The 72,089-nt window shown below is 38.6% G+C and overlaps 4 protein-coding genes across 4 annotated transcripts; 2 read left to right on the top strand and 2 right to left on the bottom strand.

Moving 5' to 3' along the window:
- Positions 1-6,209: 6,209 nt before the first annotated feature.
- On the top strand, positions 6,210-12,022 carry LOC143865151 (uncharacterized). Its single transcript, XM_077375792.1, has 2 exons — positions 6,210-6,356; positions 7,909-12,022. The coding sequence occupies exon 2, from the start codon at positions 7,974-7,976 to the stop codon at positions 11,799-11,801; it is 3,828 nt and encodes a 1,275-aa protein (XP_077231907.1). The 5' UTR covers positions 6,210-6,356; positions 7,909-7,973; the 3' UTR covers positions 11,802-12,022.
- A 7,035-nt stretch (positions 12,023-19,057) lies between these two features.
- On the top strand, positions 19,058-44,953 carry LOC143865155 (uncharacterized). Its single transcript, XM_077375794.1, has 2 exons — positions 19,058-19,646; positions 40,840-44,953. Exon 2 carries the CDS (start codon positions 40,905-40,907, stop codon positions 44,730-44,732), a length of 3,828 nt encoding a protein of 1,275 aa, XP_077231909.1. The 5' UTR covers positions 19,058-19,646; positions 40,840-40,904; the 3' UTR covers positions 44,733-44,953.
- Positions 44,954-49,905: 4,952 nt separating this feature from the next.
- Positions 49,906-51,364, bottom strand: LOC143865147 (WRKY transcription factor SUSIBA2-like). Its single transcript, XM_077375788.1, has 2 exons — positions 51,049-51,364; positions 49,906-50,485 (listed from the first exon to the last, which is right to left on the bottom strand). Exons 1-2 carry the CDS (start codon positions 51,141-51,143, stop codon positions 49,906-49,908), a joined length of 675 nt encoding a protein of 224 aa, XP_077231903.1. The 5' UTR covers positions 51,144-51,364.
- Positions 51,365-59,829: 8,465 nt separating this feature from the next.
- Positions 59,830-61,001, bottom strand: LOC143865146 (uncharacterized). The gene is made up of 2 exons (XM_077375787.1): positions 60,179-61,001; positions 59,830-60,017 (listed from the first exon to the last, which is right to left on the bottom strand). The coding sequence occupies exons 1-2, from the start codon at positions 60,999-61,001 to the stop codon at positions 59,830-59,832; spliced, it is 1,011 nt and encodes a 336-aa protein (XP_077231902.1).
- Positions 61,002-72,089: the final 11,088 nt, after the last annotated feature.

Here is a 72,089-nt window from a genome sequence, read left to right as displayed (position 1 = left end):
TAGGCAATTTTAAGAGTTGAAAGCCAAAAGAATAAGCGTTGTTGCCAATGCTTGAAGTTCAATCCGTCAAACTTCTCTGGACGAGTGTAATCTTCACTGGCCATGTTGAACTAATCCAATAATCTATCTTAAGATTGTTGGAAATAATCTTGGGTAAATAGATTAGTTCAACAATCTATTCAATATGTATTCCGGGAAAAATGAAATTGAAATTACTTTTGATGATCTTGAATGTAAACCTCAAACCCGTTAGCAAGAACCAAACTAAAAATAATAATAAAAATGAAATGAAATTTCAAATAGGGATGAGTGGTAGAGGCACGTTACGGATTAACGCTACCCTTAAGATAGATTATCGCCCCCTCCACGAATGGTATGCAATCAGGTTCTCTTGCGACCTATCTCCAGGATACAACACCACTATACTTGTCTTTGACGGTGTGCACGCACCAGCTCGGACCTTGCGAACAACGGTTGATGCTAATCAAATTGCCCACTTAAAAGATAAACTTGCAAAGCTTTGAAAAGATTGAAACTTTCGAAACAGTACTCAAGAATAGAAAAGAATGAACAAAACTTCAAGAAAAGGAAAACGTGTGTGTGTAAGAGGAAAAGAGAGAGCTACTCTTGTATACACTGTTGTTGTGTATATATTAACACTCTTCAACGGCTCTTTATCTCTCTTAATGCACACAACGTTTGCAAAATAAAGACAAAAAATAAAAACGTATAAAATATTCAAAGGCATTTAAAGATTGCATAGTAACGATGAAATTTCAACCGTTTGAAATTTGATTCACATAAGACAAAAGAAAAAATCTTTAAAGCCAAAGCATTAAAAGCTTTAAATGATTAAAAAATTCAACATATTTTGCCTTAGATTGGGTGAATACAATACTTGTATTCTCTTCCCCCCAATTGCTCAACTTCTATCAAAATTCTGTAATATCAACCTCTCCAGCATTTTATTTGTTTCGTCATTACACACTGAAAATTACATAGGTTTATATTAGTTGTTTACTGTTTCACAAGATCCTGGCCCAGATTCGTTTTATCTCATTTAAAACAAAAATTTTGAACAAGTTTAAAATTTTTGTTGTTTTCATTTGGCACGCCCGAGCTCTCGCATACTCCTGATTATTCAATCATTTTTTTTCTGCTATTTGTTCAAAAATACTTATTCCAATCCCTATATAACTTCATTAACACATCCCTATGTCACGACATTTCACCATGCAAGACATACTTTACAATATTTCCCCCTCAAATGTTACCCACTCAACAAGCAACATGACCAACGATCAACTCCAAAAATTTATTAAAAACCTTATTGCAGAACAACTTGCAAACAACACTGATGCCCCTCAATCCACATTAATCCATGATCTTTGCTCTCTTCCCTACCCTCAATCTATCACATCTATCATTTCCACCAAATTTTATACTTCCCCAATTCGCTTTATATGATGCCACTGGAGACCCAGGTCACCACTTAAAGTCACTTTTAATTAAATGCATGACCATACAACATAATGATGCACTCCTCTTACAACTATTTCCTCAAAGCTTAATTGATCTGGCCTTCAACTAGCTCACAAATCTGCCCAATCAATCAATAACCACTTTTCACTAAATTAGCTCATCTTTTTTTAAAACCACTCTTCTGAAACAAAGCCAAAAAAATGCCATCATTTTCTAAAGATTAACAACCCATATCCTTCTCCTTAGAGCTTTAGAAAAGCACATCCTTTTATGTATATTTACAGCCATGCCGCTTCTCTTTTAAGTATGCAAAAGCTCAGAAAACCCGTTGAATTTACGTTTGCATGCCACTCAACCCTTAAAAAAAATGAGATTTTCCAATCTCAAACGTATTTTTCCCCAAAATTAGAAAGCCAGCCCAATCCTTTCCTATTTGCTCCCTCTAATCTTCCTCAAATGGCCAAATGCATTCAAATGATCCCAAATCATGCCAGAGATTCCTTTTTTTCTACAAAAAAATCAGATTTCCCCCTTTAAAAACCTTCCCTAAATGCCCAAATCTCTTTCAAATCCCTAATTCCTACCCAAATATTCTGTCACCTTGCTAAATACCTTTCAAGCAACCCATTTTGCACTGATTTCATTCCAAAATTTCACCAAAAATCCAATCAAATCAGATTTCAAAGAAACCCTAATTGAAACCACAAAATAGCATATTTCCCCCTCTTTCACCCATAAATAGGCCGCCCTACAACCCTCTAAGACACGAAATCTGAAGGCCAAAAGCCCACAAACAAGCTTTCAAACATGCTCTCATTCAAGCTTTAAACATTTTTCTCTATTTTACACCATTTTCTGCACATTTTTCACCCGGGCAGCAGATTGGACTTTGTCTCAAAAGGTCTTCGACATCCCTGAAACGGCCCATCCATCCCTAGCCATCACAGAAGTACCATCAAAGCTCCCTCTCGCCTCTTTCGCTTCGCCGGTCTGTCTGCCACATGGAGTTCTGCGAAACGGGGAAGCCCTAAACCTTTTGTTCTTTATATTTTTTGCTTACTAATATCTTCATCGGTCAATTTCTTTGAGTCATTACTGCAACCTTGTCTATTTCTCTGATTTTCCCTTTGTTATTATCTATATATTGCCACCTCTGTGTTTTGAGATATTGTCTCTAACCAACATAATACCTCTGTCACTCTTTAATTGCTTATGAAGAGAATAGAGTAGGCATACTTTATCTTGGATTGCATTAGATTACTGATTCTTTTCTGTAGCTCAGAGCCTACCCATTATTTCAAACATTCATTACTTACCGTGTTAGCAAACCAATAATTTCCACACAATTTTATAGGCATTTTCTCAGTCACCCAAGCATTGTTTCCTTGAACTCATCATATAAGTTTTCTACATTGACGCATAATCTGTTTGCAGACACTCAAACGAATCAGTATTCAAAACTGAATATTTATTTATATGCTACTTCAGCGCCTAACTCCAAAAGAAGAATATTAAACCTGAGACTACGAACATTTGCCGTTAAACAGGCCTGTCATTTTGAAGCAGATTTTTAGTCCTCATTGTTTCACATTGTGACTTTTGTATCAGATCTTAACTATCCATCACCTGGTACTGTTCAACTCATTGTTAGCTTTAGGCCTCTTTATAAGTACTTAATTTTGGGCAATATTATTAGGCTCAACTGCCATTGAATCTGTAGTGCAATTTATTTGAAGCTGAACATTGGGATCTGTCCATATCACCTCTAAGATTTCGTCACTTGCTCACTGAAAGTCGGTTTCATTTATCTTGTCTTGTTACTTGTTTATGTTCACATTACTTAAATCAGTTCATGATTGTGCCATTATTCTCTGTCACAACGTTTTCACTTTCTTAATATTTATCTCAAGGCACTTCAATTTATACTGATTACATACTCTTATTTCAGTCTTTCTCACACTAGTATATGCCATCCACTTTAGCCACAGATTTTGTATTTCAATCTGATATAGAACTTGCTTTCGTGACCATACTGTCACATTTGATGTAAATTTTCCCTTTTAGACCTTTCAGCCTATTAAGCTACAGACTATTGCTTGAGCCCGCTACGTGTGATACGGTTCCTCGAGGCCGCCAACAATCCTCTTGATGCACCTTTCCATATTGACACCCAGCACACACTGTATCATGCCAAACCTCTAGATCAGGAAGTCCCTTCACCAATTGCTTTTTCATTATCACCTTCGGCTTTGAGTACCCAACATGCGCCAATCTCGCATGCCATAAATCCGTAGTCTCGTTCTTTCGGGTTCTCTGTCCTTAAGCTTCATGAGCCGACATCACATAAACAGAGTCTACTCTTTTCCCCTCCATAAGAGGAGTGCCCGATACAGATATTAAGTTCCTCTTCATGTCTGGAACATGGTAGACATCCTTCAATAAGTTGAGCTCTCCACTAGATCGGGAAGCATTACCTATGTGGGTAATAAGCAATTTCATATCATTCGCTGTTACCACCATCCGACTGCCTTTGTATTCGGTCTTTATCACAAACTTTTGCTCATCACCAGTCATGTGATTTGAACATCCCGAATCAACTATCCAATCTCTGGAATAGTCTATTCGGCCACCTTTGTCTGTGTCCATCGAACTAGTGACATCTACGACTTCTGTAGTCGTAAGAGCAACTTCACACACTTCAGTTTGCTCTTTTGCGATGGAGAGAAGAGAACACGTACCACTCATCTTCGCTATCAACCTTTTGGAGATAGTTGTTGCAGAATTACCTTCTTCATTCTTCTTTGGTGCACGACAATCTCTAGCAAAGTGGCCCGGCTTACTATAATTGTACCACTTCCATCTTTGTCCCTTGTTCCAAGATTGTTTCTCAGAACCACGACTGCTTGAGTAGCCCTTGATTAGAATTTCCTTCCCTTTGATCTGATCTGGCCTTTGACTTACCTTTCTGATTCTTGAAATTCTGAAACTTTCTTCCTCGCCCAACGAAGATAACCTCCTCGTTCTCCTTTATCGTAGATCCAACCATCTGCTTAGCTAGGCTCTCTTGGTTGCCAAGAGACTCTCCAATTCCACTAGGAAAGTTGATGCTCTAAAACCAACCACAACCGGACTCCTATTTTAGCTATAACTTTAAACAACCAAATAAGATTGCAAAGTAAGTCTAAAGCAAATAAGGAATCCTATGTTGACTTGGACATAAGTCCTAAAAGTGTGTGCTCTGATACCACTTGTAGAAAACCAAGGACCAACAACAACTAGCTTTTTTTTTTTTTTTTTGAAAGATAACAGACGGCAACTAGCTTTTGATCTACTTATTAAACAGAAAGAATTTAAGCAAGAAGCAATACCCACAAAAAGACCAAAGGACAAATCACAGATCAGAAGAGAGAGATGGAGAGAGAGAGAGAGCAAGAGAGAAAGTTTACTATGAATATATTATTTCAAAAATTGAAACCATACACCACTTCTTCACTCACTATTCACATTTTTGCAATTTTCTCCTCTCTGACGTGCAACCTATTCACCTCCAACTCAAACTTACGTTCACTCTTCTCTATGCTTTTATAAACAAATAAAAGACATCCTATTCAAACTCTAACTATAGAAACAATTCTAAACGGACTTGGACTATATTGAAACTAAGCCATTAGAATCCTAATCTAAATTTCAAAAAAAAAGAAAAAAAGAATCCTATTCTAATAACAACTCTAACCACAAACTGAAATACTGGATTAAACTACAACTCTTATTCAACTAAACCTCCTAGTTTAATTAGGATTCACCCATGTGGGCCGGCACCATGCCACGCCATGCCGGCCCGTCCCCTCCTTCACAATATGTAGAGAGTCGGTGATGACTCTCAACACCCTTCAGTCTCTCATTCCTCTTTGAAATAATGTAGATTTGTCTCAGATCCAAATCTAAACATTAAAAATTGAGGCCAATCTATCTACAAGCCCACATCCAAGTCTGAGATTTATATGGTGTGAGCCCTTATAATCGAGTATTTTTTCCAAAAAGTACTGTAAGGCTTACACCATAGGATGATCCAAACCGTGCATTTGATGGACCACACAGTAAATAGGTTATGCAAAAACATTCATTTGCATTGGATGATCCTAGCCCTTTGGTCTATAGAGGACTGCATATTATAGAAATCTCTATAGATCAGACAGTTGGGATCATCCTATAAAATGATTTTTGGGGCACAACCTATTCAGGGATGTCAATGGATCCAGACAGTCCGATGGACTTTCCGAATCTGAAGTTTAATGGACTGGAGCTAGACACACTCCTAGGATCCATGGACATAATTTGGATTCTGATAATAGGATTCTAAAATATTACCGATCGCATCCAGACAACTAATATAGTCCCTTATTTTTCAAAAGTTAGGATGATCCAAACCATTCATAAGATGGTGTAAACCCTTATAGTCCCTTATTTTTCAAAAAGTACTGTCCAGACATCATAGGATGATCCAAACCGTCCATAAGATGGAACACAACGTGAATAAGTTGTTCCGGTGTTCCCCGGAAATCAATTCCATAGGATGATCATAGCCCTCAGTTCTATAGAGGTTTCCATAATATGCAGTTCCTCTATCGATCGGAGGGTTGGGATGATCCTATGGAAATGATTTTTGGGTTTTAACCTATTTACACCGTGTTCCATCTTATGGACGGTTTGGATCATCCTATGATGTGATCCGTAGAATACATTTTGAAAAAATACGGGACTATAAGGCCTTACACCATATAAAATCTCCACTATATAAACCACTCTTTACCCAACGTCCATATCTTATTTTCCGAGGGAGAGGGTTTCGTTTCAACGTCACAGAACCTCCAAAGGTAAGACATCCTCAAATTCTAGAGTTTTAAGTTCCATTTCTCTTCTAAAAATTAGGGTTTTTTAAGTGCAAGCTTCAAATTTCTCCTTGAAATCTTGGGTTCTTGCAATATTTTCTTTTTCAGTTTGCTGTTTCCTCTTTCAACTGTTAGAATCTTGGGTTTCAATTTGCACTTTCAGATCTAGGGTTTTAGGTTTCTTCTCCCTTTACCGATCTCTGTGTTGAGAATTTAGGGTTTGGTTTGGAACTTTTTTTTGTTAAAATTTTAATTTCTTCATTGTTTTAGCCTATAGTTCGAGATCCGTCATTCCAAGTTTTTTTTGTTATTTTTCTGTTCCTGCACTGAAATTGATTTCAACTTGTAGTCCTGATGTTGTTTTCTGAGATTTTAATTATATTTCTTCCTGTGATTTTGTTGTTTCTGTATGGAACTATGAGAATCTAGGGTTTTTACCGATCTTGTGTTAAATAATGAGAATCTAGGGTTTGCTTTGGAACTTTTTCTTGTTAAAATTTTAATTTGTGCATTGTTTTAGCCTACAGTTCGAGATCCTTCCTTCCAAGTTTTTTTTGTTATTTTTTTGTTCCTGCACTAAAATTGATTTCAACTTGTAGTCTTGATGTTGTTTTCTGAGATTTTAATTATATTTCTTCCTGTGATTTTGTTGTTTCTGTATGGAACTATGAGAATCTAGGGTTTTTACCGATCTTGTGTTGAGTAATGAGAATCTAGGGTTTGGTTTGGAACTTTTTCTTGTTAAAATTTAAAATTTGTGCATTGTTTTACCCTATAATTCGAGATCCTTCCTTACAAGTTTTTTTTGTTATTTTTCTGTTCCTCCATTGAAATTGATTTCAACTTGTAGTCCTGATGTTGTTTTCTGAGATTTTAATTATATTTCTTCCTGTGATTTTGTTGTTTCTGTATGGAACTATGAGAATCTAAGGTTTTTACCGATCTTGTGTTGAATAATGAGAATCTACGGTTTGGTTTGGAACTTTTTCTTGTTAAAATTTTAATTTGTGCATTGTTTTAAGCTAGAGTTCGAGATCCTTCCTTCCAAGTTTTTTTTGTTATTTTTTTGTTCCTGCACTGAAATTGATTTCAACTTGTAGTCTTGATGTTGTTTTCTGAGATTTTAATTATATTTCTTCCTGTGATTTTGTTGTTTCTGTATGGAACTATGAGAATCTAGGGTTTTTATTTATTGTAAAATTGTTTCTGAAGCCTTAGGTTTTCTTAGGTTCACAGTCGAATCACATATTCACAAGTCGACATTTAAGATTTCTCTTTTTTAGTTCTGTTTCTGTACTGCTTTTTCTGTTTTACTAGCTGGGTCTTGTTTATTTTTTAAGGAATTGGTTTTGAGTTTCAATTTTTTTATAGCCCATTCCTAAATTGTGATTAGTTTAAATTCTGTTCTGATTTGAGTTTTGGTGTTCTGTTGATGTTATTACAGATTTATGGTTTGTTGTATATGCCATTCCTAAATTGTGATTAGTTTGAATAATGTTCTGACTATAGTTCTCGTGTTCTTTTGATGTTACTGCAGATTTAGGGCTTAAGGGGTGTGAAGTTTGAATTGTAGGTTGAAAAAGAAAGCAAAAGATTGAAACGATGGAAGATGATATATCTAAAATCCAAGAAGAGAGGAAAAAGAAAGAGCAGGAGCTCGCATCTCTCACTGCAGTCACTTTTGATGCTGATTTGTACGGGGGCAGTAACCGTTTTGAGGGCTATGAGCGCTCTATCGCCGTCAACGAAGATGAGGAAGATCAAGATTTGGGGGTGCGAGAAGTGGCTAGGAAACTGGCATCTTATACGGCACCTAAGTCGGTACTGAAAGAATTACCGAGAGGCATGGGTGGAGATGATGATGATGATTTGGGTTTTAAGAAGCCACAAAAAATCATCGATAGGGAAGATGATTATAGGAAGCGGAGGCTTAATCGGATAATCTCTCCTGATAGAAATGATGCCTTTGCAATGGGGGATAAAACACCCGATGTGTCGGTAAGGACTTATGCAGATGTTATGAGGGAGGAGGCCTTGAAGAGAGAGAAGGAAGAGACGTTGAGAGCAATCGCAAAGAAGAAGAAAGAGGAAGAGGAGAATAAGGCTTTAGAGAAGGATGCTGGGTCGGCGCCTACTCAGGGAACCCAGAAGAGAAGGAATAGATGGGATCAATCTCAAGAACAACAAGAGAATAGTACTAAGAAAGCAAAATCTTCTTTGTCGGCATCGGATTGGGATATGCCGGATTCAACCCCAGGGATTGGCCGATGGGATGCGACCCCAACGCCTGGTAGGGTGGCCGCCGATGCGACACCATCACTTTCACGGCGGAACCGATGGGATGAGACGCCGACACCTGGACGTTTAGCCGACGCTGATGCCACCCCTGCCACTGGTGGAGTCACTCCTGGTGCCACACCAGCTGGTATGACTTGGGACGCAACACCTAAGCTCGTGGGGCTCGCTACCCCGACTCCGAAACGTCAGAGATCAAGATGGGATGAGACACCTGCAACCATGGGGAGTGCAACGCCACTGCCCGGCTCAACTCCAGCTGCATCCTTCACCCCTGGTGTGACCCCAGTCGGTGGAATTGACCTAGCGACTCCAACCCCAGGAGGCCTTAATCTCCGTGGTGCCTTTACGCCCGAGCAATATAATCTACTGAGATGGGAGAAGGACATTGAAGAAAGAAACCGGCCGTTGACTGATGAAGAACTTGATGCAATGTTCCCACAAGAAGGGTATAAGATTCTAGACCCCCCAGCGTCATATGTACCTATCAGAACGCCAGCAAGAAAGCTCCTTGCCACCCCAACCCCGTTAGGGACTCCTCTTTATGCAATTCCTGAAGAAAATCGTGGCCAGCAGTTTGATGTTCCAAAAGAAGCACCTGGTGGGCTGCCATTTATGAAACCAGAGGATTACCAGTACTTTGGTGCACTGTTGAACGAAGATGACGAAGAAGAGCTATCTCCAGACGAGCAAAAAGAGCGCAAGATAATGAAGCTATTGCTCAAGGTTAAGAATGGAACTCCCCCGCAGAGAAAAACGGCCCTGCGGCAGCTCACCGATAAAGCTCGAGAGCTTGGTGCTGGTCCTTTGTTCAACAGGATTCTCCCATTGTTGATGCAACCAACTCTTGAAGATCAAGAGCGCCACCTTTTGGTTAAGGTCATTGACAGGGTATTGTATAAATTGGACGAGCTGGTTCGGCCATTTGTTCACAAAATTCTTGTGGTGATTGAACCTCTATTGATTGATGAGGATTACTATGCTCGCGTTGAAGGAAGAGAGATCATTTCCAATCTCAGTAAAGCAGCTGGCTTGGCCACTATGATTGCCGCCATGAGACCAGATATTGACAACATTGATGAATATGTTAGAAATACCACCGCAAGGGCTTTCAGTGTCGTTGCATCCGCATTGGGTATTCCCGCGCTCTTGCCATTTTTGAAAGCCGTGTGTCAGAGTAAGAAATCTTGGCAAGCTCGACACACGGGAATTAAAATTGTACAGCAAATTGCGATTCTAATGGGATGTGCAGTTCTTCCACATCTAAGATCGCTTGTGGAAATCATAGAACATGGTCTCAATGATGAAAACCAGAAAGTGAGAACAATTACGGCATTGTCTCTTGCCGCCCTTGCTGAGGCATCTGCCCCGTATGGTATTGAGAGTTTTGATTCGGTCTTGAAGCCTCTGTGGAAGGGTATTAGGTCACACCGGGGGAAGGTGTTGGCCGCTTTCTTGAAATCAATTGGTTTTATTATTCCTCTCATGGATGCAATGTATGCAAGTTACTACACGAAGGAAGTGATGTTTATATTGATCCGCGAGTTCCAATCGCCGGATGAAGAAATGAAGAAGATCGTACTGAAAGTGGTTAAGCAATGTGTTAGTACGGATGGGGTGGAGGCCGACTATATTCGCAGTGATATTCTCCCTGAGTTCTTTCGGAATTTCTGGGTTAGGAGGATGGCACTGGATCGCAGAAACTATAGGCATCTTGTGGAAACTACTGTTGAAATTGCGAACAAGGTTGGTGTTGCAGATATTGTAGGAAGGATCGTCGAGGATTTAAAAGATGAGAGTGAACCGTACCGGCGAATGGTGATGGAGACAATAGAAAAAGTGGTTGCGAACTTGGGGGCATCAGATATCGATGCCCGCTTGGAAGAGCTTTTGATTGATGGGATTTTGTATGCTTTCCAAGAACAGACAAGTGATGATGCTAATGTGATGCTCAATGGATTTGGTGCAGTGGTGAATTCCCTTGGACAGAGGGTGAAACCATACCTTCCTCAGATTTGTGGTACTATAAAATGGCGTTTGAACAATAAGAGTGCAAAGGTGAGGCAACAAGCAGCGGATCTCATATCGAGGATTGCGGTCGTTATGAAGCAATGCCAAGAAGAACAGTTGATGGGTCATTTGGGTGTTGTCTTATATGAATACTTAGGAGAAGAGTACCCTGAGGTCCTTGGCTCTATACTAGGAGCACTGAAGGCCATTGTTAATGTCATTGGTATGACGAAAATGACTCCTCCGATAAAGGATTTGCTTCCCCGATTGACGCCTATTCTGAAGAACAGGCACGAAAAAGTGCAGGAGAATTGTATTGACCTTGTGGGTAGAATTGCTGATCGTGGAGCAGAGTTTGTCCCCGCACGGGAGTGGATGAGGATATGTTTCGAGCTTCTCGATATGTTGAAAGCCCACAAGAAGGGGATCCGGCGAGCAACTGTCAACACATTTGGATACATCGCAAAAGCAATTGGGCCCCAAGACGTGTTGGCAACACTATTGAACAATCTGAAAGTACAAGAGCGCCAAAATCGTGTCTGTACAACAGTGGCTATTGCAATAGTTGCCGAAACTTGCTCTCCATTCACAGTCCTCCCAGCTCTAATGAATGAGTACCGCGTACCAGAGCTAAATGTCCAAAACGGGGTTTTGAAATCTCTCTCCTTCCTTTTCGAATATATAGGAGAGATGGGGAAGGATTATATTTATGCAGTGACACCCCTTCTTGAGGATGCTCTCATGGATAGAGATCTTGTTCATAGGCAGACTGCTGCGTCGGCTGTTAAACACATGGCTTTGGGTGTTGCTGGGTTGGGTTGTGAGGACGCTTTGGTTCATTTACTGAATTATGTGTGGCCAAACATTTTTGAGACATCTCCCCACGTTATAAATGCAGTCACGGAAGCCATAGAAGGGATGCGAGTTGCACTGGGTGCTGCTGCAGTTTTGAACTACTGTCTTCAAGGACTGTTTCATCCGGCGAGGAAGGTGAGGGAGGTGTACTGGAAGATATATAATTCGTTGTATATTGGATCCCAAGACGCTCTCGTGGCTGCATATCCCGTGTTGGACGATGAGGATAGTAATATATACAGCAGGCCGGAGTTGGCGATGTTCGTCTGAGGTGTGGAAGGAGAACTAAAGAAGGCAATTGGTGTTGATGCTAATGGCATGTTCATCCGATGTTTCAGTCGCATTGAAACAGGTATGTTTTCTGCTAGCTAGATTATTACTCTCAGTGCAAGTTGCTTGCACCGTCTTTGGCAACATTGTTACTGACAAACAATGTTTAAAAAAAGACCCTTCTTTATATTTTAGTAATGGACTTGATGATTATGCTGCAACAGTTTTTATCCTAATTCTTGCTGTGCTCCCCTTTTGCAAATTCTCATTTAATGTTCTGCAAAAGGTCATGCAAATTCTTGCTGTGCCTTTTGTTTGTGAGGAATTTTGTGATAGAATTTGATTAGCCTCTGTTTCTTTGGATTATAAAATGGGTGTAAAACGAATTTTTTTGCCCAAGAAAAGGAGAACCTTGGGGGACTGGATTGAAGTTCTAGTTTGGAAGGAATGGCATGCAAAGAGCACACTAGAAAACTTTTGATCCCAGCTATGTAGATAACCTGTGTTAGTGAGTTTCTTTTTGTTGGTCTGTAAGGTGAAAGTGTTCAAATTGCTTTATCAAACCCCGTAAACGTTCCTCTGACCCGCTATAGCTATATGCTTGATGTTCAAGCATCTCTTTGAGTTCGGCCTTGTGGGCCTTCTCTTGCTCCCTCTCATGCAAACCCTGTACGCGGCAAGAAAAAGTACAGTTTGAATGCACATAAACTGATGAAAATGGTAAGTAGAGTGCTCTGTGGTCGATCTGGATGATCCTGGCCGATCGTCAATCCATGGGCCGATTGGCCAACCGATCGGCCAGCCAAGACCGGAATCGGCCAAAGGCCATCCATTCAGCCCTACTATGGTTCTTATTGTAAATGTACTAAAGTATTTTGTACAAGTGTCTGCACAAGTGAGACAATTAGGCCTTGTATGGCCACCAGGAATTTGTTTTGAGGATAAATTGGTAGTGTTCAAGTAGAGATGAGTCGTGAAGTTGCCAAAAATCAGGAAAGGAAATCCAGAAATGGGGATGAGTTGTGGCTACAAATGGGGAAAAAGGTTGGCCGGACAAAAATCAGGAAAGGATATCCAGAAATGGGGATGAAATGCGGCTAAAAGTAGGGAAAAGGTTGGCCGGATTTTGAGTAGAGTTTTTCATTTCCTGATTTTTAGCCCCATCTCATTGCTAGAGACACCCATTCTTGGATTTCCTTCACTGATTTCTAGCAACTCCACGGTCTCCACCCTCCTCTCTCCTTGCAGTCTACAGATTTGTCATGCAAACAAATTCCTGGCAGCCAAACGTGCCCTTAGTGCATGGCAAAAGAAGTTTAGCATGAATGTAAAGCACAAGGAGTATCACACTTAAAAACAACAGTGTGCTCACGAATAAGTGTTTTAGAACATGTTATTAGGAAGCATGTAGCTTGGAATTACACGTCGAAAGCAATGTGCAGGTTTTAAAAGAAAGGAGAGATCAGACCTTAAGGCCATATCCGGCAGTCTGGGAATTTTTTTTTCCATGATAAATCAGTGTCTCCAAGTAGAGTAAGAGGGGTAAGGCAGGTGGAGGAGGAGAGATTTGAGAGGGCAGGAATGAGATGAGGGTAAGTGGCTAAAAAATTAGGAAAATATCACATTTAAAGTGGAGTTTTTTGTTTCCAGATTTTTTCAGGCTTTTCTTGCCCTCTCCTCACTGAGTCCCTCTCTACCCAGCACTCAAAACTGACCTAACTAAAAGCCAACGTTTGGATAATCTTCACATTAAATGGCAGATAACTGACCTCTAATCAGCTTTCCTTGCATTTTATACATCTTCTAAAGTCTAGAAACATACTTGTTGGGGGTAAATTTCGGTTAGGATAAAATGGTAATTTCGCAAGCAAAGCCCTTCCGGAAGCCCAAGAAACTACGAACCACCTTAGTGGGATAAACTTGGAAACTATATTCCAGGAAACTCACCCAATCAACAAGACTCCACAAAAGACAAGATTCCTTTAATGCCTTGGACTCTAGGACAAACTTCAAAGTCTTACTAACAATTCATTCCAATTCAGTTCTCTCTAGCTCATGTTGCTGTTGTAACATCTGACTTGGGCATCGGAGAGTTACAAGGAGTCCAACTCTAGCCCTCTTTCTGATGCTCTTCCGTTTTTGCAGGTCGTTCTTCCATAGCCAGCTCAATGCGGGTCTACTCCTGGCAATCTGTCCAGATTTCAGCAGCAACAGTAGTTAACTTGGCCAATATATATTCATTTAAAAAAACTTGGCGTTTAGGCCTTTGATCTCACACATTGGTTTTTAGTCTAAAAGATATATTTTAGCTTAAAATCAATCTAAACCATTGATTTAAAACCCAAGCTTGTTCCAAATCCGAATTTCTTTTAGCCCCCCATTAGAAACTCAAACACGAGGACCCCAAGACAGGCAGACAGCACTAAATGATATAGTTAATAACATCCAAAGAGGCCTTAATGTCCCATATACAATGAGATTAACTTAAAATAAACTTATCCAAAGGTAAGGATCAAATTTTGTGGCATCCGTAGACAGCTCTAAATATATGGCAGATTAGGTACGACTATGAAGCCTTGTGATAATCTGCAAAGAGGGATTTTTGCCAGCTTCTTTTCCAAATGTTCCAGAGTAGGTAGATAACAGTCTTTGCCCAACACATCTTTCCTGCTGTAATTTTAGAATATGTACAGAAGTCATCTGCTTGCAAGGACAACAAAGGGCTTTCAAACATGCAAATAGCAGATTTTAATGGACAATTACATGATAAAGCAACAAAGCTATCACACAAGAAGAGTGTTCCGACCCACAGTTATATTACAACATGCGATTCACGCCTTCCCCGCAGAAGATCAATGTAACTTGTTTTTAGCCAGAATTGAAGAACAATGCCAATCAGTCTGCAGTCGTATAATGCAAGCAGTTATACTGGTTTTTCCTGCGACCTGTATTTATCAATCTCAGGGACCCAGTACTAATCTGCCAATGTTTTGTCGATACGAGTTGGATGAATGGCTTAAAGATGGAGCATTGAAGCTAAAACATTCTCCCTGATATTCTCTAGATCCATAATGATCGCTACCATCTTTGAAACTTCCATAATATGCTGCAAATGGGGTTGCTTGAATCACCTTACCACAACCGGAACTTCCACTTATTTGGACATGGCTTTGGATTTGTTCTTTATCTGGTGTTTGCTGCTTCTTGTTTGATCTATTTTCAGAATTCAAACTGATCACAACACCAAGATCAAGGTTAATCCCATCGGTTTCTTCTGTTTGATTGTAGTGCTGAGGAATTGCCATTGCAGTGTCGTCAGTACACAACATGCTGTTCAAAGCTGCTGACATGTGAACATTTAGTGCACTGGCTTCATTTAATATCACGGGCACAGGCGTGTTGTGGCTACATTGAGATCTTCTTCGAGATCTTCTTCCTCTTTTTTATTTGTTTTGGGTTATTGGGCTAGGGTTTTACTTTTATCAGAACTAGGTTTCCGTATTAGGTTTACATTGAGACGAGTGAAATAGAGACGTGGGTTTTAGTCGAGCGATAATATGAGAAGTCGACAACTGGGTTTTATAAATCGGAAACAAGTTATATTATGGCCGCGTATTTATCGCGATAAATTACATTTCAGCGATAAATTCATTTTTAACGGGTATAAAACGGGTTTCAAACGCTAGAATAAAATAGCGCGAATTTATCGCGATAAATTGAAACAAACGCCGTTTTTTGTAACATAGCTGACAGCCACTCTCACATCAGTGGCAGCCACTCGCTATTCCATCTGCCCCATGTATTATTTATGAGCCAATCATCGACTCTCGATGCCTTCGACTCCACTATAACCATGATATCCAACATGGTTCTGTATCAAGTCTCGACGACCGACCGTTTCTTCGCCCATCCCAAACACTTGACATTCCAGAAATTGATTCTCGTCTTGAAGATAATGAGTAGTACTCCCCTAGCCCGAATTTGGGCGAAATTCCTTAGCTCCTTTATCCCCTTGCCCTTGCTCTTTTTTACGGTATTGCCACCCTTCTCCATAGTCTTTGCAGAAGGCTAAAAAATCACTCTCCTTGTATTCCATGCCATTATCATTTCATAGACATTTTAGTCTTTTTCCTATCTGATTCTCAACTTTTGCCAACCAATGCTTGAATTTGGAGAAGACTTCATACTTTCTTCTCATAAAATACACCCATACCTTCCTCCAATCGTCATCAACGAAGGTAATAAAGTACTCCATAGCACCCCCATGATCTCACTAACGATGATTCTCAAACATCTGAGTGAACATAGTCAAGTATACCTTCATTGTGGTGTGTCGCTATCGTGAACCTGATTCTGCACTACATCTCGTGAACCTGATTCTGCACTACATCTCGTATACACAGTACTTGAAAAATACAATTCTGAACTCCCTTAATAAATTTCAGGTTATACAGTTCCATCAACACCCTGATGCAAGACTGAGGAAGAGGAGAAGAAAGAGAAGAAGTAGAGGGGGAGAAAACGAAAGAGAGGGAAGAAGAAGGAAGATGAAGGACAAGGGAAGAAGAGAAATAAGAAGAGAGAATTGTAATCAATATTATTCAAAACCATTCAAAAAAATATAATTCGAAAAAAAAAAAAAAAACTACCCAAAGTTCAGTACATCGGGCCTATGTATAGGCAACAAATAAAATAAAATAAATAAAAATAAACTTCCTAAATAACGTGAAAATAAAATTCCTAAAAGTAAATAACATAGAAATAAAATCCCTAAAGACCATTATACCATTACTGGGCCCCACGTGTGTGCCCCTGCCAAAAGTTGGCCAAAAGTAGCTACGATCCTCATAATTCTCCTCTTCTTTGAAAAGAACTCGTCCTCAAGTCCCTACTAAGCCTGTCGTCGTGATAGTCCGTTGGATCAAATATATAGATGATCCACTCTAGAACTAGGACTAGCAACCCATCGAAGCCACATAGTATGAAACGCGGGCGGAGCGAAGGGGGAAGAGAAGAGAGAATGGGTAAGAGAAGAGAAGAAAGAGAAGGGAAGAAGAAGAGAAGAAGAGGGGAACAAGGAAGACGGACGAAAAAGGGAAAGAGAAGACGAGAAATAAGAGGGGAGTGTTGTAATCAGTATTATTCTATAAAAAATAACCTACGCAAAGTTCAGTACATCAGGCCTATGTATAGACAACAAATTAAAAAAACTCCCCAAATAACATGGAAATAAAACCCTTAAAAGTAAATAACATAAATATAAAATCCTTAAAGACCATTGCCAACAAGAGAACTTCTTGTTACTCACTCTAAAGCTGTGATTTGAATTTTTTTTATTTGTGGGACCCCCTTTAGGTGGGCTGTGATTAAAGAAATTAAAGGGATAGATGATAACAACCCCCTAATCTTTGTTATATTTTCCTCAAAGATGTGTTTTTTTTTCAGATTATAAGTCAAGGGGTATGTTTGGAAATTTGATTGAAGCTTCTTTACAGACCAAAAAAGACAAATTTAGTGAAATTATGTGCGTGAAAAATAGAAGGGATGGGGGGCACTACCATACAAGCCATTCATCTAACTACTTTACTATAGCAAAAAGAAGAATTTTGTGTAGAGTTCTCCTGGTTTTAGTTTCAAATACTCAGTTTCTCTATCCTAAGACTCTTAACGATTCTAATAAAGTGGGACCACTCGTCCAATGATCCAATTCGTTCATCTGCTTGGACCCGCCATTGGTGAGTTGCGCCCGATATTCTCCACCATCAGATTATGCATGCAATGTATTTTGTGTATAGCTCATCACATAAATGTGCAGTGAAGGGACCCAAATAATTTGATGATCCAATGGCCCATCATGGAGATCCATAGCCCCAAAATCACCCAAATCTGATATTTGATATCCGTTGGATTGGATCGGTTGAAATGGGAAATTCAGAACAAAAATGGAGCAATGTTATAAATTCAAGATCTCAAAATTGGCATTGATGGTGAAGATTAAATAATGAGTGATTTTTTTTTATTATGGCATTCCAAAGCGTCATTTTACTATGAACAAAATAAGTATTTTTAGCCAAACTAGTTTGATGCATCTTGTCCCATCGAATTTTTCGAACTCTGGAACTTTGAAATTTGGAGGTAGCAAAACATCTAGGAATAGGGAGAACCCATCTAGATCAATCCCCTTGGAATCTTGACTATTGATATTTTGTGCTTCCTGCTTGAATTTGTGTGTGAGTGCAAACAGTCCAGAAGTGTGGGTCCTGTCTCCTGTCGGGTCCAGCACATTGACGCGATTTTTTAAGGAAAACTCTTGTTTAATTTTAAGCAACCCACCAATGAAAAGCTACAACCTTTCAATTTACAATCCATTTGATAATAACACAATGAAGAGCTAGAACTTTTACATCCAATCTAATTTAGACAATCTAAAGAAGTTCTCACCCAGAAAAGCAAGTCTAAAATCCCAGATTACTCAGAAAGAACATCTACCATATGCTATATTATTACACAAATGCATACATATGTGTTACTTTAAACGAATGCAGATTACCTAAGTTGATAAGAGAAGCACAGTTTAAAATCTACACACACAACAGCAAGCACACATGGATGATTAGAATTGCAGTCAGAAAACAACAAACACCTAGCAGTCACTCTTCATAGGCCAAATCGACTAGTAAGCCACTAAGCCAGGAGAGAATATACATTTGGGTACCTGCACAGCTGCACAACTGCACTACTTTGATGATCTCTTCAAGAAAAAGAAAAATCGTTCATCCAGGATTGCTTCTAAATGACCAAAAAGAAAATGAAAATTGACATTTCAGGCGAGGGGTAAAATCATCTCAAAACCAAAAAAATTGGAAGAAAAGAAAAGAAAAACTGTAGTAGGGAAAGAAAAATTGTAGACACCCCATTTTGACTGGATCCAAGTGCGAGTTGCTTGTGCAAAATCTCATCAAATCAGTGAATTAGGACTCCAAACTTCATCCTAGGCTAGATTAAGGTCCCTGCAAAATTTCGTCATGATCCGAGTGCGTTTGCCTAGCGAACGAATCAAACCAATGAGCGTAGTACACTTCCAGAAGGGGTGAACATATCCTGTGAGAGACGAATTATGGGGCAGATGGGACACGATTTAGTCGTGCGCCCATCACTTTCCCGCGCAACCGCGCGCCAATTAAGTGGTGGTGCCAATATCGGCAGTTTTTTTTTTTTTTTTATATATAAAAAAAAAACCGAAAAAAGAAGAAGAAAAAGGATCTCATTTTTCATCAGAGAGAGAGAGAGAGAGAGAGAGAGAGGAAGAAGAAGAAGAAGATCCGACCTTCTTCTCCGTCAAGACAGCCAGAGTTTTGGTTGGCTTTCAAAGCTTGCAGTCTTTCTTTTCATCTTCCCTTGCTTCTAATCTTTAGATTTCACCTCCAAATCCATTTTTCTTTAACCCTCAGCCACCATTAAACCCTAGATCCATACAAACCCTTTCTAAAACCTCAGATCTCCTCGTTTCAGTCACTTCTTCTAATTGTTCTAGCTGGAAATTACCGATTGGCATCATCTTCACCCTACCTTCTCTATTGCAAACCCTATTATAAGGCCAAAAACCCTAGATCTGTCCCTAGTTATCCATTTTCTTCTTCTACTATTCGCAAACCTGTTTCTAGCTTTTAAACCTTAATTCCAGTTCGTAGATCTTCGATCCATTATATTTTAGCTTCAATTTCTTAAACCTTAGATCCTTTACATTTTTAAGCTTTCAAGCCCTAGATTAGACTTCAAGCTTCAGATCTTCATCATCATTTGAAAGAAGAGAGTAGAGTCAGGAGTTCTATTAGCAAAATCAAGGTACTGTCCCCTTTAGAAATTCGAGGATCCATTACAAGTAATTTTTATTTTTTTTTCATTGCAATTTTTTTATTTGAATGGTTTGTATTGCTAGTTTCTTATGTTCATGTGCTTATAATTGAAAGATTTATGGTATTTTGCTTTTGATTGAAAGATTCACTCAGTTTCTTTGATTCTCCGGTTTGGACGTGTACAGTTTGTGGTGTTCTGTGATGTTTTAAAGGCTCATTTTACCTATTTTGATAAGTGATCATCTCTTATAATTTCGTTTTTCTCTGAAACTTGTGAGAATTTCATTCATATGTTGTTAATGCATTTTCCTACCTCATATTGCTGGATTCAAGGATAGAGTAGAATTGAAATATAGTTGTAGAAATATAGCAGCTCTGTTCTTGTTATTGCATATGTTGTAGTTAAGATGATGGACTTTTCTTTTGTTAGAACTGGCTGTATATTGAGGGTATAGATTCTACTATCCTTATTGATCTGATTTCATAATAGGAAGCATAAAAACTATGGCAGAAATATGCTTTAGAGACTTAGGTCACAATGAGTCAGCCCCTATTTAGTACTAAGTCATTCCCTGTTTTGCATAAGTCTGCCCCTGTTGTACATAAATTCAGCCTCTGATTTGGCTCATGTTTTGGCATAAATTTAATCTATGATTTGGCCCATGTCTTGGCAAGGTTCAGTCTATGTTTTAGCCTTGCTTTGGCACAAGGTTCGGTCCATAATTCAGCCCTGTTTTGTCACAGTTCAATTTAATAATTCAGCCCTGTTTTGTCACAGTTCTGTTTTGGATAATAGAATATTATATGTGTGTGTGTACATGTGTCTATGAATGTATATATGCGTATCTATGTGTATGTGTGCGGTATGGCTCTCATTAGCAAAATATAATGTGGTGGTCAAGACATTATGGTGTCCATAGCAGCCCATCCTTTTATCAAAACATGATAGTGTCCATGCTTTACTCAATTTGTCTTAAATATGAATTCTTGGATGATCTTTGGAGCTTTTAGAGTCAGTGTAATTTTGAGAAACAGGGGTTGTTTCAGTTTAGAATCTCACTTGTTATATTTTAGTTTGTCATGCTTATATTTTCTAATCTCATACCTTTGTAGTTTTAGTGTTGGAAATTATATAGACTTAATATAAAGGATTTGGTTTTGTTAAGTTTTGGATTCATAGTTTTATATTCATATGTTTGTAGAATCTGTTCAAAGACATTTAATTAAATAAGATTTGAAATCCCAAATGTGTGTAGTTGGTATTTAAGGAACATATAGATAAGAGCTGTTTCTTTCAATTTTCATTTGTCCTTTGGGCCCTAAGAAGACATTTGTAATGATAGTAAAACTATTTCTTCCAGGTGCCCTGAGATCTTCTTTCATTTGGTTTCAGACATTATGTGGATTGTAAAAGTATTTTAATCGCAGCTTTCACCTACCTTTGTGAAAGTATTTTTCATTTTCAGGGAACATATTAGTCGTGTTAGGGTTCCACATCCTTATGTTATTTTCTCATCCATGAAATGAAAGTAAGGTTGCAATATGTGAGACTGCAGGATGTTCAGGATGTGATACAAATTTTAAAAGTGGTTTGCAGAAAATAAAAATAAACTCTGTTTTGATGGAAATTTTATGAATTGATTTTCCAATTTTTCATTGTTGTATGAGTAGTGTTTTGGACTCAAGCAGCTTGTACTGGTGAGCTTTGTGGTGTAAACCATAGGATAAAAAAAATATAATCTGTAGCCTATTATATCATGCTCCAACCGCTTTTCGTTTTAACTTTATTGGATGCATTACTTGTTGCTGTATCATTTTTCTACCTGTAATGTCGTTCTCAGTTTGAAATCATCATGCAATTTCTATAAGCCTCTACTACAACTGTGACAAAATTGATGATATGAGAACAATAGTACTCCTTTCTAATTGTTGTTAATGTTGAATATTCCTCGTCATTTACATATACTTGCTCACATAAGACAGGGTTTTTATAGAATACAATGAGTACATTTATTTGAATTTGCTTGATCTCATGAAGGCCAATGATAATGAAATGTGTTTCCTTCACATGACTTTGGAGTTATATTACTGAAATCAAGTGAGATAGCTTAGTTTATTAATATTCACATATGTCATAGCACTATCTACTTGCATTGTTTTCAGGTTGCTCCTTAAATCTGCTGATAATTTTTGCCAACTAATACATCTGTATTGTGATAGTTGCATAGTAATATGAGCTTGTTTACATTTTTTCATTCTCCCTGTTTATCAAGAAATGTGCACTTTGGTGATGTTAGCATTCTTTTGAAGTTCGTATATTATACATTTGGAAATTAGCTTTGGAGTCGAAGGACAGAGATAAATTGGTAGGCGATGAAGGCGTTAGCCCAAGCCCATACTTAGGGGACTTGCTCAATCCAAGTAGTGCTCCCCTCTTTTGTGTAGTAGACTTACTTAGTCCTTTGAAGACACTTAAACCATAGGTTTTCGTTCTCATTGTAAGGGCTATGATGGCGCTAGTCAGAGCCTCCACTTTTAGGAGAATACTTTGTCTCATTTGATATTTTCTCTTTTAGGAGAAGAGCTATTTCTCGATAGAAAATCACCCCCTTTAGAGAGACAAGCTATGTCCCAGCAGAAAAGTCAAACCTTTAGGAGACTATCTTGGGTCTCATTAGAGGAGTCCGCTCATAGGAGACATGCTTTGTCTCATTTATAGAATTCACCTTTTTAGAAGGCTTGCCTAGCCTCATTTGTGGAACACTCTCATAAGTAGAAGACTAACTTAGTCTTTTTAGTTGCCATGACCTTGCTTATTCATTGCAAGGGCGATGATAGGGATACTTGGAGCCCACCTTTGTATATAGGAGACATGCTTAGTCTCATTTACGCCCCCTCGTAGAGTGTTAGAAAGTCTTTGACTCATAGTGTTATTAGAGAGTCTTTGACTCATCTACCCCTTTTTATGGTATTATTAGAGAGTCTTTAACTCATTCATCCTTTAGGTGGTGTTATTAGAGAGTATTTGACTTATTTGTCCTTTTGGTGGCGTTACAAGATAGTCTTAGACTTATTTGCTCATCTCCTTAGTGTTGTTAGTTAGGAGTTTCTCTTTAATTTTGTTGTCATTCTTCTTCTTTAGAGACTAGCACAGTCTCATTAGAGCCTTGCTTGTTAGGGATCTTAGATCATGTCATTATCCTTTATAATTAGCTATCTTACCCGATTTAAGGGTTTCCCCTGTTACCCCTAGGGTTTGGCCATAGGGTTTTGCTTTGTGTAGTCCCTTAGGTCTTTGACCAAAAGGGTGAAAACATTTAAAAATCCAAAAACATCTAAAGCATTTTAAAAATCCAAAAAATATTGGAAAAGCTTTAAAATAAAAAAAAACATTGGAATATTTGAAAACTCAAAAACATCAGGCGAGGGGTAAAATCATCTCAAAACCAAAAAAATGGAAGAAAAGAAAAACTCTAGAAGGGAAAGAAAAACAAACCTAAACAAAATAAAAAACCTAAAAAAGAGAAGTAAAGAACTACCCTAGAGAACTCCTTGTAGAAGGAAATGGTGATCTTCACAAACACACCAATGGTCGGATTTATAGAGGAGGAGATTTATAGAGGTAGAAGAAATCAGAGAAGGCTCTTGCAGGCCCAAAATCCACAGTCGCCATCATCTCCACCACGGTGATCAACAAACCCTAACCGATTATTTGGTCGTGGGTTTCAACTCCTCTCTCCTTCTCTGTAATGGTCTTTTCCTCTTTTCTCTCTTCTTGAAACCCAAGGGCTAAAGGGGGAATGAAGAGAAGAGGGAAAGAGGCGTGTGCGTGACTCGAGCAACTCGGGTCGTTTATTACTTTATTTCTATTTTTTAACACTTGAAGTTTTAACTTTAATGCTCTGTTTGGTTGCTTGCAGCCCGAGTCCATAGCAAGAAAGTGCACTAATTAAGGCATAAAAGAATAATATTGACATGAAGTTGACAACCATGACCATAGATGCACTTTGCTTGTAAGGACCAATAGAAGCACTCGGGTAATTATTTTTTCTTTTTTCTTTTTTTGCATGGCCACCCTTTGTAGAAAACCAAGGATCAATGGCAACTAGCTTTTGATCTACTTGTTAAACAAAGAGAATTTAAGCAAGAAGCAATACCCACAAAAAGACCAAAGGACAAATCACAGATCAGAAGAGAGAGAGAGAGAGAGAGAGAGAGAGAGAGAGAGAGAGAGAGCAAGAGAGAAATTTTACTATGAATATATTATTTCAAAACTTGAAACCAGAACTCTTATTCAACTAAACCTCCTAGTTTAATTAGGATTCACCCATGTTGGCCCGCACTGGCCCGCACCATGCCACGCCAAGCTGCCCACGTCGCGCCACGCCAGCCCGTCCCCTCCGGCACAATATGTAGAGAGTCGGTGATGACTCTCAACACTCCCCCTCAGCACTGACTCTCTACAGGTCACACTAAGTTCCTTTGCAAACTTCTTCAAAGTTGTCGGTTCTGCAATATCGACATCTCTACCTAATATTTCTGCATATGCCGCATTTGCAAACTTTGGATTTGGCTTCCGGATTTGTGAGGACCTTCTTGGCTTGATCACTTCAACATCAGATTTCTGTAGTTGAGACGGCCTCATCTCTTCAGCTATTCTTGTCTCATGAACACCAGTTTTTCATAGACTTCGTTGCTTTGGACTTTTAGGACTCTCTTGTCTAGGCCCCACCTTCTCCTGAGGTTTCGTTGATTCGACACCATCTCCACTTGGAACATCTGCTTTTAACTTCTCTTGCAGATTAGTCTCTAACTCTGGACTATTTGGAAGAATAACTGTTGGAAAATATCCATATCTTAAGAAGCCCAAATATTACGATTCTTAAGACTGTTGGAAAAATCCTTATCTTAAGAAACCCAAATATTATGGTTCTTAAGATTGTTGGATAAAATGGACGGATCATATTTCTACATTTCTTATAAACAAATGATGAAGAAATTATATATGGCTTAATCGAACATAAAACAGAAAGTTGAAGTCAAAACAAGTTTTTCAAACCTAAAACAGGTTACTTGAACCGAAAACATATTACTCGACCTCAAAACAGTGCACCTCGAAGCCAAAAATCCATGTATTGTAAATCAAACAATAATTGAAAGAAAACATGAAAAAAACAGATTGCACTTATCTCTTTTGATGAAAACTGTTTGGAAAAATCAGATTTAAAGATAGAAGGCTGAGTCGTACCACTGGTCAGTTTCCTTAAAAATCGTATCCGGTTATCCGCCCCCTACCGGTGCAGCCGGGATCTGCGAACCGACGCTCCAAGATAAAACAGCCAAATATGGCTCCAGTCCACGTGCACTCGCTGACTGGTCCACCCAGAACCACCTTAAAACTGTGCTCAGACACGGAAGGAACGAAAGGAAGGAGATGTGTAGACACCCCATTTTGACCGAACCCTAATAGCGTCGTTAGATTATAAATCCTGCTAAACTAGTGTTTTAGCGTCCCTAATTTGTTCCTATAGTAAGTTAGGGTCTCATTTAGGTCCTCATAAAATTTCATTCGAATCCGTCACGATTTGCCTAGTAAACGGATGAAGTTAGTAGTGTAGTGGTAGTGTAGGAATAAGGGTGGCAATTTAGCCAGAAAGAGGGGTGTCCTGGGACCTGAAAGCCAGTTCAAATTTACTGTAATGGGCTGTCCAGGGTGATATAGGGGTGTGCGGATTAGTGTGTAACATAATTATGGGGTGTATTACCCTGAACCGGGGCAGTTTGGTAATATGGAAGATTCTTTTCTTTCTCTTCAAGTTTTGTTTAAAGCCTAATCTAGATTAATGAGAGTTTAGGACTAGGATTAGTTGAAGGGTATCCTAGGAAGCTTCCTTAGAAGATATTTTTGCAAGGATTTTTCCCCCCTGCTATTACTTGGGCCCCCTGCCAGTATGAAAAGTAATTACAAAATACACTATAGGTGGGGCTGTCCCTTAAAACAAAAGGGGGTGCGAATATATCATTTCCCTTTTCTACTTGGGCCACCCCTTGTAGGTTAAAAAGTTGCTAAAAGTTACATTAGAGGTGGCTATCCAAGTAAATAGGGGGGGGGGGGGGGCGCAAATACATCATTTCCCGTTGTATAAAAAAAAACCATTCTCGTTGAAAAAACAGAGGTAGCAGAGAGAGAGAGAGAGAGAGAGAGAGAGAGAGAGGTATAGAGAGAGGTATAGAGAGAGAGAGGAGAAGAAGAAGGAGAATAACCTCTTCTCCGGCCTCATTTCCCGTCGGAAATCCTGCCAGCCACCGTTACCCTCCACCACCACCTCTCCATCTTCTCCTACCACCACCGTCCGGAATCCGATCAAACCCCCTCAAATCCGACCCCATCTTCTTCCCTTCATCTCGTCCACCTTCTCAGCCACCAACACCGCCATAAGCCACCATCATCATCTCCATTTTTTACAAACCCTTTTTCATCCCCCCAGCCATATCTTCATCTTCTCCGGTGGCCATAACCGGAATCCGGCCGCCCCATCCACAACCTCCGATTGGACTTTCACCCAAACCCAGCACCATCTAAGCCACCACCATCATCATCTTCCATCTCCTTTACCCCAATCCAAACCTTAGATTTACCCCTTTCTATCCGAACCAACCATCTCCATTTTCCACCGACCACCTTCTCCGACCAAATCTCCTAGCCCCATCCGGCCGCCCCATCCACAACCTCCGATCGGACTTTCACCCAAACCCACCACCATCTAAGCCACCACCATCATCATCTTCCATCTCCTTTACCCCAATCCAAACCCTAGATTTACCCCTTTCTGTCCGAACCAACCATCTCCATTTTCCACCGACCACCTTCTCCGACCAAATCTCCTAGCCCCATCCGGCCATCTCATCCTCAACCACCATCGTTAGATCTTTTGCCACCATTAGATCCACTGTTTCCCCAAACTCCAAAACCCATTTTCATTAGTTTTACAAACCCATAGCCACCACCAGTTCTACCCTAAACCTCATCTTCTCAAATCCATCTTTGCTACCATCTCTTCAACCCTCATTCAATTCTACAGAAACATTACCATTTTCCTCATTTCCTTTCATAGAACCCGAACATTTTCTATTTAAAATTCTAAATCAGACCTGTTTGTTCAATTTCTGGCGAAATCTGTAAGTCTCAGTTGCATCACTTCCGTGTGAGCTGCATTTTTTGCAAATTAGAATCAATGGTGACTTTCCCTTGAGGATCATTGAAAGGAGTGCAGTTCTAGTTTCATCTAATATTGGTATCACTTCTTTACTCTTTCATTTCTCTATTTCTGCATGTTGATTTTATTTCATTTGATAAAATGATGCTTGATACGTGTGGATTGGATTACAACTTGATTTACTGGTTTGAGATAGCTTTGATCATTGGATAATACGTGGATAGCTGTAGTTTTGGTCATCAGTTGTGCATTCGGATAATATAAAATTCAAGCAGATTTATGATCCTTGCTTCCTTATTTCTGATAAATCCTTCATATTCCATAACGGGAGTTATTTTCATCTGATGAATATGAAGTGAGTCACTCTGATTTTCAAGGTTTTCATGGCATGGAAAATTCATTTAGATTTTACAGGACTGATAGTAATCTTGTTGTGATGGTTCTCATTACATGCAAGTTCTGATTTGAAAACAAATGTGGTGATCCTTATGGAAATAGAGTTACTTTAAGAAAACGATAAAAATCTGTTTCATTAGTTTGTTCCACGGAGTTTTGGTTACAATTTATATGGCCATTGTCAAAGAGAGTGCTACTTTTGTGTCGAATGATACATAACTCTTTCCTCAATTGACCCTTAATATACCTGGTAGAGAATATGATTATGGTATTGACTATGCTATTGTATTCTTTCACAGTGTTGTTCTGTTAAGGGAATTGTAATACCCAGTTTTATGCATGCTGAGCAACTTGTTCTTTTCATTCTTCTTAAAAAAATAATAATAAATAAATAAAACAAAAATAAAATACATACCAACACCTTGTGCTTGTTGGCTTTGGCTATCATAGGAGTTAATATGGAACTTTACTGAATTTCTTTTAAGAGACTTTGTATAGTTTGGATGAACGGTCAGTGGGTTGTGAAGTTAGAGATGGATAGAGCGTTAATAACGAATTGGACATAACTGATTATGTCTTCATGGACACAACCAATGTGTCTTTATGGGCATAACTGGTTTTGCCATTTTAGATTCTTTCTTGAGTATTTCCAAATGCCCGGCAGATGCTTTAAAAATATGGTAGCTTATATTCATGATGGATGTTTGCGCATGTAAAGCTTAATGATCATGTGAATGTAAGATAATAAATCTGTGAAGGAATCATTGCATGTATATTGCTAGGAGTGATGTCTCAAAGTAACTGTCTTCATTAACTCATAAATCTTTGCTTGCTTTAAACCTGAAAATGGAAGATATCAGTTACCTTATTTGTCTCTTGCAAGTGATCAAATTCATACAATGGTATTCATGGCAGTGCTTTCCTTTGATATCAACTCTCCCAAATCAGAGTAAATGTACAGCATCTTATCTTTCTCATTTTAATAAGTTTTCTAGAGTTCTTCTTGCTCTAGGAATCTCAATGACTGGGCATTCATGAAAATGTAAGATGAGTCTGTGCAAATACGAACCTGTTGAGGTTGTTATCTTAGGGGACAATTCACCTTCAAGCTATTAATCTGCTGACTGTGATGCCATGGGCTTAATTGCTTAAGTTGGGCAGGTGATCACTATGATAAATCTTGACCCATCTAGGTGATTAACAAAGGAGAAGTGTGCGCAGGAATCACATATGTTCTTTGAATTAATCTCACGTATTGGTATGCAAAGCCCGCCTTACATATACATTGAATTGGGTTCTTCAATATGCACAAGCGGACACCCACTTTTCCGGGATTCATCTTCACTGTTGGTTATTTGTAGGCTTGTATATGTGTGTGTCATACTTTATCATTAAGGTTTCATTTATTCCTGACTTGCATTTCTAAGTTATACAGTCTCTAAATGTCTGCTATGTGAGTAGCCTGATGATATAAATATGGGTTCAGGTCCTTGATTATTCTTCTTCAGTTCATGGTTCAACCCTTACTAGCACAATCAAGTCTCTGTTTTAGTCCCTGTTTCATAAATATGGGATCAGGTCCTTGATTATTCTTCTTCAGTTCATGGTTCAACCCTTACTAGCACAATCAAGTCTCTGTTTTAGTCCCTGTTTCAGCCCATTTTTTACATAATGTTAGCCTCTGGTTCAGTCTTTGTTTCAGCCAGTTCTTGCATAATATTAGTCTCTGGTTCAGTCCTTGTCTCAGCCTTGTTGTTGCACAGGTTCAGCTCTGTTTTAGTACAGCTCATAGTGGTCTAATCCTTCATTTATAGATTCTATGTTTTGGTGTTTGTTTGGTTCAGTCATGCTTAGTTCTATGACGGAGAGAAAAATCTGAATCTGTTCGTTTGTATGGTATAAGGTTGATCTTAAAATGATTTGTACAAAATGTTTTCTTTTTAAAATGGCATGGCTTATGAAGTTGTACATCAGCTGTTGGATTGTGGATATGTCGAAATAGGTGTAGAGCTGATGGTGAAGGTTTATCTATAAGATCTAAGAGGCATTGAGGTGATTTAGTATCATGGAATAGGGAGACTGGTTTAAGGGCTGAATCTTGCGGATTATTTCAGATGGGTGAATGAGGGGTGCAAGAGATGGGGGTAGATTCTAAGATGTTTGTTTAAACATGGGTGACGTATGGAAAATCTAGATTGGTTTCTAGAAAGAGTTTCGATAATAAGAGTGGGCTGTAAAACAGGGTGTAAAGGGAGGTGATTATAACCAGTTTTTAAAAAAAGGTTGAAAGGTGATGAAAGGTGGGCTAATGGAAAGGAAAATGGCAGGCTAATTAAGGGGAGGTTATATTACAATAGTGCTGAGTTTTGGCTGTCACCAGTTAGATTAGAATGTAAGAGTAGCTAAGAATCTTGTTAGATAAATCCTCTCTACCTAAGACGGCTCGATGAGCAAGTTGTGTTATAATGAAGAGTATTATTATTTGTCTGACGCTTCTTAGCTTCTAAAAGGAATTCATGTATACGATTGTGTGTTACCCTTACTATCAGTTTTAGTGTTGATGGTGATTTAATTGCTAGCGGGGATAGGAAGGTTATCTCTAATAAAGCTAGAGGGTATTTTCTTTGAAAATGGGCAGTGGGTGGCCAAAAGAAATGCTTTGATGAAATGCATGCTTGACAAGGTTATTTTGATTTTAGATGAATGCACAGGACTTGATTAAAAAGTAGCAACAGACATGGTTTATGCTTATCTCTTTACTTTTTTCATAGTTTCAGATTGAATAGAATCACATTAATTGATCAATGTTCTATAATGTAGATATTTGGATTAAGTACTGAGTCTGTTGGTTTTTATCTGTATTGATGATTAATATAAGGAGCTTTAACTATTGATTTGAAGCAGCAGGATAGTTTCGCATTGTTTCAGTTCAGAGAGGTAATGCGGATGGCAATTTGTCTTTATGATGTCTGATACTTAATAGTCATTACTGGGTTGTGTGCAGCTGAAATGCTTGTCAAGATATGCGATGAGGGCGTTAGCCCAGGCCCATCATTTGGAGACTTTCTCAGTCCAAGTAGCATCCCTCCTCTTTTTTTTAGTAGACTAGCACAGTTTTTTTAGACACCTTTTAGATAGTAGAACCCTTCTCATTGCAAGGGCAATGAAAGAGTCATCTAGAGCCCTCATTAGGAGACATCCTTCGTCTGACTAGGCAGTTCTCCTTTGGAGACAAGCCTTGTCGTTTAGAGCCCATCCCTTAGGGAGTATGTTTTAGTATAGAGTTAGTGCATAGGAGGCATACCTTGCCTCATTCATAGAGCCCTTATTTGGAGACAAGCTTTGTCTCATTTAAAGAGTTTCCTCGTTAGGAGGCTTACCCAGACTTATTTGCTCTTTTCATTTTGGTAGTGTTATTATAAAGTCTCTGACTCATTTGTGCTCCCTCTCTAGCGTTATTGGTTAGGAGTTTTTCCCAGAGAAGCAGGATTCGTACCTGGAGTTGGGGATTCGCGAATCCCCGAATCGCGAATCCGAACCATGATTCGATTCGAATCCCCGATTCTGGGGAACCCCGATTCCCAATTTTGGGAACCCCGATTCCCAATTTATGAAAACCCCGATTCCCACTTTATAGGAACCCCGATTCCCAGGCGATTCCCTGCGAATCCCCATCGAATCCCAACTCCCCAGCGACTCTCAGCGATTCCCCGGCGAATCTCCGGCGAGTCCCCGACGAATCCCCGTCGTCTCTCTGGCAAACCCACGATTCCCGCTTCCAACCATCCCAGGAGCCTTCAATTCCCGCTTTCGAATCCCGAATCGAATCCCGCTTTCGTTCCCGCCTTGGCAACCTTGGTTTTTCCACTAGAGACTAACTCAGTCTTATCAGAGTTTACCTGCTTGGTTTTTTAATATCATTTTCTCTGTTCTTGGGGGCACTTGTTTGCTTGTTTGTGGATTGTTATATCCTGTTTTGGAATATTAGTTTGTTAGTTTGGGGTTTCCCCTTTACCCTAAGGTGTTGCTTTGTGAATTCCTTTTGGCTTTTGACCAAAAGGGTGAAAACATTTGAAATTTTAAAAATCCGTGAGCATTGAAATCATTTACAATCACAAGAACTTTGAAATCATTTAAAATCACAAAAACATCAGAAATTTAAAACAACAAAAACATTTGAAAACATCAAAAGCTTTAAATTATTTGGAGTGTTAAGTTTTAGTGGTGGTTATGAGAGTTCGTTTTCGAACTACGTTGGCTTGATCATCTTTCACGAGGTACATAGTGCAGCTTGAGATCTTTATCCCAAGTCCAGCTAAACTTTCTAAATAGATTTTGTAAATCTTTCAAAAATCATTCAAACAACTTTAAAACCTTGTTTTCAAAAAGATCTTCCACCAGAGTTAGGAGTTTGTCCTAGATAGAGAGTTTTAGAGTTAGGAGTTTGTTGTTCGATTGTTGTGTTTTGTTTGTGTTTGTGTTAGAGTTAGGAGTCTGTTACGCCTCTGTCCGGTCAGTTGGTGATTCACATCGCCGACTGATGACTAGGTCTAGGATGCGTTAGTGATCCCATTATTTTTCTTAGGACAGACAGCGTAGTTACACATAGGTTGTAGGAACCACTTGCATTAACTTAGGGCTAACCTGCATTTAGTTAGGGCATATAGGGTGTCCTAAAATCCACAATCCACTGGAATTTAAATAATAGCGTAAGAAGCTTCAATAACTAGTCCGGTCTTTTAGGTCGAGCCTAGGATAGAGGTCTAGATGTCTTAGGCATCATAGCTTAGAATAGGTGCGAAGAACTATGTTGCCTTGATTCTCGTGGAGGCGGGGATACGTAGGCTTCTTTGGATGAACATCAGATCATCTAAAGACTCGGGCTTATGCATTAGAGTTTTAGGATCTGTTGTTAGCACTTTAGGGTTTGTGTTTGCCTATTGGTGATATTTTTGCATAGGATGATAGTGTGTGTTCATTTCTTTGCTTACTCGCATGCTTAGCTGTAGCATTATCCTGCTTACCTGTTTTACTTGCATGTTTAACTGTAGTAATTACTTGCTTTGATTGTCAGTTTGTTGTAACGCTTTACTGCTTTACTGATTATCATATCTATTAATTTCTTGTACAGGCCTTATACCTTTAGCTGTAGTATGCATGTGTTTGTCAACCATAACTTAGACACCAGTTAGGCATGTCACTCATAACCTAGCTGTGATTAGGCGACACTTCTTCCATTTATTTTGTGTGTGCTTATTATTTTATCCCCGGGTCGTGCATGTTTAGGTAGACGTCCACTCGGGGACATTTCGTTCCCATTTCACATGATTTTCGCCCAAAACTCTTCAAGGTTAATAAATAAATGGCATAAGAGACCAAGTACTTGCACTCGGACGAATTTTGGGTGCTCTTCGGACCTTCTCTATTCGTAATCAGGCCCGAACCTGTTGTATCTTTGGTTATCCGTTGCAGACAGAGCATTTATTTTGGTTCCATGCGTATCCATGGATGGCGACTCTGAGTTATTTTTAGTTACGTCTTGGTTTCGAGTCCTGGCTCCAGATTAAGAGGTATCTCATTCATTTTGTATCGCCACTCATGCTATGCTATGAGAGTGGCATCATTTCGAGAGTTCCTTTGTAGAGCTCTTCTTCACGTTGTGGAGATCTTTGAGGATTGCAGGGGATCTCGTGTCCTCGGCACCCGTCCTCTCAGGATCGGGGTCCACAAGATGAAGCAAAACCAGAGAACATAACCTTTTTTCTGTGTAAATCTCTTTCTTTTTCTGTTGGTAAAAGCCACCCCAAACGTAGACCCCAAAAACTCTTAGCCTTGCCCAAACCGTGTTCTCTTCTCCTTTTTATAGACACACCAAAGTGTCTGTTGGACAGAGCCACCATTTATGGGTATTATTAATGTTGAGAAAAGCCACAATTAAGAGCCTTGAACGTTTCTCTTCCAACATTCACATTTGTGACCATTGGGGAGATGAAACGGTTTTTCAACTTTAATGGGTGTTATTATCACAACCGTTTGGGGTGTCAATAAAAACGTTTAGCAATTAATGGGGGTGTCCATAACAAAAGCGTAGGGTAAAATATAAACCGTTTGGGCACTAAAAAGATCTCTTTATTTAAACCCAATATAGCACTCAAAAGTCACTATCTTTTGAAACAAGAGGGAAACCAAATTTTGAATCTTTCCCTCTAAATTTCAAAGACACGGCAACAATCACTTTTGACTTTTTAAATTCTTTAAAATTTCCAACAATCCCCCACAAGATTAAAATACGATTATAATTTGAAAACGGAAGCACCTGAGCACATTAGAAAAATAGAGTGGATTCATGCCGATGTCTTTTGGACTTCAACCGATATTAGGATAAACAGATTACGTTACCGAGTACGGGTAGAGTTAGAGTCCTTCAACCTTTCCTCGTAGGTGTAACTGGCTAACCTGTTACCCACACCCTACTTTCGATTCCTTAGTGATTCATTCACAGTAATGGAACATTTTGGCCTTTTTTCCCTCTTGGTTCTTATGAATGTTCTAGAGAATTACCCGTTACATTCTCATAGGAAGCGGCCTCACCTCCACATTCACTTAGGTCAGTCATCAAGTATGCACTACAAGTAACATACCACCAAATTCAGCTTATGAACTGATTAAGAGTCTCAAACTCATCCTACCTCATTTGCAGTGAACACTATCCTTCAACATTTTGCATCTAGGGGTAGGGGATGATAGTGTTAACAAACCATCCGGTGACTTGTTAGTACGCATTGAACCTAATTCCAGGGATCCCCTTTCACATAGGTTGGGTGTCCATCACTAATGGTTAATGCCTTGGGCTTTAACCCCATTCCTTTCCGATGCCTTATACACCACTTTATGTGGCTTTACCAGAGGATCTGCAGACTCCTCTTCGACTTTACAAAGTCAAGTGTTATTGTCCCTCATCTGCTTTACCGACTTATGCCTGAGGCAAACATGCCCCTTTTGCCATTTAAGGTCTTACATTTGGCCTTGGCTAAAGCATTTTTTGGCAGACACTATATAAAATTACTGAGGGAACCGGTCTTGGCCATAACAGCCCATCTGCCATAAAAACATAACTTGAGCCATTTGGCTCCACCTCTTGCTAAGGATAAGGCTATAATCTTGCTATCATAGTGGGACTTTACAATACATTTGTTTAACCGATTCACATGAAATCGCTCCACCACTTAAGGTGAATAAGTACCCACTGGTATACCTGGATTCTCTCAGTTAGAGATCCAATTAGCACAACTTAGCCTTCTTGAAAAGCAGGACCCCCACAATTTAAACAATTACCTCTCAATTCTGAGTTACCAGGTACTATCCATCCCAATCTAATGTACAGATGTACCTATTAAGCAACAAACCATAAGTGAGTGCATGACATTTACATTTTAAGGCTCCATACTCTAAAAAATTATGGTTAGCCTCCCAACCAAGAATTTAGAGTCATGTGCATACAATACATACATAATTACACATGCAATTACATTTAGTAGCCCAATCTTTATATAAGTATTTTTATGGACTTACTTTCTACAACCTGCAGAATATGCATATAATAGGCACATATGCATATAATGTTCAAATTGTGTTCCTATATGCCAAATCTACTTGTTTTCCAAAAGATACAGAAAATTAGAATGACATTTTAACATGTATTATATGTTAATTCATCAATTATTCTTTAGACGGAGTAATGGCAAACCCAACATGCCTATTAGAGTTCCCATGCCATGGTACATATAAAACATCATTTTCAATACATGATGGCAATACACGAAGTTCCATAACAAGAACAAGAACTTTAAACTTTGATTGCAAATGAACTATGTATCATTCCCATTCAAGTAATGCAGATTTTTTCTCATTGAAAATAAATCATTACTCATATTGCCATTAGATTCATTTGCAAACATTCAACAAGACATGCTTATCTCTTAAAGGCATTTTAGCAAACACTTGACAAGCATAATTTTTACCCATGTACCATTATCAAAACAATTAAGTGTCAAAACATTTAACTAGATAAATGGGTGTTGATATCAAAACATAGGCTACTGATTTTATAAGCCACCACAAACGGTTCAAATATCAAGCTCCTATGATGATCAACTATGAATTCCCTTTTCTTTTATCAACAAACCATCAAAATTTCTTAAAAACAGAAATTTAACATGTTGAGGCAATTGTATAAAGATACAATAAGGAAATCCATCATCAAAGCCAAACAAGTATAATCTACTATTTTGGGTGCCAATAACAATATTGGGTCCTAAGGTACTCAACTTTTTAATTTGCCCAACCAAATAAGAGATGGGTTTTTATACTAATTTAAAAACAAAGTGTTTCACAAACCACATCCATGTGATCCATTAATTTTAGTTCCAAACATCAAAAGAGTTTTAGCCAATGGATGAAAACAGCATCATATGAATTTCAACCAAGGATGTGAAATTTCGAAACTGTAATTAAAATAAATTATGGAACTGTTCATGTTTTTAAAGAGCAGACATAAATGGATCTACAATCAACATCATAACGTGTGACTAAAAATCATTAAAATGTTCTATTTTCTTTTTGATAAATATGAACATATCGTTTGATTTCGTTTGCTCAAAAAATGGGTTTTCTAGAAAGCCATAGATCATAGATCAGTAACAACTCTGATCCTCATAAGAGAAGTAATAAATCTGATATAGTACGATTCTTAAGATTGTTGGAAAATATCCATATCTTAAGAAGTCCAAATATTACGATTCTTAAGACTGTTGGAAAAATCCATATCTTAGGTTCTTAAGATCGTTGGATAAAATGGACGGATCAGATTTCTACATTTCTTATAAACAAATGATGAAGAAATTATATATGGCTTAATCGAACCCAAAACAGAAAGTCGAAGTCAAAACAAGTTTTTCGAAGCTAAAAGATGTTACTTGAACTGAAAACATGTTACTCGACCTCAAAACAGTGCAACTCGAATCCAAAAATCCATGTATTGTAAATCAAACCATAATTGAAATAAAACATGGAAAAAACATGTTGCACTTATCTCTTTTGATGAAAACTGTTTGGAAAAATCAGATTTAAAGAGAGAAGGCTGAGTCTTGCCACTGGTCACTCTCCTTAAGAATCGTATCCGCCCCCTATCGGTGCAACCGGGATTTGCGAACCGACGCTCCAAGATAAAACAGCCAAATATGGCTCCAATCAGTCCACGTGCACTCGCTGGCTGGTCCACCTAGAACCACCTTAGAACTTTGCTCAGACACGAAAGGAACGGAAGGAAGGAGATGAAGCAAAACCAGAAAATATATCCTTTTTTCTGTGTAAATCTCTTTCTTTTTCTGTTGGCAAAAGCCACCCCAAACGTAGACCCAAAAAACTCTTAGCCTTACCTTATTCTCTTCTCTTTTTTATAAACACCAAAGTGTATGTTGGAAAAAGCCACCATTTATGGGTATTAATGTTGAGAAAAGCCACCATTAAGAGCCTTGAACGTTTCTCTTCCAACATTCACATTTGTGACCGTTGGAGATGAAACGGTTTTTCAACTTTAATGGGTGTTATTATCACAACCGTTTGGGGTGTCAATAAAAACATTTAGCAATTAATGGGGGTGTCCATAACAAAACGAAGGGTAAAATACAAACCGTTTGGGCATTAAAAAGATCTCTTTATTTAAACCCAATAAAGCACTCAAAAGTCACTAGCTTTTGAAACAAGAGGGAAACCAAATTTTGAATCTTTCCCTCTAAATCTTAAAGACAAGGCAAAAATCACTTTTGACTTTTCAAATTCTTTAAAATTTCCAACAATAACTTGATCGGAAGACCACCATGATGAAGCTTCGTCAAATACTATGTTTCTTGAAACGTACACAACAGTTTTTGGGTTCACACATCTCCAACCCTTCCTTTCAGAGTCGTACCCAGTAAAGACACTCCGAAGTGCCTTTTTTTTATCAAACTTGGAATAGTCTATTCGGCCACCTTTGTCTGTGTCCATCGAACTAGTGGCATCTACGACTTCTGTAGTCGTAAGAGCAACTTCACACACTTCAGTTTGCTCTTCTGCGATGGAGAGAAGAGAACACGTACCACTCATCGTCGCTATCAACCTTTTGGAGATCTTTAGTTGTTGCAGAATTACCTTCTTCATTCTTCTTTGGTGCACGACAATCTCTAGCAAAGTGGCCCGGCTTACTATAATTGTAGCACTTTCATCTTTGTCCCTTGTTCCAAGGCTGTTTCTCAGAACCACGACTGCTTGAGTCCCCCTCTTGATCAAAATTTCCTTCCCTTTGATCTGATCTGGCCTTTGGCTTACCTTTCTGATTCTTGAAATTCTGAAACTTTCTTCCTCGCCCAACGAAGATAACCTCCTCGTTCTCCTTTATCGTAGATCCAACCATCTGCTTAGCTAGGCTCTTTTGGTTTGCCAAGAGACTCTCCAATTCCACTAGGAAAGTTGATGCTCTAAAACCAACCACAACCGGACTCCTATTTTAGCTATAACTTTAAACAACCAAATAAGATTGCAAAGTAACTCTAAAGCAAATAAGGAATCCTATGTTGACTTGGACATAAGTCCTAAAAGTGTGTGCTCTGATACCACTTGTAGAAAACCAAGGATCAACGGCAACTTGCTTTTTGATCTACTTATTAAACAGAAAGAATTTAAGCAAGAAGCAATACCCATAAAAAGACCAAAGGACAAATCACAGATCAGAAGAGAGCGATGGAGAGAGAGAGAGCAAGAGAGAAAGTTTACTATGAATATATTATTTCAAAAATTGAAACCATACACCACTTCTTCACTCACTATTCACGTTTTTGCAATTTTCTCCTCTCTGACGTACAACCTATTCACCTCCAACTCAAACTTACGTTAACTCTTCTCTATGCTTTTATAAACAAATAAAAGACATCCTATTCAAACTCTAACTATAGAAACAATTCTAAACGGACTTGGACTTTATTGAAACTAAGCCATTAGAATCCTAATCTAAATTTCAAAAAAGAAAAGAAAAAAAGAATCCTAATCTAATAACAACTCTAACCACAAACTGAAATACTGGATTAAACTACAACTCTTATTCAACTAAACCTCCTAGTTTAATTAGGATTCACCCATGTGGGCCCGCACCATGCCACGCCAAGCCGCCCACGTCGCGCCGCGGCGCGCCATGCCTGCCCGTCCCCTCCTTCACAATATGTAGAGAGTCGGTGATGACTCTCAACACCCTTCAGTCTCTCATTCCTCTTTGAAATAATGTAGATTTGTCTCAGATCCAAATCTAAACATTAAAAATTGAGGCCAATCTATCTACAAGCCCACATCCAAGTCTGAGATTTATATGGTGTGAGCCCTTATAATCGAGTATTTTTTCCAAAAAGTACTGTAAGGCTTACACCATAGGATGATCCAAATCGTGCATTTGATGGGCCACACAGTAAATAGGTTATGCAAAAACATTCATTTGCATAGGATGATCCTAGCCCTCTGTTCTATAGAGGACTGCATATTATAGAAATCTCTATAGATCAGACGGTTGGGATCATCCTATAAATATGATTTTTGGGGCACAACCTATTCAGGGATGTTAATGGATCCAGACAGTCCGATGGACTATCCGAATCTGAAGTTTAATGGACTGGAGCTAGACACACTCCTAGGATCCATGGACATAATTTGGATTCTGATAATAGGATTCTAAAATATTACCGATCGCATCCAGGCAACTAATATAGTCCCTTATTTTTCAAAAGTTAGGATGATCCAAACCGTTCATAAGATGGTGTAAACCCTTATAGTCCCTTATTTTTCAAAAAGTACTGTCCAGACATCATAGGATGATCCAAACCGTCCATAAGATGGAACACAACGTGAATAAGTTGTTCCGGTGTTCCCCGGAAATCAATTCCATAGGATGATCATAGCCCTCAGTTCTATAGAGGTTTCCATAATATGCAGTTCCTCTATCGATCGGAGGGTTGGGATCATCCTATGGAAATGATTTTTGGGTTTTAACCTATTTACACCGTGTTCCATCTTATGGACGGTTTGGATCATCCTATGATGTGATCCGTAGAATACATTTTGAAAAAATACGGGACTATAAGGCCTTACACCATATAAAATCTCCACTATATAAACCACTCTTTACCCAACGTCCATATCTTATTTTCCGAGGGAGAGGGTTTCGTTTCAACGTCACAGAACCTCCAAAGGTAAGACATCCTCAAATTCTAGGGTTTTAAGTTCCATTTCTCTACTAAAAATTAGGGTTTTTTAAGTGCAAGCTTCAAATTTCTCCTTGAAATCTTGGGTTCTTGCAATATTTTCTTTTTCAGCTGTTTCCTCTTTCAACTGTTAGAATCTTGGGTTTCAATTTGCACTTTCAGATCTAGGGTTTTAGGTTTCTTCTCCCCTTACCGATCTCTGTGTTGAGAATCTAGGGTTTGGTTTGGAACTTTTTCTTGTTAAAATTTTAATTTCTTCATTGTTTTAGCCTATAGTTCGAGATCCGTCATTCCAAGTTTTTTTTGTTACTTTTCTGTTCCTGCACTGAAATTGATTTCAACTTGTAGTCTTGATGTTGTTTTCTGAGATTTTAATTATATTTCTTCATGTGATTTTTTTGTTTCTGTATGGAACTATGAGAATCTAGGGTTTTTACCGATCTTGTGTTGAATAATGAGAATCTAGGGTTTGGTTTGTAACTTTTTCTTGTTAAAATTTAAAATTTGTGCATTGTTTTAGCCTATAGTTCGAGATCCTTCCTTATAAGTTTTTTTTGTTATTTTTCTGTCCCTGCATTGAAATTGATTTCAACTTGTAGTCCTGATGTTGTTTTCTGAGATTTTAATTATATTTCTTCCTGTGATTTTGTTGTTTTTGTATGAAACTATGAGAATCTAGGGTTTTTACCGATCTTGTGTTGAATAATGAGAATCTAGGGTTTGCTTTGGAACTTTTTCTTGTTAAAATTTTAATTTGTGCATTGTTTTAGCCTACAGTTCGAGATCCTTCCTTCCAAGTTTTTTTTGTTATTTTTTTGTTCCTGCACTGAAATTGATTTCAACTTGTAGTCTTGATGTTGTTTTCTGAGATTTTAATTATATTTCTTCCTGTGATTTTGTTGTTTCTGTATGGAACTATGAGAATCTAGGATTTTTATTTATTGTAACATTGTTTCTGAAGCCTTAGGTTTTCTTAGGTTCATAGTCGAATCACATATTCACAAGTCGACATTTAAGATTTCTCTTTTTTAGTTCTGTTTCTGTATTGCTTTTTCTGTTTTACTAGCTGGGTCTTGTTTATTTTTTAAGGAATTGGTTTTGAGTTTCAATTTTTTTATAGCCCATTCCTAAATTGTGATTAGTTTAAATTCTGTTCTGATTTGAGTTTTGGTGTTCTGTTGATGTTATTACAGATTTATGGTTAGTTTTATAGCCATTCCTAAATTGTGATTAGTTTGAATTATGTTCTGACTATAGTTCTTGTGTTCTTTTGATGTTACTGCAGATTTAGGGCTTAAGGGGTGTGAAGTTTGAATTGTAGGTTGAAAAAGAAAGCAAAGGATTGAAACGATGGAAGATGATATATCTAAAATCCAAGAAGAGAGGAAAAAGAAAGAGCAGGAGCTCGCATCTCTCACTGCAGTCACTTTTGATGCTGATTTGTACGGGGGCAGTAACCGTTTTGAGGGCTATGAGCGCTCTATCGCCGTCAACGAAGATGAGGAAGATCAAGATTTGGGGGTGCGAGAAGTGGCTAGGAAACTGGCATCTTATACGGCACCTAAGTCGGTACTGAAAGAATTACCGAGAGGCATGGGTGGAGATGATGATGATGATTTGGGTTTTAAGAAGCCACAAAAAATCATCGATAGGGAAGATGATTATAGGAAGCGGAGGCTTAATCGGATAATCTCTCCTGATAGAAATGATGCCTTTGCAATGGGGGATAAAACACCCGATGTGTCGGTAAGGACTTATGCAGATGTTATGAGGGAGGAGGCCTTGAAGAGAGAGAAGGAAGAGACGTTGAGAGCAATCGCAAAGAAGAAGAAAGAGGAAGAGGAGAATAAGGCTTTAGAGAAGGATGCTGGGTCGGCGCCTACTCAGGGAACCCAGAAGAGAAGGAATAGATGGGATCAATCTCAAGAACAACAAGAGAATAGTACTAAGAAAGCAAAATCTTCTTTGTCGGCATCGGATTGGGATATGCCGGATTCAACCCCAGGGATTGGCCGATGGGATGCGACCCCAACGCCTGGTAGGGTGGCTGCCGATGCGACACCATCACTTTCACGGCGGAACCGATGGGATGAGACGCCGACACCTGGACGTTTAGCCGACGCTGATGCCACCCCTGCCACTGGTGGAGTCACTCCTGGTGCCACACCAGCTGGTATGACTTGGGACGCAACACCTAAGCTCGTGGGGCTCGCTACCCCGACTCCGAAACGTCAGAGATCAAGATGGGATGAGACACCTGCAACCATGGGGAGTGCAACGCCACTGCCCGGCTCAACTCCAGCTGCATCCTTCACCCCTGGTGTGACCCCAGTCGGTGGAATTGACCTAGCGACTCCAACCCCAGGAGGCCTTAATCTCCGTGGTGCCTTTACGCCCGAGCAATATAATCTACTGAGATGGGAGAAGGACATTGAAGAAAGAAACCGGCCGTTGACTGATGAAGAACTTGATGCAATGTTCCCACAAGAAGGGTATAAGATTCTAGACCCCCCAGCGTCATATGTACCTATCAGAACGCCAGCAAGAAAGCTCCTTGCCACCCCAACCCCGTTAGGGACTCCTCTTTATGCAATTCCTGAAGAAAATCGTGGCCAGCAGTTTGATGTTCCAAAAGAAGCACCTGGTGGGCTGCCATTTATGAAACCAGAGGATTACCAGTACTTTGGTGCACTGTTGAACGAAGATGACGAAGAAGAGCTATCTCCAGACGAGCAAAAAGAGCGCAAGATAATGAAGCTATTGCTCAAGGTTAAGAATGGAACTCCCCCGCAGAGAAAAACGGCCCTGCGGCAGCTCACCGATAAAGCTCGAGAGCTTGGTGCTGGTCCTTTGTTCAACAGGATTCTCCCATTGTTGATGCAACCAACTCTTGAAGATCAAGAGCGCCACCTTTTGGTTAAGGTCATTGACAGGGTATTGTATAAATTGGACGAGCTGGTTCGGCCATTTGTTCACAAAATTCTTGTGGTGATTGAACCTCTATTGATTGATGAGGATTACTATGCTCGCGTTGAAGGAAGAGAGATCATTTCCAATCTCAGTAAAGCAGCTGGCTTGGCCACTATGATTGCCGCCATGAGACCAGATATTGACAACATTGATGAATATGTTAGAAATACCACCGCAAGGGCTTTCAGTGTCGTTGCATCCGCATTGGGTATTCCCGCGCTCTTGCCATTTTTGAAAGCCGTGTGTCAGAGTAAGAAATCTTGGCAAGCTCGACACACGGGAATTAAAATTGTACAGCAAATTGCGATTCTAATGGGATGTGCAGTTCTTCCACATCTAAGATCGCTTGTGGAAATCATAGAACATGGTCTCAATGATGAAAACCAGAAAGTGAGAACAATTACGGCATTGTCTCTTGCCGCCCTTGCTGAGGCATCTGCCCCGTATGGTATTGAGAGTTTTGATTCGGTCTTGAAGCCTCTGTGGAAGGGTATTAGGTCACACCGGGGGAAGGTGTTGGCCGCTTTCTTGAAATCAATTGGTTTTATTATTCCTCTCATGGATGCAATGTATGCAAGTTACTACACGAAGGAAGTGATGTTTATATTGATCCGCGAGTTCCAATCGCCGGATGAAGAAATGAAGAAGATCGTACTGAAAGTGGTTAAGCAATGTGTTAGTACGGATGGGGTGGAGGCCGACTATATTCGCAGTGATATTCTCCCTGAGTTCTTTCGGAATTTCTGGGTTAGGAGGATGGCACTGGATCGCAGAAACTATAGGCATCTTGTGGAAACTACTGTTGAAATTGCGAACAAGGTTGGTGTTGCAGATATTGTAGGAAGGATCGTCGAGGATTTAAAAGATGAGAGTGAACCGTACCGGCGAATGGTGATGGAGACAATAGAAAAAGTGGTTGCGAACTTGGGGGCATCAGATATCGATGCCCGCTTGGAAGAGCTTTTGATTGATGGGATTTTGTATGCTTTCCAAGAACAGACAAGTGATGATGCTAATGTGATGCTCAATGGATTTGGTGCAGTGGTGAATTCCCTTGGACAGAGGGTGAAACCATACCTTCCTCAGATTTGTGGTACTATAAAATGGCGTTTGAACAATAAGAGTGCAAAGGTGAGGCAACAAGCAGCGGATCTCATATCGAGGATTGCGGTCGTTATGAAGCAATGCCAAGAAGAACAGTTGATGGGTCATTTGGGTGTTGTCTTATATGAATACTTAGGAGAAGAGTACCCTGAGGTCCTTGGCTCTATACTAGGAGCACTGAAGGCCATTGTTAATGTCATTGGTATGACGAAAATGACTCCTCCGATAAAGGATTTGCTTCCCCGATTGACGCCTATTCTGAAGAACAGGCACGAAAAAGTGCAGGAGAATTGTATTGACCTTGTGGGTAGAATTGCTGATCGTGGAGCAGAGTTTGTCCCCGCACGGGAGTGGATGAGGATATGTTTCGAGCTTCTCGATATGTTGAAAGCCCACAAGAAGGGGATCCGGCGAGCAACTGTCAACACATTTGGATACATCGCAAAAGCAATTGGGCCCCAAGACGTGTTGGCAACACTATTGAACAATCTGAAAGTACAAGAGCGCCAAAATCGTGTCTGTACAACAGTGGCTATTGCAATAGTTGCCGAAACTTGCTCTCCATTCACAGTCCTCCCAGCTCTAATGAATGAGTACCGCGTACCAGAGCTAAATGTCCAAAACGGGGTTTTGAAATCTCTCTCCTTCCTTTTCGAATATATAGGAGAGATGGGGAAGGATTATATTTATGCAGTGACACCCCTTCTTGAGGATGCTCTCATGGATAGAGATCTTGTTCATAGGCAGACTGCTGCGTCGGCTGTTAAACACATGGCTTTGGGTGTTGCTGGGTTGGGTTGTGAGGACGCTTTGGTTCATTTACTGAATTATGTGTGGCCAAACATTTTTGAGACATCTCCCCACGTTATAAATGCAGTCACGGAAGCCATAGAAGGGATGCGAGTTGCACTGGGTGCTGCTGCAGTTTTGAACTACTGTCTTCAAGGACTGTTTCATCCGGCGAGGAAGGTGAGGGAGGTGTACTGGAAGATATATAATTCGTTGTATATTGGATCCCAAGACGCTCTCGTGGCTGCATATCCCGTGTTGGACGATGAGGATAGTAATATATACAGCAGGCCGGAGTTGGCGATGTTCGTCTGAGGTGTGGAAGGAGAACTAAAGAAGGCAATTGGTGTTGATGCTAATGGCATGTTCATCCGATGTTTCAGTCGCATTGAAACAGGTATGTTTTCTGCTAGCTAGATTATTACTCTCAGTGCAAGTTGCTTGCACCGTCTTTGGCAACATTGTTACTGACAAACAATGTTTAAAAAAAGACCCTTCTTTATATTTTAGTAATGGACTTGATGATTATGCTGCAACAGTTTTTATCCTAATTCTTGCTGTGCTCCCCTTTTGCAAATTCTCATTTAATGTTCTGCAAAAGGTCATGCAAATTCTTGCTGTGCCTTTTGTTTGTGAGGAATTTTGTGATAGAATTTGATTAGCCTCTGTTTCTTTGGATTATAAAATGGGTGTAAAACGAATTTTTTTGCCCAAGAAAAGGAGAACCTTGGGGGACTGGATTGAAGTTCTAGTTTGGAAGGAATGGCATGCAAAGAGCACACTAGAAAACTTTTGATCCCAGCTATGTAGATAACCTGTGTTAGTGAGTTTCTTTTTGTTGGTCTGTAAGGTGAAAGTGTTCAAATTGCTTTCTCAAACCCCGTAAACGTTCCTCTGACCCGCTATAGCTATATGCTTGATGTTCAAGCATCTCTTTGAGTTCGGCCTTGTGGGCCTTCTCTTGCTCCCTCTCATGCAAACCCTGTACGCGGCAAGAAAAAGTACAGTTTGAATGCACATAAACTGATGAAAATGGTAAGTAGAGTGCTCTGTGGTCGATCTGGATGATCCTGGCCGATCGTCAATCCATGGGCCGATCGGCCAACCGATCGGCCAGCCAAGACCGGAATCGGCCAATGGCCATCCATTCAGCCCTACTATGGTTCTTATTGTAAATGTACTAAAAGTATTTTGTACAAGTGTCTGCACAAGTGAGACAATTAGGCCTTGTATGGCCACCAGGAATTTGTTTTGAGGATAAATTGGTAGTGTTCAAGTAGAGATGAGTCGTGAAGTTGCCAAAAATCAGGAAAGGAAATCCAGAAATGGGGATGAGTTGCGGCTACAAATGGGGAAAAAGGTTGGCCGGACAAAAATCAGGAAAGGATATCCAGAAATGGGGATGAAATGCGGCTAAAAGTAGGGAAAAGGTTGGCCGGATTTTGAGTAGAGTTTTTCATTTCCTGATTTTTAGCCCCATCTCATTGCTAGAGACACCCATTCCTGGATTTCCTTCACTGATTTCTAGCAACTCCACGGTCTCCACCCTCCTCTCTCCTTGCAGTCTACAGATTTGTCATGCAAACAAATTCCTGGAAGCCAAACGTGCCCTTAGTGCATGGCAAAACAAGTTTAGCATGAATGTAAAGCACAAGGAGTATCACACTTAAAAACAACAGTGTGCTCACGAATAAGTGTTTTAGAACATGTTATTAGGAAGCATGTAGCTTGGAATTACACGTCGAAAGCAATGTGCAGGTTTTAAAAGAAAGGAGAGATCAGACCTTAAGGCCATATACGGCAGTCTGGGAATTTTTTTTTCCATGATAAATCAGTGTCTCCAAGTAGAGTAAGAGGGGTAAGGCAGGTGGAGGAGGAGAGATTTGAGAGGGCAGGAATGAGATGAGGGTAAGTGGCTAAAAATTTAGGGAAATATGACATTTAAAGTGGAGTTTTTTGTTTCCAGATTTTTTCAGGCTTTTCTTGCCCTCTCCTCACTGAGTCCCTCTCGTATTCCGGAAAACAAATTCCTCTCCAAAAGACAAGCAAATAGGAATAGAATGTAGTCTTACTGGTCTCTAGCACTAACTCGCGCACGCACTCTCGCTAATGGCGTTAATAGGCGTTAAAAAGGGGCTTATCAGCCCCCCCTTACGCAAGCACGCACTCTAGCATAGGCGTTAGGGGCTTATCTGCCCCCCCTGACGCCTCCTTGACCATATGAAGAAGCTAATCTATCATGAAAAAAAATTCATGGTAGCAAAACTTGCCCTAAAAGAATACCTCGCTACTCAGTGTGAAGCTTTGAATAGGGAGAGGGGGGATCTGCCCCCCCTAAGAAAGGGCAATCTGTCCCCGTAATGAGATCACTAGAGTACTACGGGACCCTAAGTTGAATGCCTGGTGCTAATGGTTGCGTAGTCTTGTGGTCGGTCCTTGGACCCTCAGCCATCCCTCATATCCGGGGTGATGTTACGTACCTAGGATTTTGTGTTACTTTTTACAGATAATGGGACTCTTTGGATAAGGGTTAGTAGTTATATTTTAAGAGTTTTATAAGATTAGGTCTCTTGCTTGTTAGTCGTATAAATAAGTTGTAATTGGCTATTTTCAAATTAACGAAGAAACTTATTCCAAGATGTGTCTTTGTACACAAAGGAGGACCGACCCTTTCCTCAAAGTGGATCATGAGGCTAACTTCCCTCTAAGAAGATCAAATCACGTTACGAACCAATCCGGGTTTCTAACAATTGGTATCAGAGCAGCACGATCCTGCGCCATGGAGAAGAAAATCGAAGGAACAATGGATCCGCGGGATGAGACGAAGAGAAATCAAAAGGCAACTAGCTTCCATAAATGCCAAGTTCAACAAGATGGCACTCTCGCTTGGCGTGAAGATAGAGGAGCCCCTGTGTTTGAAGAAGTTGAATGAAGAATTCAATGAGAGGATCGTCGAGAAAGCTTGTGTGATGAAAAAGAAAAGAAGAAACAGAAAAATGGGAGAAAAGAAGAGAGAAAGAAAGCAGATAGAAAAAAAGGAGAATAAGGCACAAAAGAAAGGTCATTGCCGAGGAGTTTACCGTTCATCTTCCTCTCAATCTGTCAAACGCAATCGAAAAGATTCTCACCCACAACCATCCGTCATCAAAATATAAATTACTTCAAAAAAGCTCAACCAAGGAGATTCGATGAACTGCACGATGAGATCATGATGACTAATCGCAAGGCAAAGAAAAGCAGAAAATGAGCACAAAGCGAAAAGAAAAAGAAAAGAGAAAGGAATTTTGGAATGGCTTGCGCAAGAAGATTTCATTTTTCACATGTGGCTTAATCTCCAACCTTGAGGACAAGGTTGATTTCAAGAGAGGTAGAATGTTACGTACCTAGGATTTTGTGTTAAGTTTTAAATTTAGTGGGACTATTTGGATAAGGGTTAGTAGTTATATTTTAAGAGTTTCATAAGATTAGGTCTCTTGCTTGTTAGTCGTATAAATAAGTTGTAATTGGCTATGTTCAAATTAACGAAGAAACTTATTTCATGTCTTTGTACACAGAGGAGGATTGATCCTTCCCTTGAAGTGGATCAAGAGGTTGATCTTCCCTCTAAGAAGATCAAATCACGTTTCGAACCAATCCGGGTTCGTAACAGGTGACCTCATCCCTCCTATCATAGATTATTGTCTTTTCAAGGATCAGCTCTCCGATCCCAATACCGGAGATAGAAACCTGTACCCGCTTCTATTTGGGTGGGTTTATCTGTCTCTACTGCGAACTCTTTCCTCTCGGAGAAGAATGGTGATGGTTTCAAACAATCGAATGAGCTCGTAAAAAATGCGATGTACATAGTAAAAAAACATTTAAATCCGAGCACAAACGGGTCAAAAATGGATTGAAAGTGGTTAGAAACTTTTAAAAGCGGCCTAAAATGGGGTTAGCGAAGGTCAAAATGTAGAGGAAATAAGTGAAAAATGAACAGTCAAAAGAGCATATATAGGGCATGTTTGGAAACCATGAAAAATTATTTCATGGAATATTGATAGGCCAATTGCCAAAGAGAAAGCTTAAAAGGAGGGAAAGGGGAGAGGTTTAAGAGAGCACTAGTCGATAGAGCATAGAGATAGAATGAGAAATCCCTGGACACAATGGAAAAAATGACCTGCAAATTGGTTTTTTGTTTCTCCTGCTTTCAAGAGGTTTTTTATGCTCCCCTCATTCCGGCCCTGTCAAGCCTCTCCCTCTCTACCCAGCACTCAAAACTGACCTAACTAAAAGCCAACGTTTGGATAATCTTCACATTAAATGGCAGATAATTGACCTCTAATCAGCTTTCCTTGCATTTTATACATCTTCTAAAGTCTAGAAACATACTTGTTGGGGGTAAATTTCGGTTAGGATAAAATGGTAATTTCGCAAGCAAAGCCCTTCCAGAAGCCCAAGAAACTACGAACCACCTTAGTGGGATAAACTTGGAAACTGATATTCCAGGAAACTCACCCAATCAACAAGACTCCACAAAAGACAAGATTCCTTTAATGCCTTGGACTCTAGGACAAACTTCAAAGTCTTATTAACAATTCATTCTCATTCAGTTCTCTCTAGCTCATGTTGCTGTTGTTGCATCTGACTTGGGCATCGGAGAGTTACAAGGAGTCCAACTCTAGCCCTCTTTCTGATGCTCTTCCGTTTTTTGCAGGTCGTTCTTCCATAGCCAGCTCAATGCGGGTCTACTCCTGGCAATCTGTCCAGATTTCAGCAGCAACAGTAGTTAACTTGGCCAATACATATTCATTTAAAAAAACGTGGCGTTTAGGCCTTTGATCTCACACATTGGTTTTTAGTCTAAAAAGATATATTTTAGCTTAAAATCAATCTAAACCATTGATTTAAAACCCAAGCTTGTTCCAAATCCGAATTTCTTTTAGCCCCCCATTAGAAACTCAAACACGAGGACCCAAAGACAGGCAGACAGCACTAAATGATATAGTTAATGACATCCAAAGAGGCCTTAATGTCCCATATACAATGAGATTAACTTAAAATAAACTTATCCAAAGGTAAGGATCAAATTTTGTGGCATCCGTAGACAGCTCTAAATATATAGCAGATTAGGTATGACTATGAAGCCTTTTGATAATCTGCAAAGAGGGATTTTTTCCAGCCAGCTTCTTTTCCAAATGATCCAGAGTAGGTAGATAACAGTCTTTGCCCAACACATCTTTCCTGCAGTAATTTTAGAATATGTACAGAATCATCTGCTTGCAAGGACAACAAAAGGCTTTCAAACATGCAAATAGCAGATTTTAATGGACAATTACATGATAAAGCAACAAAGCTATCACACAAGAAGAGTGTTCCGACCCACAGTTATATTACAACATGCGATTCACGCCTTCCCCGCAGAAGATCAATGTAACTTGTTTTTAGCCAGAATTGAAGAACAATGCCAATCAGTTATACTGGTTTTTCCTGCGACCTGTATTTATCAATCTCAGGGACCCAGTACTAATCTGCCAATGTTTTGTCGATACGAGTTGGATGAATGGCTTAAAGATGGAGCATTGAAGCTAAAACATTCTCCCTGAAATTCTCTAGATCCATAATGATCCCTACCATCTCTGAAACTTCCATAATATGCTGCAATTGGGGTTGCTTGAATCACCTTACCACAACCGGAACTTCCAGTTATTTGGACATGGCTTCGGATTTGTTCTTTATCTGGTGTTTGCTGCTTCTTGTTTGATCTATTTTCAGAATTCAAACTGATCCCAACACCAAGATCAAGGCTAATCCCATCGGTTTCTTCTGTTTGGTTGTAGTGCTGAGGAATTGCCATTGCAGTGTCGTCAGTACACAACATGCTGTTCAAAGCTGCTGACATGTGAACATTTAGTGCACTGGCTTCATTTAATATCACGGGCACAGGCGTGTTGTGGCTACTAGTTCTTGCGGCGGGTACATCGCGGTTATGTTTTCCCTCGTATGTGGTTATAACGGCCTTCGGATCATGTGATGCCCTCTCAACGTGCTTCCTAACTGGGCATCCATTGTTTGTGCATTTGTAGTAACTCCTGCATAATATGAGTATTATGAGAATAGCCACAGATGTCAAAGGCAGAAGAATTTCAAGCAAGCGTTGGAGTTAGTAGTTTCAGAAAATGGCAAATGTCGCAACACAATCTGAACTGGCTTAGTGGAGAAAATCGAATGACAGAAAAAGAAAAAAAACATATATTTGAGGCAAGAATCAAACATGAACCAAGAAGCTTTCTCAGGTTGCTATCAATAAATTTTTTTTTTTTTTTTCGAAAAATTACTAGTTCATTTATTGATAAAGAATGATCAAGGACTAGACGTAACCCACCCCCCTCCCCAAACACCCACACCCACCTCTCTTCCCGATGACTACAATAGAAGACCCTAACAGTTTTTGATCTCCTATGCAATCAAGTGAATCAACCATATTCGCTAGCAGTTTATCATCAACTAGAGTCATATGTGACCAACACTTCCTTGTCCACGCCATCTTTCGCAACTTGTTAGCTGGCTCGTTTTCAGACATCTTCATATGAATAAACTTCGGGCGAATGATTGTACAAGGCCAAAGATTTCCAATAAGATACTTGTAACTTACGTGTAACTTCTAGGGGCGAGGAGACTTTTAGATGCCAATGCCAACACGCTTGGTGAGTCCTCTTCGATGATTAGAGGCCACACCATCGATCTCATGTACCATCTCAATTCCCAAAGGAGAGCTCTTGCTTCCACCTAATTGAAATCACCTTCCCCAGATGGGCCGGAGAAAGAAAATATGGCACGACAACTATTATCGTGGAAGATGCCGCACCGATACCTGCTCGATTTGGGTTGCCTTTGGAGCTCCCATAAAAATTAAACTTCACCCACCCTAAGGGTGGAGGGCACCAGTTAGGTGTGATTACAAGCTTCCTCCTTTTTTCATTCACGACTGTGCTCCAATTTCTTAGGCTGTCCCCCATGTTATAATAGGATAAAATTTCTATCCCGTGAGACACGGTCAATCCGAATTTCAATTATGATTCTCCCAATGCTTCTCTTTTTGTCTTCAAATATAAAGTTGTTCCTCTCCTTCTGTAGGTGCCAAATCACAACAAAGGGTGCTAACTTCCAAAAATTCCACCCTGCTTTACCAAAAGGTCCGGTAATCCAATGTAGGATTGTCTTCTTGATTTCTTTGTGGAAAACCCAAACAAACTAAAACTTCCAATGATGAAGCTCAAGATCTGCGGTGTGAATGAGCAATGGAGAAAGATGATCCAGGAAATCTTCACTCTTCTTGCATAGGATGCAACGACTAGCGAGATGGATCCTTCTTCTTTTGAGTCGATCACAAGTGTTGATTCCTTTATTCGCCACCATCCAAGCGAAAGCGGCAACCCGAGTGGGGGGTGATGATCATCATATGTTAGTCAAGTGGGTCCTAGGCCCCACGCCACCAATCAACTTGTGGAAAAAAGAGCGAACAAAATAAGAACTAGTAGGGTAAGGGACCATACTCTTGTATCAAGACAAGAAGGAGAGCAACAGTGGGTACCAAGGAGACAAAGCAAGCCAGATATACCTTCGATCTAGCCAAAAGATCTACCATCCGAGTACAAATAAATCATTTAGCAACTAAACCCTAGGTGGCAAAACAATGGAGGGTTGGCTGGCAGTGTCTCCATTGCCACTACCATAATTCAGCTAGCGGAAAAGATGCAGAACCTACAAGCAAGCTAAAGTGAAATCGAGCTCTCCATCGGCTTCGTTATTTATTTATTTATTTATTTTTATTTTTTTTGGGGGGGGGGGGGGGGGGGGGGGGTGATGTTGTGTGTGTGTGTGTGTGTGTGTGAGATCTTAAAGGGAAAGCTGAGCTAGGGGTAGGCAATAGCTTTGGGGACTGGTTTTGGCCCTCTTGTAAGAAGCTCAACTTCAAGTGGCGGGATAAATGTCGTTGGTGCCAACGGTTTAGAAACCCTTCCAAATTGGTACCTTGTACTAGCCCAATACCTCCTCTGAAGGTTGACTGTGGTGAGGGCGAACGGTGGCCTGACTTTGGTCATATTTTCTCACATAAGGTTGGAGGGAACTCGATCCTCTCCATCTCGGGTAAGGAACTGGAAGCTTGAATGGATACCCTAACAGCCTGTCTAATAGGGAAAAAGAAAGACCACAATGGATCTTTAGAGGACCTTTGGCTTTGGGCTCAAAAGTCTTGGGATATTTCATCTTTACAATGCCCCTGTATCTTGGCGGACGATGAGCTCCTGTTTATGTTTGAATCAGAACTGCAGGCCTCACAGATCCTCACTAAGGGACCTGAGGCACTAGGGAATCAATTGCTCCCTCTCTCTCTCTCTCTCTCTCTCTCTCTCACACACACACACACACACACACACACACACACACACACACTGTGGAATAGGGAGTTTATTCAAGGCGAGGAAGCTCTCTAGGTTAATTTCTACGGTATTCCATTACATGCTTGGGCCATATCAACGGTGGAGGCTATAAGGAGTTTTTTTGGTAAGGTCCAAGAAACAAAGATGGAAGGCAATCACCAAATTGTATGAGTTTTGCCTCGGCCAAAATCCTAGCTCCCCGTTTCAGGTTCCTTCGTTAAAATTAGGATCCTAGATCATGTCTATACCATCGGGATTGAAATTCCGGAACAGATAGGTGAGTGCTCAACCATTTTTTAGCCCTTCAGCTCCTCGGGTAACCGACCGCCTTCTTTGGTTGAAACCTCCTCAGGTCCTCCTGGCTCGGGCAATTCGCCATCACCACTGGTTGAAAGCCCTTCGAAGGCTCAGGGTTGGCTCCCTGGTGATCCCTTGGACCCCTTGCTGAATTCAAATTTCAAACCTAACCAATCAAATCTCATTGGCACGCTGTCCAAGGATGGACCTGAGAAAGGTCTAGAGAAAGATGTGATAGGACCTGGAAACATGAGTTTTGGTCAATCTTGGCTATCTTTGGTGGGGCCAAAGTCAAATGACACTCCTGCCCCTAGGCGGAAAGTTGCGTGGCTAGATCAGTCCATCAAGATGAGTAAAAAAGTTGGTTATTATTCAAAAGTAAGGAACACTTATCATGGCGAGAGCTATCTTGGTTTAAAACTCAAGGCTAGGGTGGCAAGATCAAAAGAAAAGTTGCTCATAAGCATTTTAGAGAAATCTTCGGGAGCTACTTTAGTAGGGGTAAGGGGGAAAAATAGTAGCCGGTTTCCAAAATCTCTCAAACTAATTTCTCATTCGCCCAGGGTAGGTTTTGCTTATGGATAAATCACTAGTACCTTCCCCCAGTCACTAGAAGATATTGGATCTTTGGAAATGGGGGCCCCACCTTTTAGTACTTTCAGTAAGCGTGAGGCTATAGAGGCTAAAACATATTGCAGATATTTCCCCGTGTTTTGAGCGTAACTCCCTTTACTTATCTCTTTCATCTAGGAGCGGGAAGTTGTAAGGTCTTGGGAATGGAATTATAGGGCATCACTAGTACAATTTCTTGTAGAGAAGTAAGAAGCATAAAGTAGAGCTCTTTGGATTTACTTGGTGTTTGGGCGATCTATTCTCATCCTCAATCAAGCAGGAAAGGATAACCAAGGTAATACGCACGAATCGTCTTCTTGCTCTGGAGGTCGGAATAAAAGGTTATTTATGGAGATTCTGGTCTTAGAAAATATTCTCAAGAGGATGAGAGGACGATGACCTACGATGAAGAGAGGGCTTCCATCAATGACCCAACCCACTAAGAGATGTCGAGGGATCTTCACCGGAAGCAGTGGAAATCATCTAAGCAAGAGACTCAAGCCTGCCCCTTCACTTTGTACAGCCTCTGTGGCACAGGCGCAGTCAAAGATACCCACTCGCCGTTGTATAAACACCCTTTCTTCAAATTGATTTTGAATGAAGAAAGGGCAGCGAGGAAGCTGAATTGGGAAGCTAACAAGGTGGTAGGCATCCGGATGGTGGAAGATAGGATCGCTAGCAGAAAAAACCCTGGATTCTTGGAGCGGGTTCCGGAGGAACTCCTCATTAATATGCCGAATTTCCAAATCCAGCATATCATGGAGGAGTTGGAGAAGTGTTCGGCATAGACGAGCCATTTAAAGGTGAGTTGCTGCTGGAGTTTTTTGAAAGGAGGGTGGTTCCCATAGCTCTCAGGACTTTTTAGAAGATTAGTTCTTTTTGGGGACATAAGTGCAAATGCGGAGGTTTAGAGGAAGTTTTTTGCATGTACAAGATCATAGCATAGGGTATCTTTTGTTCTGTTCCTGGGACTCCTGGTCCCAACTCTTGTAAAGATGTCTGAAAGAAATAAACTATCAATTTAAAAAAGAAAGAAAGATATACTCTCGATCTCATTATCCTTGAGGTTTCTTCTTAACCATAAGAACCCACACCGCCCCACCTAAGTAGTCGCATACTTTGGTTCCTCTATCGGTCGCTAGACAGTATAGGTGTGAGAATGCATAGCACAACAAGGACTCCTCTAAGTACAAATCTACCCAAAAGTGTGTGCCCTACCCCTCCCCACTCTAAATCTAATCGTAGACTCATATGAGGACTTGGATTCACAAATGAACTTCCATGCACTTGAACCTTTTCCCAAAACTGGGTTCCTACTCTCCCAATTCCCCCCAACTTGAGCGTACGTGTCCCCTATATTCTATGCCAAATAGCCTCCTCCTAGTCACCATATCTCCAAAGACATTTTCCTAGAAGGCTTTGTTCCTTAATCATATTCTTCCAGTCCCGATACCCCCTTGTGCCTTCAATCTACACATTGTACACCTTCCATTTCAATGGATGTTTTAGGTTCTTAATTACCTTCCCGTAAGAAGTCCTTTGCAACTTCCAATCCCCTTTGCCATCTTAGAGGTATTTTTTAGAGGGATGGGAAATACTTGGGCAGATTCTCCCATGCTGCCATACTTAGTGCGATCCTACGCTCTACGGAGAGGTGTGCATTATTGCTAAGCTCCATGCCTACAATAAAGCCCTTCTCTTCCGCCTTGGAGAGCAAGGAGCTTAAAGCTTCCGCAACCGTAATGAATTGGTAATAAGGGGTCCCCATGTCTTATACCCCTTGAACTCTCCAACAAAACAGGTTCGGGTGCCACTGACCAGAGCGGAAAAAGATGGCGTTGAATATTTATGCCTTTAACAACTTCTCCATTTTGTGCCAAATCGCATACTTTCCTGGATGAAGTCCACAAAGTGCCATTCAATGTGATCATATGCCTTCTATATGTCAATATTGAAGATCATGCCTCTTTCGTCCCTTCTTTTCCTTGTATCAATCAGTTCACTATCAATAAGGCTACCGACCAATATCTACGTAGCCTTGACGAATGCTCACTAGAACTAAAAGATGATGCTTTCCATGACACCTATCATTTTCCTTGCTAAGACCTTGGCCAAGATTTTGTGTATGCTATGGACACAACTAATTGGATGGAAGTCTTTAAGCTTGAAGGCCCCCTCCTTCGGAATTATTGCAATGAAGGTTGTGTTCATTTCTTTTCCCACCTTTCCCCTCTTATGGAATTCACCCATAAGGGCAAGCGGGTCTTCTTTTAGCAGTCTCCAATATCTCTCGAAAAGGCCATAGAAAATCCGACAGGCCCACGAGGCTTGTCCTTCTTTTCCCACCTTCCCCCCTAATAGCCTCGTTCCAACCAGTCCTTTTGCTCTCGGTTAAGTTGTTTGAAAGTCCGTCCCTCATGTATTGGCCTTCAATCATATTCCTTGCTAAATACCCTCATGTATTGGCCTCCAATCATATTCCTTTCTATTTAGCTTTGAAAACTGAAAAGCATTGAACGATTGAACTCTTGAGTTGTTCCATAGCTTAGAGTAGCTCCTCACCTTTTACAATGCAATTAAGTGTATTAATTCTTCTTTGCTCCTTGCCAATCTATGGAAGAACTTGGAGCACTGATGCCCTTCTCTGAGCCAGATGGTGCACAATTTTTTGTGCCAATTGATCACCTCCCTTCTCGAAAGCTCTTCATATTCCACCTTTAGTGCCCTTCTTTCTAGGGGTGGCAACGGGGCGGGTCGGGGCCGGATGTTGGGGTCCCCTTCCCCTTCCCCTCTGCGGGGAATTTTCCCCCTCCCCTTCCCCTTCCCCTCTGCGGGGATGGTGGGGAATCCCCCTCCCCTCCCCGCGGGGAATATCTAATCCCCTTCCCCTTCCCCTTCCCCTTCCCCTCCCCGCATCCTTCGGGGACAAAATCCTCGCCCCGCCCCCTCTTTGGAACCCAACCAAACCAGCAAACAGAGCTTCTTTCTTCTACGTCCATTACAGACAATATTGTGATGAATGCTATGATTCTATTCATGTGATCAACAAACAGATGGACAAAATCAGAAATGCATGGATGAGACAACAAACATAAATAATAACAAGACCTCATCTTTCAGCAATTTTCTGCATAAATTATGGAATGATAAATAGGAAATGAGCACCAGGATTACCTTCATTAACAGGCAGCCAATGTGCAAAAAGTAACTATTTCAGTAGTCACAATGAACTTTAAAAGTCCATAAGTGGGCGCTCACACACGCAAAATAATGTTCATTAGTTCATTCTGTATAGCATGTTAACCCCCAGATGAGCATGAGAAATGAGAATGGAGAAGAGAACAAAATCAACAAATGACTTATTTCTTTAACTGCAATTCAGTCTAGTGCTGACATGAAACAAATTTCTAGTAGCTAAATTTTTCTTGTTGAAAATTAAAACTTGCAATCCAACCCTAAAATTCTGTTGGCACTACGATTTTTTGATAATTGCATACACTCAGCATCTCAGGCTCTCAGCTTGTCTTTATTATTTCAACATCTGTGAAAAGGTTATTATAGTTCCCAAAATGCTCTCAGAAGCTAATTAAAAGAAAAAGACAAGCTAAGTTTATGTTTGGGGGAATCTTGTAGCCGATCCACAGAGTTTCTAGTAGTTTTCTTTAAAAAAAACACTTAAAAATTTACAAAAAAATGGCATTGATTAGCGGGGCGGGGCGGGGACAACTCCATCCCCTTCCCCTTCCCCTCCCCGCACCGGGGAATTTTTATATTCCCCTTCCCCTTCCCCTTTCAAATCGGGGAATCCCCTCCCCAAACGGGGCGGGGCGGGGCGGATCCCCGCTTTTTCGGGTGAAATTGCCAGCCCTACTTCTTTCCTCATTTTCTTCCTTCTCTCTCTAGTCTGTGGTTCGCCTCCTTCCTATCAAAATCGTTAATGGTTCGCAATACCATCTCTTTCCTGAACTTGTTTTCCTCATCATAAGCCTTCTTCCAATCCTTTATCCTGCTTTTCAAGATTATCATTTTTTTGCAAAGGACAAAACCCTTCCAACCCACTACTTTGATCTTTCCCCGCCGTTCTTTTTTCCTTTTTGTTGAAGCCGGGAATCTCGAAAAGAGCCAAGTCTAGCTTAAATGGTCTAGGTTCCCCATCATGATCTCGCATCTCGAGAAGGATTGGCCAATGATCAGAGACATTGGGTGCGGCGAGACACTTCGCATTATCATCGGGAAATTTTCCTTCTACTCTTTATTTTTGAAATGGTTTTTCCTCCCACTCTTTGGATATCGGAACTCGGTCCAGTCGACAAAATATAACATCAGACTAATTGTTCGCCCAAGTATAATTTGTACCTTCCAAGGGTAGGCTCACCAACTTGCTTTTAAGCTTTTAAGAATGAACTTCGATAGGTTTCACATGCTTTTAGTGATTCTCTTAGCCAGACTCTTTTCGTGCGGTAATCAAATTGTGTTAAAATCCCCACTGACAATCCATGGCCCATACCAACCATCATAAATCCTCTAGAGTTGAGACCAAAACCTTATTTTGGAGTCTAGCCGTTTACGGTCCATAAAGTACCAATAATTTCCACTTGACTAGGCTCCTCGCCGTTCGAAACCGTACCTGACATGGAGATTTCCTTTTCCTCGGTCCATTCAATATTATACTCTCCCCATATAATTATTATCTCCCCGACAGCCTATGTCACAAATCTCGATCTCGGGAATTTCTCGGCAAGGGAAAATCTCGGGAAATATTAAATTTTTTTGTTTTTTTTGGGTTTTTATAGGGAAAAAATAAAATTCTTTAAAAATATTAAATTAAAAAAACTTCTTAAAAATTTTTAATGGGATAAAACCATTCAAAAAATAATTATTTATAAATATATATATATATACACACACACACACACATATGTAACTTTTTTTAACCTCAACTTTATTTAGGAACCCGGGCCAGAACCTTAAATTCTATTAATGTGAAGAAAAGTTATAAAATTCGCATTGCTATAAACAACCAAATATCAAATAAATTCTCGGAGTACGCAAATTAAAATCATTACAAATTATATGCATCAAATAAAAAATTCTTCAACATTTTCAGAGTCATCTTCTTCTTCTCGTTTTCCTTCTCCTGGATCTTCATTCTCATTGGCATAGAACGGATGAAATTCTAATCCTTCCCAAGGATCTGTATCGCCATCGGTAAATGCTTCTAAATCTTTCATAGATATTGGCATTGCATCACGCATTTGTTTATCTGCACTGGTCTTCTTGATATGTAAGTTCATCCGCACATACACTAAGTCATGTAGTTTTTCCGGCTGTAATCTATCTCTTCTTGGTGTGGGCTGCCTCAAATGCGCTCCAATTTCTCTCACAGGCTGAAGAACTGCATGGTTGGCATAATATTTTAACAGCTACCTCCTGAAGAATGGGAAGTTTTGAACCGTACATATCCCACCAAAGTACTACATAAAGGAAAAATAATAATAATAGTAATCATTCTAATAAAATTAATGTCATTAAATCAAATAAATCAAATACAAACTTACTTGGATGAGTTGTATCAAGACATGCTAATGCAAGACCTCCAAACACCTTAGGATCCCGTCCATGATACCTTGTGAGTTCCACGGCTAAATCTTTACTGTGGCCTATTCCTGAAACCATATTCTCAATAACTTTATCAAGTCCAGTCCTCACCTCTGGATCCATGCTCACCATATTATTATAAAATAATTGAGGATTTAGATAAGTAGCTGCTGCATGCAGAGGGCTATGCAAATTATCATTCCATCGTTTATCTATAATATTCCATAATGGCACGAATTTATCAAGTCTCCCACTATATGCAAATTATCATTCCATCGTTTATCTATAATATTCCATAATGGCACGAATTTATCAAGTCTCCCACTATAAAACTTTTTTATCGCTTCCTTCGCTCTGTCCATTGATTCATATAAATATCCAATTGTAGATCTATCACTATCTACCATTCTTAATACCTTAATAAAAGGTACGATGGAACCGATTATCTCCTTTCTATCTTGCCAAAATTTATCTCCCTGTAATAATTATGTAACTTCCCTCCCCTCATCTGATTTGGCCTGATTTAAATTCCTCCAATCAGGAGATGGTACCATATATCTCAATCCTTCTTCCTGCTTTAAAATTGATCGCAAACATAAAAAGTATGTCGCAAATCGTGTCACTGCAGGCCTTTGTAAGTCTCTTCCTTTAGTATGCACCCTCATCAGATCCACTGTTGCATGATATTTATAGATAAATTTAACAATTTTTTGTGCATTCACAATGACAAGTTGCACAAAAGGCAGTTTATAGAGATCTCCAAGATCAAATCCAAACAGTGTGCTGCACAATTAGTTTTTAAAATATTTGGATATTTGGTCTCTATTATATAACCTGCTGCCACATAATTAGAACCATTATCAGCTACAACTTGAACTACATTCTCTGGTCCAACTTCTTCAATGCCAGAAGAAATGAAATTAGCTACGTAGCTGGCATCCTTCACCTTTCCCACACAACATTCTGATTTCAAGAAAATAACCCCTTTTGGAGAAGCAACTAAAAGATTAATATGTGGGCAGTTCTTTCCATCAGTCCAAATATTAGACATAAGTGTACAACCAGTCTTTGTCCACGACATTTTCACCTCTTCAATGTATTCTTCAACTTGTTCCTTCAATGTTCCTAATAGTTTTGTTATCGCTGTTTCACTACTAGGAGGAACATGTCCAGGTCCATGATTTGCAATAGCAACAAGTTCCTCTTTAAATTCGTCGGACCTTAGTAAGTTGAAGGGTAGATTATTCATAATAATACTTTTCATTATTAATAAATCTACCACTTCTTTTTCCTTTTTCTTAACCATACTTGTAATAGTTGGTTGTCCTTTTAAAGAAGAAGTGGAATGAGGAGAAGAACCTGCTTGTGTCGAATCTCCACTAGGGAATGATGAACTTGATGATTTCATAATATAATCTGAAGTCTTAGCTTTCTTCTTGCTGCCTTTCCTTTCCATCTCCCGCACTGATGCAACAGCAATGTTCTTCACAAATTCAAGGACGCTCGAGCATATTGCAACATCACGTATCTTGATTTGTGCCCAATGGTACTTTAACAGAGAAATCCCTCCAGCATATGTTGCGCCACAAAACTTGCAACGAGCTCTTGAACCGTCTTCTTCTGCATATTCCCACATTTGATCCCTCTCCCTCGGCATTGTATTTTATATATAACTACAAATAAAAATAGAAAAAATAACTAATTGATACAAAGTAATCAATGGCATGGATATTATATATATATATATATATATATAGAGAGAGAGAATAGTGTTCCTGCGCAACTGCTCAGATAGCTTATCTGAGCACTTGCTTCAAAAACTCATGTGGTCCACATTTTTGGGGTGATCCAAAGCATTCATTTGAAAGGCCCTTCCATGGATAGAGTGTGTACCAAAAATCAAGCCTATAGGATCATCCTAACCCAATCAAAGGTGGAGGGGAAAATGGACAGACACTGTTTCTGACCATTTTTCCCTCCACAAATGGCAGGATTAGGATGATCCTAAAGGGCTGATTTTTGGTACACACCCTATCCATGGAAGGGCCTTCCAAATGAATGCTTTGGATCACCCCCAAAATGTGGGCCACATGAGTTTTTGAAGCAACTGCTCAGATAAGCTATCTGAGCAGGAACACTTTTCTCATATATATATATATATATATATATATATATATATATATATATATATATATATATCAGTGGGAAATGGCGTAACCCTAATCCCTTTGCAAATGGCTTAAAACCAGTGATAAAGGGTATTTCTGTCCTCAAAATATTATTCATGGTCAGTTTTAGTCATTCCGTCAGGTAAAACTAACAGACCATGAACAGAGGGGGTCTACTTAAAAATGTCAGGAAGTTGAGGGTTGTCTTTGGTAACTTCCAAACCACAGGGGGTTTATATGTAATTTTCTCTTAAATTTTTAACTAAGAGTCACTAAAAGAAAAATAAAAGTTTTGCCATTCTACCCCTTTACTGGCTTGGGTACCTACCGGTAATCTACCTAATAAAAAAAGTTGCCACGTACATCCCTTTTCACGCCTACTCTCTCTTTCCACTAGTCTCATCTATTGAACTATTGTGCCAATTTTAATAGATTTTATATATGGCTTAAAGATTTTTTTCATAATAATAGATATGTTAATCATTTTTATGGGGGTAAGTTGTGTTTGGGCACAAGGCAAGTCATGTTTGGTAAAAAAAAAGTAAGTTGAGTTTGGTCACGGACTAAGTTGAGGTTGGAAATAATATAAGTTGTGCTTGGTAACAAGGTAAGTCGCATTTGATCACAATACAAGAAAGTGAGATTTTACCAGGTCATGACCGCTCGTAAAAGTTCCATTATCCACCAGTGAAAGCCCCGACGGATTAAGGGCTGTCCATAGTCCGACACTAAATGAGGTTTCCCCAAAGCTTGTACCGGCAGATATACAGGACCACCGATGTATATATATGCCATTACCTACGGTCCTGAACACCAACCTATTTACTGAGTGGCCCATCAAATGCACGATTTGGATCATCCAATGGTGTAAGCCTTACAGTACTTTTTGAAAAAATACTCGACTATAAGGGCTCACACCATATAAATCTCGGATTTGGATGTGGGCTTGTAGATAGATTGGCCTCAATTTTTAATGTTTAGATTTGGATCTGAGACAAATCTAGATTATTTCAAAGAGGAATGAGAGACTGAAGGGTGTTGACAGTCATCACTGACTCTCTACATATTGTGAAGGAGGGGACAGGGACACGCAGGCGCGGCGTGACGTGGGCGGCTTGGTGTGGCATGGTGCGGGCCCACATGGGTAAATCCTAATTAAACTAGGAGGTTTAGTTGAATAAGAGTTGTAGTTTAATCCGGTATTTCAGTTTGTGGTTAGAGTTGTTATTAGATTAGGACTCTTTTTTTCTTTTCTTTTTTGAAATTTAGATTAGGATTCTAATGGCTTAGTTTCAGTATAGTCCAAGTCCGTTTAGAATTGTTTCTATAGTTAGAGTTTGAAGAGGATGTCTTTTATTTGTTTATAAAAGCACAGAGAAGAGTTAACGTAAGTTTGAGTTGGAGGTGAATAGGTTGCACGCCAGAGAGGAGAAAATTGTAAAAACGTGAATAGTGAGTGAAGAAGTGGTGTATGGTTTCAATTTTTGAAATAATATATTCATAGTAAACTTTCCCTCTTGCTCTCTCTCTCTCTCTCCATCTCTCTCTTCTGATCTGTGATTTGTCCTTTGGTCTTTTGTGGGTATTGCTTCTTTCTTAAATTCTTTCTGTTTAATAAGTAGATCAAAAGCTATTTGCCTTTGATCCTTGGTTTTCTACAAGTGGTATCAGAGCACACACTTTTAGGACTTATGTACTAGTCAACATAGGATTCCTTATTTGCTTTAGAGTTACGTTGCAATCTTATTTGGTGTTTAAAATTATAGCTAAAATAGGAGTCTGGTTGTGGTTGGTTTTAGAGCATCAACTTTCCTAGTGGAATTGGAGAGTCTCTTGGCAAACTAAGAGAGCCTAGCTAAGCAGATGGTTGGATCTACGATAAAGGAGAACAAGGAGGTTCTCTTCGATGGGCGAGGAAGAAAGTTTCAGAATTTCAAGAATCAGAAAGTTAAGCGAAAGGCCAGATCATATCAAAGGGAAGGAAATTCTGATCAAGGGGGAGACTCAAGTAGTCGTGGTTATGACAGACAGCCTGGGAACAAGGTACAAAGATGGAAGTGCTACAGTTATTGTAAGCCGGGCCACTTTCCCAGAGATTACCGTGCACCAAACAAGAATGAAGAAGGTAATTCTGCAACAACTGAAGATCTCCAAAAGGTTGATAGCGACGAGGAGTGGTACATGTTCTCTTCTCTCCATCGCAGAAGAGCAAACTGAAGTGTGTGAAGTTGCTCTTATGACTACAGAAGTCGTAGATGTCGTTAGTTCGGTGGACACAAACAAAGATGGAAGAATAGACTATTCCAAAGATTGGATATATGGCTGGCAACGGGGCGGGGCGGGGCCAGATGTTGTATTCCCCGTCCCCGCTTCGGGGATGGCGGCGAATCCTCGTCCCCGCTCCGCGGGGAATACCTAATCGCCATCCTTGCCCCATCCCCGCCTCACACAAATATGATCACCTCAAAAAAGCTTTTTAACACCCAATAAAAGAAAAAGACAAGCTGTGTTATGGTAGTGCCTATATCACTAGCATAAACAAATATTTACTGTTAACTTAAAAAACACTAAAACAATACTAAAGTAAGAGGATATTAATAATGGCTTGCATATTAAAAACGGGCGGGGAGGGTCCATCTCCATCCCCATCCCCGCTTCGGGGAATTTTTCAAGGCCCCGTCCCCCGCCCCATTCGGGGCGGGGCGGATCCTCATTTTAACGGGTGAAATTGCCAGCCCTAATTGGATAGTTGTTTCGGGATGTTCGAATCACATGACCGGTGATGAGCAAAAGTTTATGATAAAGACCGAATACAAAGGCAGTCGGAAACAGCGAATGATATGAAATTGCTTATTACCCACACAAGTAATGTTTCCTGATCTAGTGGAGAGCTCAACTTATTGAAGGATGTCTACCATGTTCCAGACATGAAGAGGAACTTGATATCTGTATCGGACACTCCTCTTATGGAGGGGAAAGGAGTAGACTCTGTTTACATGATGTCGGCTAAGGACGCATTTGGACAGAGAACCCGAAAGAACGAGAATGCGGAATTATGGCATGCGAGATTGGCGCATGTTGGGTACTGTAGACACCCCATTTTGACCGAACTCTTTATCCTTTTGTTTGAGCAAAATTCCATCAAATCAGTGATCTAGGGTCCCAAATTTAACCTTAGGGTAGCTTATGGTCCCAGCTAGCTCCCTGCAAGATTTTGTCAAAATAGGATGAGATTTGCCAAATAAGACGAGCCGAATTAGAATTGTAGTGCAAATGGGGAGTGAAATATCCTGTAAGCCAGCCAGTTTTTACACTAGAGCAAAAAGGAGGGTGCATTATCCCTGTAATGTCGCCCCTGAAGAGTTTTATTTGAAAATACCTCTCATTTAGTTAAAATAGAAGATATACATGAATAGGGGGGTTGTCCAAGGTAACTTAAGGGGTGAAAAGTTTCTTTTAGTTAATTTTTCATTATACTTTTAGTACAAACCCTAGATTCTCATAGTTCCATACATAAATAATAAAATCACAGGAAGAAATATAATTAAAATCTCAGAAAACAACATCAAGACTACAAGTTGAAATAAATTTCAGTGCAGGTAAAGAAAAACAACAAAAAAAACATGGAAAGAAGGATCTCAGACTATAGGCTAAAACAACACAAAAATTAAAATTTAAAGAAGAAAAAGTTCCAAACCAAACTCTAGATTCTCATTATTCGACACAAGATCGGTAAAAATTCTAAATTCTCATAGTTTCATACAAAAACAACAAAATCACAAGAAGAAATATAATTAAAATCTCAGAAAATAACAACAAAACTACAAGTTGAAATAAATTTCAGTGAAAGAACAGAAAAATAAGAAAAAATCTTGAAAGGAAGCATCTCGAACTATAGGCTAAAACAATGTTAAAATTAAAATTTTAACAAGAAAAAGTTCCAAACCACACCCTAGATTCTCATTATTTAATACAAGATCGGTAAAAACCCAAGATTCTCATTGTTCCATACAGAAACAAAAAAATCACAGGAAGAAATATAATTAAAATCTCAGAAAACAACATCAAGACTACAAGTTGAAATAAATTTCAGTGTAGGAATAGAAAAATAACAAAAAAAACTTGGAATGAAGGATCTCGAACTATAGGCTAAAACAATGCAGAAATTAAAATGTTAACAAGAAAAAGTTCCAAACCAAACCCTAGATTTTCGTTATTCAACACAAGATCGGTAAAAATCCTAGATTCTCATAGTTCCATACAGAAACAAAAAAATCACAGGAAGAAATATAATTAAAATCTTAGAAAACAACATCAAGACTACAAGTTGAAATCAATTTCAGTGCAGGAACAGAAAAATAACAAAAAAAACTTCGAATGAAGGATCTCGAACTATAAGCTAAAACAATGCAGAAATTAAAATTTTAACAAGAAAAAGTTCCAAACCAAATCCTAGATTCTTGTAATTCAACACAAGATCGGTAAAAATCCAAGATTCTCATAGTTCCATATAGAAAAAAAAAATCACAAGAAGAAATATAATTTAAAATCTCAGAAAACAACATCACGACTACAAGTTGAAATCAATTTCAGTGCAGGAACAGAAAAATAACAAAAAAAAATTGGAAGGAAGGATCTCGAACTATAGGATTAAAAAATGCAAAAATTAAAAATTTAACAAGAAAAAGTTCAAAAACCAAACATTAGATTCTCATTATTCAACACAAGATCGGTAAAAATCCTAGATTCTCATAGTTCCATACAGAAACAACAAAATCACAGGAAGAAATATAATTAAAATCTCAGAAAACAACATCAAGACTACAAGTTTAAATAAATTTCAGTGTGGGAACAAAAAAATAACAAAAAAAACGTTTAAGGTTGGATCTCGAACTATAGGATAAAACAATGCTAAAATTAAAATTTTAAAAAGAAAAAGTTCCAAACCAAAGCCTAAATTCTCATTATTCAACACAAGATCGGTAAAAACCCTATATTCTCATAGTTCCATACAGAAACAACAAAATCACAAGAAGAAATCTAATTAAAATCTTAGAAAACAAATTCAAGACAACAACTTGAAATAAATTTCAGTGCAAGTATAGAAACAAAAAACAGGGAAGGAAGGACTAGAACTATAGGCTAAAACAATGCAGAAATTAAAATTTTAACAAGGAAAAGTTTCAAACCGAATCCTAGATTCTCATTATTCAGCACAAGATCGGTAAAAACCCTAGATTCTCATAGTTCTATACAGAAACAACAAAATCACAAGAAGAAATATAATTAAAATCTTAGAAAACAACATCACGACTACAAATTGAAATAAATTTCAGTGTAGGAACAGAAAAATAACAAAAAAAACTTGAAATGAAGGATCTCGAACTATATGCTAAAACAATGCAGAAATTAAAATTTTAACAAGAAAAACTTCGAAATAAAATCCTAAATTCTCATTATTCAACACAAGATCGGTAAAAACCCTAGATTCTCATAATTCCATACAGAAAAAAATAAAATAACAGGATGAAATAAAATTAAAATCTCAGAAAACAAAATCAAGACTTCAAGTTATAATAAATTTCAGTGTAGGAACAAAAAAATAACAAAAAAAACTTTGAATGACGGATCTCGAACTATAGGCTAAAATAATGCAGAAATTAAAATTTTAACAAGAAAAAGTTCCAAACCAAACCCTAGATTCCCGTTATTCAACACAAGATCGGTAAAAATCCTAGATTCTCATAGTTCGATACAAAAACAACAAAATCACAGGAAGAAATATAATTAAAATCTCAGAAAAGAATATCAAGACAAAAAAATAACAAAAAAAACTTCGAATGAAGGATCACGAACTATAGGCTAAAACAATGTAGAAAGTAAAATTTTAAGAAGAAAAAGTTCCAAACCAAATCATAGATTCTCATTATTCAACACAAGATCGGTAAAAACCATATATTCTCATAGTTCCATAAAGAAAGAACAAAATCGCAAGAAGAAATTTAATTAAAATCTTAGAAAACAACATCACGAATACAAGTTGAAATAAATTTCAGTGTAGGAACAGAAAAGTAACAAAAAAAATTTGGACGGAAGGATCTCGAACTATAGGCTAAAACAATTTAGAAATTAAAATTTTAACAAGAAAAATTTCCAAACAAAACACTAGATTCTCATTATTCAACACAAGATCGGTAAAAATCCTAGATTCTCATAGTTCCATACAGAAAAAAATAAAACCACAGGAAGAAATATAATTAAAATATGAGAAAACAACATCAAGACTACAAGTTGAAATCAATTTCAGTGCATGAACAAAAAAATAACAAAAAAAAACTTATAAGGAAGGATCTTGAACTATAAGCTAAAACAATGTAGAAATTAAAATTTTAACAAGAAAAAGTTCCAAACCAAACCCTAGAGTCTCAACATTTAACACAAGATCAGTAAAAACCCTAGATTCTCATACTTCCATACAAAAATAATAAAATCACAGGAATAAATGTAATTAAAATCTCAGAAAACAACATCAAGACCACAAGTTGAAATAAATTTCAGTGTAGGTATAAAAAAATAACAAAAAAAAACTTAGAAAGAAGGATCTTGAAATATATGCTAAAACAACGCAAAAATTAAAATTTAAAGAAGAAAAAGTTCCAAACCAAACCGAAGATTCTCATTATTCGACACAAGATCGGTAAAAACCCTAGATTCTAATAGTTCCATACAAAAACAACAAAATCACTAGAAGAAATATAATTAAAATTTCAGAAAACAACATCAAGACTAGAAGTTGAAATCAATTTCAGTGCAGGAACAGAAAAATCACAAAAAAAACATGGAATAAAGGATCTCGAACTATCGGCTAACACAATGCTGAAATTAAAATTTTAATAAGAAAAAGTTTCAAACCAAACCCTAGATTCTCATTATTAAAAACAAGATCGGTAAAAACCCAAGATTCTCATAGTTTCATACAGAAACAACAAAATCACAGGAAGAAATATAATAAAAATCTCAGAAAACAACATCAAGACTACAAGCTGAAATTAATTTCAGTGCATGAATAGAAAAATAACAAAAAAACTTAGAAGGAAGTTTCTCGAACTATAGGCTAAAACAATGCAGAAATTAAAATTTTAACAAGAAAAAGTTCCAAACCAAATCCTAGATTCTCGTTATTCAACACAAGATCGGTAAAAATCCTAAATTCTCATAGTTAAGAACAGAAACAAAAAAATCACATGAAGAAATAAAATTAAAATCTTAGAAAACAACATCAAGACTACAAGTTTAAATCAATTTCAGTGCATGAACAAAAAAATAACAAAAAAAACTTAGAAGGATGGATCTCGAACTATAGGTAAAAAAATGCAGAAATTAAAAATTTAACAAGAAAAAGTTCAAAAACCAAACCCTAGATTCTCATTATTCAACACAAGATAGGTGAAAACCCTAGATTTTCATAGTTGCATACAGAAACAAAAAAATCACAGGAAGAAATAAAATTAAAATCTCGGAAAACAACATCAACACTAGAAGTTGAAATAAATTTCATTGCATGAACAGAAAAATAACAAAAAAAACTTGGAAGGAAGGCTCTCGAACTATATGCTAAAACAATGCAAAAATCAAAATTTTAAGAAGAAAAAGTTTCAAACCAAACCCTAGAATCTCATTATTCAACACAAGCTCGGTAAAAACCCTATATTCTCATATTTCCATACAGAAACAACAAAATCACATGAAGAACTTAAATTAAATTCTCAGAAAACGACATCAAGACTACAAGTTGAAATAAATTTCAGTGCAGGAACAGGAAAATAACAAAAAAAACGTTGAAGGAAGGATCTCGAACTATATGCTAAAACAATGTATAAATTAAAATTTTAACAAGAAAAAGTTCCAAACCAAACCCTAGATTATCATTATTCAACAAAATATCGGTAAAAATCCTAGATTCTCATAGTTCCATACAGAAACAACAAAATCACAAGAAGAAATATAATTAAAATCTGAGAAAACAAAATCAAGACAACAAGTTGAAATAAATTTCAGTGCAGGTAAAGAAAAAAAAAAACTTGGAAGGACTCGAACTATAGGCTAAAAAATTGCAGAAATTAAAATTTTAAGAAGAAAAAGTTCCAAACCAAATTCTAGATTCTCATTATTTTGCACAAGATCGGTAAAAACCCTAGATTCTCATGGTTCCATACAAAAACAATAAAATCAGAAGAGGAAATATAATTAAAATCTTAGCGAACAATATCACGACTACAAGCTGAAATAAATTTCAGTGTAGAAACAGAAAAATAACAAAAAAAACTTAGAATGAAGGATCTCGAACTATAAGCAAAAACAATGTAGAAATTAAAATTTTAACAAGAAAAAGTTCCAAACAAAACCCTAGATTGTCATTATTCAACACAAGATCGGTAAACACCATATAATCTCATAGCTCCATACAGAAAAAAATAAAATCACAGGAAGAAATATAATTAAAATCTAAGAAAACAACATCAAGACTACAAGTTGAAATCAATTTTAGTGCAGGAATAGAAAAATAACAAAAAAACTTGGAAGGAAGGATCACGAACTATAGGCTAAACCAATGCAGAAATTAAAATTTTAACAAGAAAAAGTTCCAAACCAAACACTAGATTCTCATTATTCAACACAAGATCGGAAATGTTTCATACAGAAACAACAAAATCACAGGAAGAAATAAAATTAAAATCTCAGAAAACAACATCAAGACTACAAGTTGAAATAAATTACAGTGTATAAACAGAAAAATAGCAAAAAAAACTTGGAAGGAAGGATCTCGAACTATAGGCCAAAACAATGCAGAAATTAAAATTTTAACAAGAAAAAGTTGGAACCAAATCGTAGATTCTCATTATTCAACACAAGATCGGTAAAAACCCTAGATGCCCATAACTCCATAAAGAAATAACAAAATTACAGGAAGAAATATAATTAAAATATCAGAAAACAACATCAACATTACAAGTTGAAATAAATTTCAATGCAGGAAAAGAAAAATAACAAAAAAAACATAGAAGGAAGGATCTCGAACTATACGCCAAAACAATGCAGCAATTAAAATTTTAACAAGAAAAAGTTCAAACAAAACCCTAGATTCTCATTATTTAACACAAGATCGGTAAAAATCCTAGATTCCCAAAGCTCCATACAGAAACAACAAAATCACTAGAAAAAATATAATTAAAATCTCAGAAAACAGCATCAAGACCACAGTTGAAATCAATTTCAGTGCAGTAACAGAAAATAACAAAAAAAACAAGGAATGAAGGATCTAGTACTAAAGGCTAAATAAATACAGAAATTAAAATTTTAATAAGAAAAAGTTCAAAATCAAACTCTAGATTCTCATTATTCAACACAAGATCGATAAAAATCCTAGATTCTTATAATTACATACAGAAACAAAAAAATAATAGGAAGAAATATAATTAAAATGTCAGAAAATAACATCAAGACTATTCGTTATTCAACACAAGATCAGTAAAAATCCTAAATTCTCATAGTTAAGAACAGAAACAAAAAAATCACTTGAAGAAATATAATTAAAATCTTAGAAAACAACATCAAGACTACAAGTTTAAATCAATTTCAGTGCATTAACAGAAAAATAACAAAAAAAACTTAGAATGATGGATCTCGAACTAAAATAAGAAGAGGAAATATAATTAAAATCTTAGCGAACAATATCAAGACTACAAGTTGAAATCAATTTCAGTGCAGGAATAAAAAAAAAAAAAAAAACTTAGAAGGAAGGATCACGAACTATAGGCTAAACTAATGCAGAAATTAAAATTTTAACAAGAAAAAGTTCCAAACCAAACCCTAGATTTTCATTATTCAACACAAGATCGGAAAAGTTTCATACAGAAACAACAAAATCACAGAAAGAAATAAAATTAAAATCTCAGAAAACATCATCAAGACTACAAGTTGAAATAAATTACAGTGTAGAAACAGAAAAATAACAAAAAAAACTTGGAAGGAAGGATCTCGAACTATAGGCCAAAACAATGTAGAAATTAAAATTTTAACAAGAAAAAGTTGAAACCAAATCGTAGATTCTCATTATTCAACACAAGATTGGTAAAAACCCTAGATGCCCATAGCTCCATAAAGAAAGAACAAAATTAGAGGAAGAAATATAATTAAAATATCAGAAAACAACATCAAGATTAGAAGTTGAAATAAATTTCAATGCAGGAAAAGAATAATAACAAAAAAAACATAGAAGGAAGGATCTCGAACTATACGCCAAAACAATGCAGCAATTAAAATTTTAACAAGAAAAAGTTCAAACAAAACTATAGATTCTCATTATTCAACACAAGATTGGTAAAAATCCTAGATTCCCAAAGCTCCATGCAAAAACAACAAAATCACTAGAAGAAATATAATTAAAATATCAGAAAACAACATCAAGACTACGAGTTGAAATCAATTTCAGTGCAGGAACAGAAAATAACAAAAAAAACTTGGAATGAAGGATCTCGTACTAAAGGCTAAAAACAATACAGAAATTAAAATTTTAA

Source organism: Tasmannia lanceolata, unplaced genomic scaffold (genome assembly GCF_043159265.1).
Source record: "Tasmannia lanceolata isolate RefF3 unplaced genomic scaffold, GAP_Taslan_0.1 ptg000063l, whole genome shotgun sequence".
Taxonomy (NCBI): Eukaryota; Viridiplantae; Streptophyta; class Magnoliopsida; order Canellales; family Winteraceae; genus Tasmannia; species Tasmannia lanceolata.
This window is presented reverse-complemented; position numbering and strand designations above follow the sequence as displayed.

Excerpts from the sequence above, each read along its gene's own strand:
- LOC143865155 (XM_077375794.1), top strand. The coding sequence starts at position 40,905 with ATGGAAGATGATATATCTAAAATCCAAGAAGAGAGGAAAAAGAAAGAG.
- LOC143865147 (XM_077375788.1), bottom strand. The coding sequence starts at position 51,143 with ATGAGATCGATGGTGTGGCCTCTAATCATCGAAGAGGACTCACCAAGC. Across the intron at positions 50,486-51,048 it reads CTCGCCCCTAGAAGTTACAC|GAGTTACTACAAATGCACAA; the intron begins GTAAGTTACAAG and ends CATATTATGCAG.
- LOC143865146 (XM_077375787.1), bottom strand. The coding sequence starts at position 61,001 with ATGCCGAGGGAGAGGGATCAAATGTGGGAATATGCAGAAGAAGACGGT. Across the intron at positions 60,018-60,178 it reads TTCTAATTATGTGGCAGCAG|TGGATCTGATGAGGGTGCAT; the intron begins GTTATATAATAG and ends ATCATGCAACAG.
- LOC143865151 (XM_077375792.1), top strand. The coding sequence starts at position 7,974 with ATGGAAGATGATATATCTAAAATCCAAGAAGAGAGGAAAAAGAAAGAG.